The 72,089-nt window shown below is 44.3% G+C and overlaps 1 long non-coding RNA gene across 1 annotated transcript; it reads right to left on the bottom strand.

Moving 5' to 3' along the window:
* Positions 1 to 20,549: 20,549 nt before the first annotated feature.
* Positions 20,550 to 44,906, bottom strand: LOC147362753 (uncharacterized). Its single transcript, XR_015135799.1, has 4 exons — positions 44,812 to 44,906; positions 26,377 to 26,568; positions 25,462 to 25,603; positions 20,550 to 22,142 (listed from the first exon to the last, which is right to left on the bottom strand). It is a non-coding gene; the product is annotated as an uncharacterized LOC147362753 (long non-coding RNA).
* Between the last annotated feature and the right edge of the window lie 27,183 nt (positions 44,907 to 72,089).

Here is a 72,089-nt window from a genome sequence, read left to right as displayed (position 1 = left end):
TAGTCCATGAGGTCACAAAGAATCGGACACGACTGAGCGACTTTCACTTTCACTTAAGGAAAAAGGAAGCCTTGAAAAACTAAATTTCAAAAAAAATTATACAAGGTATCACCTTTGAACACAAAATAATTTTAATCTAAGTTTTAAAATGTTTCAACATTTCATTTGGAAACTATAATATGAATGCTAAAAAGCTTACATGTTAAAGAATAAGTTATAATTAATATTTTAAATATTTAGAACTCAATAAGGAATACAAAATATGTCAATACTTGTGTGATATGTAGTAACATATTTTCTAATACAAGCCATTAATTACATATATATAAAAGGAAACCTCAAAATTAACAAGTGTCTATCTTAAGAAATGAGAAAAACAAGATAAAACCATAGAAAGAAGGAGGAGATAAAATTAAAAGCAGAAATCAACAAAATAAAATACAAAGATAAAGCATAAAATATTAATAAAGTCAAAAGTTGGGACAAAAAAAAAAAATCAAACTTCTGGCAAGATTGAGCAAGAGAAGGCAAAAATTAAATAGTAAATGAAAAGTGTGAGAAAATTTGGGTCATAAACACAGATAAAGAAAAATTTAGAAAAGATAGGAAAATAATATAACAATATTTGCTGGTAACTTTGAAAACTTAGGTGAAGTGAATAAATACTGTACTTAGAAAAATATTAAACTAAATTAAAAAAATAATAAGTTGAACAGTCTTATATTAATCGATACAGCAATTAAAACTGATCCAGAAAGAAAACATCAGGCCAGATGATTTTCTCAGTTCAATTTAGTTCAGTTGCTCAGTCATGTCTGACTCTTTGCAATGCCATGGACTGCAGCTCTCCAGGCTTCCCTGTCCATCACCAACTCCCAGAGCTTGCTCAAACTTGTGTCCATTGAGTTGGTGATGCCATCCAACCATCTCATCCTCTGTCATTCCCATCTCCTCCTGCCTTCAATCTTTCCCAGCATCAGGGTCTTTTCCAAGGAGTCAGTTCTTCGCATCTGGGGGCCAAAGTATTGGAGCTTCAGCTTCAGCATCAGTCCCTCCAAAGAATATTCAGGACTGATTTCCTTTAGATTGACTGGTTCAATCTCCTTACAGCCCAAGGGAATCTCAAGAGTCTTCTCCAATGCCACAGTTCAAAAGCATAAGTTCTTCGATGCTCAGCTTTCTTTATGGTCCAACTCTCACATCCATACATGACGACTAGAAAAACCATAGCTTTAATTAGTCAGACATTTGTTGGCAAAGTAATGTCTCTGCTTTTTAACACGCTGTCTAGGTTGGTCATAGCTTTTCGTCCATGGAGCAAGAGTCTTTTAATTTCATGGCTACAGTCACCATCTGCAAGGATTTTGGAGCCCAAGAAAATAAAGTCTGTCACTGTTTCCACTGTTTCCCCACCTATTTGCCATGAAGTGATGGGACTGGATGCCATGATCTTAGTCTAGGCAAGTACTATCTAACTTTCGAGGAATATGTTATTTTCTTTTTAGATAGCAGAAAAGGAAAGAATATGCCTCAAATAACCCTATTTATTCTATAAAGCCAGTATAACCCTAATGCCAAAATTAGCATAAGGCAGGATTACTGGACCATGTCATTCATTAGCATACAATCAAAACTACTAAACAAAGTATTAGCAAATATAATTATTATATGCACCCAAGTTGAGTATTTCCCAAGCATACAAGGATGGTTTAATATTAGAACATTTCAGAATATAATTCATCACATTCACTGATTAAAACTGAACAAAAGAGGTAAGCTATATATGACCATTTTGACAGATGCAGAAAAACATTTGATAACATTCAGCACCCATTCGTGATAAGACTTTTACTAAATTAGGAAATAGAAGTAAATTTCCTTTATTCAGTAAATTAAGTCTATTAAGAATTTAATATAGGCACATTTCTATAGGAATAGGAAACTGTTAGAAGCATTCTCTTTAAAGTTAAGAATGAGAGAAAATTTTATTCTCTCCTTCAGTCGTGTCCGACTCTGTGCGACCCCATGCACTGCAGCCCACCAGGCTCCTCTGTCCATGGGATTTTCCAGGCAAGAGTACTGGAGTGGGGTGCCATTGCCTTCTCCTCACATCTAGGCAACCTCAAACTGATGAGTGCAGCCAGTGCAATGAGATCAGAAAAAAAAAAAAGAATAGATTTAGGAAAATTTAGAAAGTTTTGAATAAAACTGTCATATATCAATAAATGATTAAAAGCAGTAAGAGAGTTTATCAAGGTGACTGCACACAAGATCCATACAAAAATTTCAACTGCTATTTTAAGTATAAGCTGAAACATACTGAAAACAAAGAGAAGACACTATGTAAGCTACAACTGTCAAAAGAAGTTCAAGCCACCTATAAAGAAAATGTTAAACATTTATAAAGAGATAATATTGTAAAAGAAACATATAAATGAATAAATATAATCATGGATAGGTAACTTTAATATTATCAATTTTCCCCAGTCAATTCATGTAGTCAATCAAAATCCCAACTGAGATGTTTTAAGTGAATTATAGGAAACTGATATATATGATAGAGTTAAAGGATGAAAGTAGCCAGGATATTTCTAAAAAAAGAACCAGGATAAGGAATTTGTTTTACTAAATAGCAGGAACTCAACAGGGTCACTGTAAGGACAGCCCCAAGTTGATGAGCCTTGCCTTCCTTGTACACATACACAGCTGCCAATCCATCTCTTCATGCTCCATTCTTAAGTTCAAATGGACAGCCTGAGTGTCACCCCCATCTTGTACATTTCACCTTTGATGAACTTTTAACATTCTCATCAGGGCTTCCCCAGTGGCTCAGTGGTAAAGGGTTCGCCTGCAATGCAGGAGCTGCAGGAGTTGCAGGTTCGATCCTTGGGTCAGGAAGATCCCCTGGAGGATGGCATGGCAACCCATTCCAGTATTCTTGCCTGGAGAGTCCCAGGGACAAAAGAGCCTGGCGAGCTACAGTCCATAAGGTCACAAAGAGTCGGACACAACTGAATCGACTTAGCATGTGTGCTCGCACAACATTCTAATCAGCTTACCTCCTAGCCTAACCACACTTACATAGAAAGAAGCATTTAAACTACCAACTAATACAGTACATACAGGTCAAGTGGGAGTGCAACACAGTGAGGAGGCAAGAACCATTTCTGCATGTGACATCACAGTTAAGACTCACTGCATCTTAACAATGAATGAGACTGGTGGTCTGTGGCACTGTAGAGAACTGTCATTCAGAGGCTGTGCCTTCATGCGATCTCTAAAGGAAAAGAATGAGGAGGACCTAGGGATTTGTGTGAATACTTAATATTAGGAGGAACTTCATAATTTGTAAAACAACTGTTGACTACTGGAAGCAGGAATAATGAAGAGAACTACCCCACAAACTGCCTCTTGCTCATCACAGTCAGTCCCTACACACTAATTCCTTTGAGTCTGTTGATCACAGGCTCTCTAGTGCTTGTGTCTATGTCAAGTATATGTTGTAAGCAGTCCTGGAGTGATGATCAACTCCTATTGCTACTCCAGCCTCTGTGTAGCTCCATGACAAGGGGAGACCAGAGTTGTCTGGAAGAGATTGGGAAAGCAGACAGGAGCACAGGTTAAGCTGTCACTGATCTCCTATTCCACTCCACCCACCCTCTTTGCCCTAGAGTAGACACAGGAAGTCTCTCTTCTTCCTTCCTCTTGTGCTTTTCCCAAATAACCAACCAGACTTAAGTCACAGTCTACAAATATCCTTACTGGAGCTCTTTCTCAGAGGTGGGTTGGGGTGGTCTCCAAGGGTGTAAAGTGTGCAATAGACCTCAGACACATTTTATGAGCTCAACAAAGCTCAAGCTTTTGGATGATGTTTTGTGACCCCAGAGGGCATTAGGGATGTAGCAGGATTTTCTTTGCTTGGCTTCTGAAAAATTATAAGCCTAAGTATGTCAAGTCAACATAGCTCTGCAGGAAGAATATGAGTTAGAAGACAGAACGCCTGCTCCCCACATGGTACCAGGGAGTCAGTGTGTGTGGGCTCAGGTAAGTCCCACCCCACTTAGATTTCAGTTTCCTCATCTGTGGCATGGGAGCATCTTGAAATCTCATCTCTTTCTAGTGTTCTGTGATTCTAAGGAGGATCCTTGGGAAGACGGAGATCCGCACAGAATGGCCACCAGGAAGGCAGGCCAGAAGGTGTCTGCCTGATGACCCTGTGGAAATTGGCAACAATGCGTTTCTCCTTTTATACTTTCCAAGGATTCTAATGGACCATCAAGTATCAAATCAGGACCATTGGAACGTCCCTAAATGAGTTATCTTTAATCTTCCTCCATTCTTAAGTCTTGCTCATTTCAGTTCGGTTGAAATTGCATCCTACCCTGTGGTTTGCAGAAAAAGTCCACAGTGGTTTTGTCTCCTGGTTTCAATTTAGGGTCCACTCTCCTCTAATCACTAGATGCCAGTATGTTTTCTAATAATTCCTGTTTTGCCAAGTTTTGAGTTAACGGGCTTCCTCTGCCCCGGGTCTGAAGCCTCACCACATGAGTGGTAGCTGGGACACTTTAGCCTTCATTATGAGCTATGTTCCTAAGCCACAAATAAAACCAAAATAACAATTAGCTTCATGTAAATATTGAGCCACAACATTTCCTTCTCATGTTCTAGAGACAGCCTGAGCCTGTCCTGGTGAAATGTCTGGGTGTGATGGATTTAATCCCTTGCGGATGGTTGAATCTTACATCCTAACCAGAGTCCTGAGGACAGTTCCCTGGGACTCTCGTGGGCTTGCAGAGGGTCAGTTTAGTGGCTGGCCTGCCCGCACCATCTGTGTTGGGCAGCAGTTCTTTCTCTAGCACAGTACCACTTCCACTCATCAACCTGCCTAGCGATGCTTGTGCAATATGGCCCCACAGTCTCTGTCCACATCTACTTCAACACTTTGCCATTGGGTCTTCAGGCTTATTTTGATCTTGGGGATCCAATGCCATCTGAGGGGAAGCAGAATTTGTCTGTCTGTTTCTGAAAACACAAATACCCAGGCTACTTTTCAGCCATGGATGGGCCTTTGGGCTTATCTGAATACATTGAGAAATGATCGTCTGGGCTATCTAAATTAATCCTTTTGTGCCTCCAGAGGCTTCTGCATAACCCCTGAGGGCTAAGGCTCCTGCCCACCCAGTCTGATCTGAACAGGGATGCAGCCACACAAAACCATGGTTCTTACTGCTGAAGGGGAGCTAAGGTCACCCATTCAGGTCCCTAGCCCAAGCCTTCAGGTTCCTTGGAGTCTAAGCAGAACAAAATATTCCCCACTTTCACCAACATCCCTGAAATTCAACACAAGGACACCTTTATTATACAGGATCATTTTTGCTAACTGTTGCTAATCTCCACAGAAAACAGATAGAGCAAAAACATGAGGAAATAGAGTGTCCCACGCTGGGTACCTCCGAAGCAGATGCTGAAAGGGAGTTTGGCAAAATGTCTATAGGGATGGGTGACCATGAAGGGAAAGAGACTGCAGGATTGGGTGGAGGGAGAGAAGTTGAAGTTGTGATGAAAACTGGGCAAAGCCTCCACCATCTGGTAGGGGATCTCTGGAGAGAGGATGTCCCTCAGAGGTCCCACTTGGGAGGGGACACAGCTAGAACTCCATGCTCCTCTTGCCTGACCAATGACCTGATACAAAGGTGCCCCCAGAATGTGTGGTCTTATATGAGGCAGCCCCCTGAACCTGTTGTGTCTCTTGGCCTCAATCCCAATGGCTAGGGCAACAGGTTCCTTCTTGAAGGGGGTCTGCCTTCAGTAGGGCTGTGCACTTATGGTGCTCTGTACCTATCCTGCCAGAACAACACTCCCTTCCTGGATGATGTCTCCAGTGGGCAGGTCGCATCTGCAAACATGATAAACTGGCTCACGGCTCCATCACCTGGACCTCTGGCCACTCCCAGAACAAGGAGATTACAGTATCCACACTCAGCATGTCGGTGCGTCCATTTCTTCATTCAGCTCAAATCTCTTTGCCTGTAACAGCTATTGCAATGATCTTATAAAGAGGCGAACTTCTCTGCTTTAATTAGACATGACTCTTATAAGCACGTTTTCGGTGTCTACAAGTAGGCATTGTGTGATATGAAACGGATGACATTTGCTTTCCTTAGACTCCTGCAAAAGTGTTTATTTTTACAAAAAGAGTCCATCACACTGCAAATTAACACCCAGGCATCCTTTCCTGTGTTCCCCTCCCATCTGGCTTCCTCGCAGAAATTACGTTCTTCTCAGCTTGCCCAAACTGTTAGCACACAACTCGGCTCCCATTTGCTTGGTGTCAGTTTAATATTGCATTAATTAGACAATTAGAGGAGGGCCCAAGAAGATTCCCAGCTAACGTGCTTTCAGGGGGGAGTAAGGTTGATTGGAAGTGGCTCTTTTTCGTTTTTAAATTGTGTTTGGTTTTGCCTTAGCACAAAAATGTTACTTGATTAAAATCACAGAAGCTGCTGCTGAATTGATTCCGCGTGATTAAAGTATTGCCACGGAATCAGAACTGCAAGGATCCAACCCTTCAAGGTATCCTGTGCCACCTTGAAGAAAAAAGTACCTCGTAGCTTTGTTGATACCATGCAAACAGCTGAATGAAAAGTGAAAACTTCAGTCCAATATGGGTGAAAAGGCAAACACCCACCTGGCTTTAGTCGAGGCGTGGGGGGCTGGGGAATGGGTCCGTGAGCATTCCCAGTGGCCCAGACTCTGGTGCCCAGTCCTGCAGTGTCCCACTGCGACACTGGGAACTGACTGCTTTCTTCCCCCACCTTGATTTCCTCATCTGGGAAAAATGATGGTTAGGCCAACTTGGCCAGATCAATACAAGGAACTCGCAGAGAGGTTAGTGTGTACTGACATGGACTATTCAGATTGAGACCAAATAATCTGAAAATGACATGGAACTTTATAAACAAGGCTCTGGCGATGGAGCCTTTTCTTGCTGTTTTTATTCAAATACTTGGCAACGTGGGGGCTATTATATTTAGTAATGATAATCAAACTATTCCATGTATTCTGGTACTCACAGAATATCATGAAACATTCACTCTGGAATAGATCTTAAAGCTAATCTGGTCTAATAGCATCATTTTCTAAATGCTCAAAAGGTTTAAGAAACTAAAAAACTCACATTTGGTCTTTGAGGACACTAGCCCGGGCCCGGAGTCCACAGTCAGGGTTCTGGCCTCTGTGCTAAGCCAGCTCCAAGCCTGTCTGTCCAGACAAGCCTCACTAATCAGAGTTTCACTCAGGGAATTTCTTTATGGGAGTGACATGGAATTATCAAAACTGAACACGGATCAGATGGAACGATCTCTTGGATGGTTTGGGACTTGTTCCCTGGTCAAGGGGCCCCATGCTGCCTGCCTGGGGACACTCAACCTTCTCTGGCTGCTCCTCAAGCCCTTAATCTGTTGAGGTTTCAGAAACAAATGCTGCAGAATTCAGCTCTCAGCTCCTGAGGTTTACAAAGTGGGTTGATTTGAGGGCTTTCCTGGTGTGAGTTGACACTGAGCGCAGCCTATTTTAGAGTCAGCTCATTACGCTGCCTGTGCCTGGAATGGGGTCAGATGCATGACTGACTACCTGTGACCCAAGACCAGTGAGTGGCCCACCTGGTGAAGGGGAGCAGGGATGGCATCAGAAAAGGAAACCACCTTTAGGCAGCCGGAGGCAGGCAGGCATGCACAGCATCCATCAGAAGGTCCCTGCTGGGGATAACAACCCTGCTTTTCCACTTAGATTCCCACTCTTCTTTTTTTTCCTCAAGATAAATTCTTTATTTCTTCATAGACCCCTCCATGCCATAGTCACACATGCAGGACTATTTCTCCTGGAGACCAAATACTCAAAGTCCCACTATTAAAGCAAAGAATAGCAACTCTTCCCTTTCTCTGTGATGGAGACATTAATGATATAAAAACACACCAGAGAGAAAACGGACTAGATTTTTGACCAGGGTCTCACCAATACCCAGTGTCTGGTAGACGGCGCTAGTGATAAAGAATCCACCTGCCAATTCAGGAGATACAAGAGATGCAGGTTCAATCCTGCAGTAGGGAAGATCCCCTGGAGTAGGAGACGGCAACCCACTTCAGTATTCACGCCTGAAAAATTCCATGGACAGAGGAGCCTGGTGAGGTATATAGTCCATGGAGTCACAAAAAGTTGGAAAGGACTGAGGGACTGAGCAGAGAGAGTCAAAAAAGGCTTGGGAATCGACACTTTTTGATATTTGTTAGGTATTCGATACTTTCTTCCACATAACAACGGCCCTTATAGGGGCCCCCAAGAGCACCAGGAGGCAGATATTTTGCTGTTCTCCCTATCAACCATAAAGAACGTTAGAAACTCACAGGAAAACTAACACACAAGATCACCTGCGGTCAGTCCACAGTTGACGAGGCCGCCCCTCCGTTTCATGGGCATCCTGGGACCGGCACCCTGGTTCAGGGGATGCTGGTCTGTGGGGCCTGCAAAGTCCTGGGAGGGCAGTGCCTCCCAGATAGGGGAAGCCCCCTCATTGCCCCCGTCCCCCACCTTACTCATCCTGGAGAAACCAAACAGCTTCGGATTGCCAGACAGAGGAATACCCTGTGCTTCTGAGCCCCATGTATCCAATCTGCAGCACCCGCCCCCAACCTCCCCATGTGGCCCATTCCTAATCACAAACTCTCTCTCTCTGCAGACAGCCTCTCTCCCCTTCTCTGTAGCCACTGGGGCTGGGGGCTCTCTGAGCAGGCGTGGTTGGCTCACAATTAAGGGCATGAAAGCCCCGCCTCCTTTTTGCTCCAGGCTGCCCAGAGTCTGCCTACTGGGATGGCTTCATCAGAACTCCGGACTCCAGGTATAGTTACTCCGTTATAAATCAATTCAAATTTGACTTGAATTTTCTCAAATTCAACTGTACTATTCATTGCCTTCTCTCTTTTTTCTTTTTAAAAAAAAACGACTTTTTATTTTGTGTTGGGCATAGCCAATGAACACTGTTGTGATAGTTTCGGGTGAACAGCAAAGGGACTCAACCATACATATACATGGATCCATTCTCCCCCAAACTCCCCTCCCTTCCAGGCTGCCACTTAACATTGAACAGAGTTCCATGTGCTACTCAATAAGTCCTTGTTGGTTACCCATTTTAAATAGAGCAGTGTGTACAAGTCCATCCCAAACTCCCTAACTATCCCTCCCCCTATCCTTCCCCCCTGCAGCCATAAGATCCTTCTCTTTAAGTGTGTGAGCCTGTTTCTGTTTTGGAAGTAAGTTCATTTGTATCATTTCTTTTTAGATTCCACATAGAAGGGATGTTATTATGATACTTCTCTGTCTGACTTACTTCACTCAGTATGACACTGTCTAAGCCCATCCCTGTTGCAGCAAATGGCATTATTTCAGTATTTCTAATCATTGCCTTCTTTAAAAAAAATATTTTTAATGGAAGGATAATTGCTTTACAACATTGTATTGGTTTCTGCCATAAATCCACATGCATCAGCCATTGGTATACATATGTCCCCTCCCTCCTGAACCTCCCTCCCACCTCCCGCCCCATCCCACCTCTCCACGTTGTCACAGAGCCTTCTTGTCTGGAAGAGGAACACAGAGGTCTAGGTCGCATCCAACAGTCCTAGGGGGCACAAAGCCCTGGGTTATGAGCTGACTTTGCCAGAAGCTCCCTGAAATGGACCCTAGGCCGGTCCCTCTCCCTTTCTTTGGGCTTGGTCTCCGGCTTTCACATGAGAAGGTGAGACTAAAGGGTTACTTGAAGTCTCGAAGTCTCTTCTGACTCGAAGGCACGCTGGGATTCAGAGCTAGGGGGGTGGGGGAGCAGCATTCCTGGGGAGTGACACAATTCCGAACTGGGAGATCAAAGGGGCTCCTCGAGGGAGGCCCCAACCAGGAGCTCCCGGCCTGCGTCTGGGGTCGGTAATTAGCTCCTGCCGCCACCTTCCTCTCTGTGGGCTCCTCGGGGCGGGCGGGCGGGCGGGCTCTGCAGGCCCAGCAGCAGAGTCCCCGGCCCCCCTAGAGCAGAGGCAGGAGGGTGAGGGTGGTGGGAGGAAGGGTGATGCCGAAGGGAAGGGTGTCTAGCACCACCAGGAACTGTGTGACATCTGTATGGAACTTTATGTTAGACAGATGCAAAGTTTAAACATCTTAACAAAAAGCAGTCCACTCCGGGCTTTCTCAGCACCAGTGTGAGAACCGCACTGTGAGGATACCTCTTAAAGTATTTGATGAGAGGCTGAAAGCCTGACAGGCTAACACTTCACTTCCTTCCAATTAGGGGCCTTTAACATCAAAGGCCCAGGCCCCCACTCAGCCCGGCTCACTTGAATGAATTAGGAGAGAGAATGGATCCAGGAGTTGCTTCCTTCTCTCCCTCGCAGTAGACGTGGGGCTCTGGGGGCTTTAATAAGATGTTGGAGGTCACCCGGGTCAGGCTCTGATGGGTGTGGGGGGGTAGGGGTGCGGACACCGGGAAACCACCAGAGTGTTTCAATATGTGTGGTGTTTGTCGGGCAATCAGGCCTCCGTGAAGCCTCCCCCGACGGGGCTGTCTCTTGGGGACCCTTCCAGCGGTGGAGAACTCAGGCAGGCAGGGGGTCCCTGGTCCCACTCAGGTGGGTGTTCGAGGCTTGGGTGCAGGGGGTGCCAGGGCTATTGGTTTAGCAGCAGCTTTTTCTGATATTGTGTTGGCGACATAGCTGGGAACATACCCACATCAGGGGCCTGTCCATCAGTTTCAGAGTTTATTGTGAAAACACAAGGCAGAAGCTGTTCTCAGCTACCTGGCTAGCTGGCTACTGGCATCAGTCAGAGAGAGAATGCGACTTTGTAAGCAGTCAGAGCCAGAGGAGAAAAGAGAGCTTTTCTTTTGATTTCATTCACCTTTGCTTGAAAGAGACCCGAATCTCCTCTACAGCAGCTCTGGCCAGTCGATTTCAAGGCCTGCCTGTGCATGCCCGTGTCGGGCAGCTCTCCATTCTAAAAGGTTACATTCACTCCATGGTGAGCAGCTCTCAAGTTAGGAAGACCATCCTTCTGTCGAGTTTGAAGATGCCATTTTGTAACGCACTCAGCCAACTCTGGCTCACTTCACTCAGTTGAACAAACAGTAAGATCTCTGGAGCCAGGCGAGCCTGGATTCCAAGCCTGACTCCACCCTTCCACTGTCTACAAACAGGGGAGTTACTCTGACTTTAAGCTTCTGCTTCCTCTTCGGCAAATAGGGATTTTCACAGTCTAGGTAAATATTTATAAAGCACCTATTACTATCTATGTAACTACATAGTCAGTACTTAATGAGAGGTTCTTATTATCTATCACCTCTTAAGCACCATAGGGCTTCTCTTCTTAACATCCCCTGTTCCATGCCGACTTCATTGCCGGATGAGAAGTGCTTGGTGGCATCCACAAAGAGAGGTCTCTGGTGATAGAGGGATAAAGGTGACCTTGTACACAAGGGATGGATTGAGCTGGTTCCAAGTTCAGGTGAAGTCTAGTCAAATGGGAAAGCTCATGGTACAGAGAGGACCGACAACATCACAGAAGAGCAGTCTGAAACACCCAAGAGATGTCTAGAAGACGATGGGGTAGTGCCATTTGCCTGGAATGTTGGATAAGAGACAGAGAAGGCGGTAGACCTAGGGCAGAGCTTTCAGGGGAAGGCTTTGAGAATCATTCTAAGTCATTTTAGAAAGAATTACTCTACCCATAAGCTGGGCTTTTGCAATAAACCTGTGATCACTTTTGTTTCTCAAAAGAAAGCTAAGTATTGTTATGCCAATTTTTCAGATGCAGATATTGAGGCTAAGAGAGCTTCAGTGACTCACCCAAGAAGAATTCTCTAGAACCAAGGTGGTCTTCTAACATCACATCCAGATTAATGAAATGACTGTGGTCTTGCTGAAAACACAAAAGCAGCATCAACTGGCAAGAAAATAGAGGCAAGGAGAACTCGGTGTGGGCGGGACCAGTAAGAGAAACTTGCTGAAAAATGTGGGCCTGACTTTGGGTCTTCTCCACATCGGACTCCAGCAGCTCTGTAACATCCTGCAACTAAGCCATCAACTATCTAGTTCTAAGGAGAGACAGCTAGTCATGTATTTAGATCCAGAGTCTGTCTTTACAAATATTTGAAAATGAAAGTGAAAGTGAAGTCACTCAGTCGTGTCTGATTCTTTTCGACCCCATGGACTATAGCCTACCAGACTCCTCCATCCATGTATTTTCCAGGAAAGAATACTGGAGTGGGCTGCCATTTCCTTCTCCACGGGATCTTCCCAACCCAGGGATCAAACCCAGGTCTCCTGCACTGCAGGCAGATGCTTTACTGTCTGAGCCATTTGAGGGACCCATAAAATCCTGAAAATGGTATCATGTATGTGTTGGTGATGATGATGACTTTGGATTGCGGACTCACCTGCTGTTTGCTAGGAGCATTTTCAAAAGCTCTCTGTGTTCATCTTCACCTGACCCTGGGTGGTAGGCATTTTAATCTCAGTTTTCCAGATGAGGAAACTGAAATGACAAAGGTTAAGTGACCTGCCCAAGGTCAACCTTAGTCTAAGAAACGGGTCTTTCTGGCTCCAAATTGTGGACTCCTTCCACTCCATTTATTTCACTGCTAAACTAAAAACTGATGCTCTGTCTGGGGTCACAGTCCTGTGCCCAGTGATCTCGAGGCCTCAAAGTCACAGATGGGAGATGGAGGGTCTATCCCTGTCTTTCTAACACCTAGAGCAGAAGTTGACAGCCCAGCTTCAGCTAATCAATCATGCTCATTTCTAATCTGTGCTTTGAGTGAAAAAGGTCCTGAGGACTTCTCTAGGATCTATGTTATAATTCACCATTAATGAGCAAAAAAAATTTGCATTATTTTTAAGGCTCCATCAATACCTCCCTGTGGCAAAGTCAGCTTTAAGCCACAGATATTTACGTACAAATTGCAATGCATCCCTACACCTTAGTCACTTCCCCTGACAAGGACCACTGATCATTCTTCTCAGCCCCCTTCTGCAGCAGCAATGAAGAGAACTTCAACCAGAGTGTATGGAGAGTGCATCCAGTCAGGATTCTGGGGTCCATGGGGGAGACAGGCTGACATTCCAGCTCCCCAAAAGGCTGTAGGTCTAACTGAAGTGGCAGTGATCAGAATGGGGAGCAGAAAACAGAAGAGGACACACCGCGAATGGTTTCCTGTGTTAGGTACTAGCAAAACTCCATGAAGTCACTGTTGCTGGAATAAGCTGCAGCTTCCATTCCTGAGGCCCCACTAGATTGGAGCAATCAGACCAAGGGAAGGACTGGTTCCATGGCTTCCTGCAGTCTACATAAAGCAAGTTGCAATAATATCACACCACCAAGCTGAGTGCAGTCAGCTTTCCTTCTTTTTTCTGGTCTTCAAAGCAGCATCCACAGATCTAGACCTTGTGTTCTATGCATGAAGATAGCAGAGAGTGCACATTTAGAAAACAAGAATGAAACTTTCCTGGTGGTCCAGCGGTTAAGAAGCCACGTGCCAATGCAGGGGACAGAGGTTTGATGACTGGGTGGGAAGATTCCGCGTACTGCGGGGCAACAAAGCCTGCGCACCGCAACTTCTGAGTCCACGCGCCCTAGAACTCAAGCTCCTCAGCAAGAGAAGCCGCCACAGTGAGACGTCCGCACACTGCAGCTAGAGAGTAGCCCCTTCTCACCACAACTAGAGAAAGCCTGAGCAGCAGTGAAGACCCAGCATGGCCAAAAATAAATAAATAACATTAGGAAATGAAAATGGTGAGAAGTTGTAAGAGAAGAAAGCAGTTTCTATATAAATTATATGTCATGTACAAATTGGTGTGTGTTATTACTACAAGTTCAGTTCAGTTCAGTTGCTCAGTCGTGTCCAACTCTTTGTGACCCCATGGACTGTAGCACGCCAGGCCTCCCTGTCCATCACCAACTCCTGGAGTTTACCCAAACTCATGTTCATTGATTTGATGATGCCATCCAACCATTTCATCTTCTGTCATCCCCTTCTCCTCCTGCCTTCAATCTTTCCCAGCATCAGGGTTTTTTCCAATGAGTCAGTTCTTTGCATCAGGTGGCCAAGCAATTGGAGTTGCAGCTTCAACATCAGCCCTTCCAATGAACACTCAGGACTGATCTCCTTTAGGATGGACTGGTTAGATCTCCTTGCAGTCCAAGAGACTCTCAGAAGTCTTCTCCAACACTACAGTTCAAAAGGGAAGAGGTTGTTTGGACTTGGTCATTGATTGTAGTGGAGGTCTCAGAGATTTGACAGTCCAGATGGGCTTCCTGGAGGCGGTGGAGCTTGGATTAGGCCCTGAACGTGACACAGGATTCACCAGGCCATGGGAAGGAGGAAGGGTGACAGGAGAGGGCATCTAAAGACACAAAAGATGGAATGAGATGCCTTGTGTGAGCGATGAGATCTGGTCATGGAGCCCGGCAAAGGAAGTGTCTTCAGGGAGAGATGTTGGGACCAGACGGTGACCTGCCTCTTGGCATGAGGAAGTGGAGGAAACACCTGTTTCTCAGGGGTGCATCTGGGAGTGCCCCACAAAGGTGATTTTATGAGGCCCTGAAGTTCTGTGTGAATTACTGCAGACCCAAGAGCCCTGTTCCTGCCAGGAGACCATGGAAACTTGGGCTCCAACCAAGAAAACGCATCTCTGGCCACAGCATACCACAGGTGCCTGCTGCCCACGCCTGTGTCACTTTCCTGTCTGCTTGTCACACCCCTCGCCCACCCCTCTAAGCTTGCCCAATGTCCCGTCACCTCTCTAAGGCCGGTTCAAGGCAGGCCCTCTCTACCTAGCCTCATGGTATCCCCTTCACCTCAGCAAATCTCCACGTCTTCATCTGTGAGATGGGAGGCATGACTGTCCTCCTCTCTGTGAGAGCCTTTCTGCACATGAGAAGAAACGGCTTGTGCCCTGACAGGTCCTGGGCAAAGGAGTAGCCAAGTCAAGGAAAGAACTGGAACTTTCCAGAACTCGGACTGGAGTTTGAACTCTGCCTCTCCTCTGAAGGGTCCTGGGGAAGGCAGTGGGCTCTTCAAGGCCCACGTCCATCTTCTGGCAGGGGGTGCCCTAGTGGCACTTCAGGAGGCAAGGTGAACAGGGAACTGGAATATCCGCGTTCCAGTGAACACTGGGAGCCTGGGGCAGGACCCATCATCATTGCACTCCACAAATTGCATCTGCAAGATGCTTCCCTTTGCTCTAAGAGCAATGATCCCCCAGGCATGCCTTGAAGGGTGATTCCTGGATCAGCCTCACCAATGATGTGCTGCAAAGACTGGCCTGGAGACCAGGCTATTAAAGAAACTCAGAAGCCACTGGAAGACATGCACCTCTCTCTGCATTCATGGGGCAGCCTGGACTGTCTATAGCCTCTCAGAATAGCCGTGGCACTCAGCATATGGCCCGCTTCTTAGCAACCCTTTGAAAATAAGTGTAGGAGCCCTTCCTCCAGAACAGAGTCTGACTTGGAGGCTTCCAGTTGCCTCTTGGTGTTGATCATAGCACCAATACCAATACAGACAGACCTCGGAGATGGTGTGGGTTTAGTTCCAGACCACTGCAATCAGGCAAACCGTGCAGCAAAGCAAGTCACACGAATTTCTTGGCTTCTCAGTGTATATACAAGATATGTTTATGCCATACTGTAGTCTATTAAGTGTGTTCCAGCATAATGTCCAAAAAAAGCCATGTACATACCTTAACTAGAAATACTCTATTGCTGAAAAATGTTAACCATCATCTGAGCCTAATCTTCCTGCTGGTGGAGGGTCTTGTCTCGGTGTTGATGGCTGCTGACTGATCAGGGTGGTGGTTGCTGAAGGCTGGCTTCTTTCTTTCTATTCTTTCTTTTCTTTTTGGCCATGCCATGTGGCATGTGGGATTTTCCATGTGGCATGTCCCCTGTCCAGAGATCAAACCCACACCCTCTGCTTTGGAAGCATGGAGTCTTAACTGACAATTTCTTAAAATAAGAAAACAATGAAGTTTGCTACCTCGATTGACTCTTCCTCTGAGGAATGATTTTTCTGTAGCATGTAATGCTCTTTGATGGCATTTTATCCACCGTAGAGCTTCCTTTAAAATTGGAATGCATCCTCTCAAACCCTGTCTCTGCTTTATCAATGGCATTTACATATATTCTCAATCTTTTGTTGTCATTTCAACAGTTTCATATCTTTTCCAGAAGCAGATTCCATCTCAAGAAGACATTTTCATTGCTCATCTAAGAAGCTGCTACTGCTGCTGCTAAGTTGCTTCAGTCGTGTCCAACTCTGTGCGAACCCACAGATGGCAGCCCACCAGGCTTCCCCGTCCCTGGGATTCTCCAGGCAAGAACACTGGAGTGGGTTGCCATTTCCTTGTCGAATGCATGAAAGTGAAAAGTGAAAGTGAAGTCGCTCAGTCATGTCTGACTCTTAGCGACCCCATGGATTGCAGCCTACCAGGCTCCTCCATCCATGGGATATTCCAGGCAAGAGTACTGGAGTGGATCTAAGAAGCTACTCCCCATCTATTTCAAGTTTTATCATGGATTGCAATGATTTAGTCACATCTCCAGGCTCTACTTCTAATTCTGGTTTTCTTGCTGTTTCCACCACATCTGTAGTTGCAACAGCATCAAAGATCACTGATCATAGGTCACCATACAAATATAATCATGGTCAAAAAGCCTGAAATACTGTGAGAATTATGAAAATGTGACATAGAGACTTACAGTGAGTAGATGCTTTGGAAAAAGACTTGCTCTATGCAGGGTGGCAACAAACCTTCAATTTGTAAAAAAACAAGAAAATGAAAAAACCAAACCTCAATATTTACAAAGCACAATGAAGTGAAGTATGTCTCTATTATAATTATCTACACTATCTTCCAACCTGGCACCTAAACCATGAACTTCTATGGACAGAGACCAAGATGACTCACTCTTGTCTCCCCAGAACCTTCCCCATTGCCTGGCTCAAAGTAGCAGCTCATTATATGTTGATTTTATTAAGTTAAGCTCCAAACCTGCCACCCACCCCTGGGGGGAAACAGAGGACCCTGTCTCTTCCTTTCAGCATTCCTCCGGTGAGTAATCCAAGCCTAACGAATGTGCTTCTGGCTCCAGGACTGGCATTAAGGCATGTAATGCAAATTTTGCAAAGTTCAGCCCATTCTAGGTTAGGTAAGGCTTGGACGATAAAGTCACACACACACACACACATTGCTATTTTGTCAAACACCAACCTCCTGGGAGCAGAGATGTGTGAAACTCTTTTATCGGTTTCTTATGCAAGATCATTGAAACACATAGATGAGTCTGAAACGATAAGGATCTTTACCCCAGACTGCCAGCTGTTCCTGTTTCCCTGAGCCAACTCAGTCTTGGCTCAATTTGACAGACTTGTACTGAGTGTCTACTCTGAGCCAATAACTGAGTGAGACATTTTGCTGTTGTTCAGTCACTTAGTTGTGTCTGACTCTTTGCAACCCCATGGACTGCAACACACCAGGCTTGAGATGTTAGAACAATAAAAATGAACAAGGAGTAGTGCCTCCTCTCAAAAGTCCATTATCTGCCAGAGGAGGAAGATGAGAAATCAGATCTTTAGGGTACAAAACGATGTGTGCTGTGTAAGATGCCTACAGGATATGGAAGGGTAGAAGTGGGTTCATGAGCTTGGGTGACCATGAGGTCAACATCCATTGGAGGTGATAGCTGGGCTGTGCATTAGTAAATGGAAGTGGTGATATGAAGAGATCAGCAGGACCTTACGGGCAGAGTACACAGAATGAGCAAACATGTGAGCTGAGAAAGGGTCTGATGACCACAGGAAACTTCATACTACTCAGAAGAAGATTTGAAGTTATGGAATGGCAGATTTGGGAAATAAGGACCCCATCACATTCTGTACGCCAGCTTACGGAGATTTGACTCTACGCTGTGGGCAACACAGTGAGTTAGTAAAGACCTCAAGTATGGTAGCAAAGGGACTTCCCTGGTGGTCCAACAGTTAAGACCTCACCTTCCAGTGCAGCAGGAGCAGGTTCGATCCCTCCTTGGGGAGCTGAGAGCCTATATGCCTCTCAGTCAACAGAACATAAACAACAGGAGCAATATTGTAACAAATTCAATAAAGACTTAAAAAAAACAGTGATGGAGAAGACCTCTCCTCTGCCAAATATTAAAAACAAACAAACAAACAAAAAAACGTATGGTTATAAAGACCCATTTGCTTTAGGGAGATCCCTTTGGTGACCATGATATTACAGTTGGTGCATAAAAGGAAATTATTTACAAAATGACTATAAGTAAACATCCTAGAGGGAAGATGGTAAGTCTTAGTTGAGGGCAGAGGAAAGGGAATGGAAAGAAAGGAATGCTTCATGAGATTCAAGGGATGTAGGACACCCAGGCTTAGATGAGCAATTAAGTATATAGAACCTAGTCTTCCTCGTTGGCGCTGCCACTCTGGGGCCATCAGCTTATCCAGGCCTGAGGGGTACTAGGGGCCAGTGGGTGGGCTCACGGCCTTAGCAGAGAACCAGGTGGAACCCTACCCTTGTCCTTTGGGTTGATTGGGCAGAACATGGCCATCAAGAAATGAGAGAAAGTGGCTAACATCTTGCAAGATCATAAAGCACACATGCTGGGTCTTTTACCTCTAAAACTGCCTGGCTTTCCAAAGGTACATTGTGCTTACAGGAATGGTGGGACTCATTTAATTGGTAGCCTTTGAAATGGTTTACCACCGCCCCCCCTCAATCTTCATAAAAAGGAAATGAGGGCTGCAGTGGGTAGGGGAGACACCGGGCCTTTCATGAACCTCGTTAATAATCAGTAGCATGTGTCCATGCTACCCTGCCCGACTGACCTGAGTGCCAGGGGAGACAGTGAGGACAGGCAAGGGGAAGACTCTGGCAGGTGGCTGATACAATTTGCCAATATCAGCAATGATCAACAGGCCTGGTGTAGGACAATAAGATAGGAGAGCACACGCCCTTGAATTTGGAGGGAGGGCAACACTAAAGTCCTGTGTAAAACCCCGCCTCTCTCCTGACCTGTCCACTCATCTCCTTACATGAGGATATCAGTGCCTACTTCCTTGGTTTTCTGTGATAATCCAGTAAGTGGCAGTAAAGAACAGTGGTTAAGAAAAAACATAAGTTTAGCATGAATGCCCCCACTCAAACCCCTGTTCTGTCAACTACAAGCAGTGAACCTTGGACATGTCCCCTCAGCTCTCAGCATGTGTCTTTCCTTCTAAAAACTGGAGAAACAATGGTACTCACATCATAGGATGACGTTAAGATGAAAAGTGGCACACATGACGTTGGCACCTAAAAGGAGTCCATTAAATGGGAGCGTGCTTCTGATATAAGTGAACTGGACCGTTTATCCAAAGACCAAGGAGGCTTAGGGTACCCTGGACATGAATGGAGCTGGAGGGTGATAATTAACCTCTGATTCGGTGGCAAGCACCTTCTAAGTATGTGTCATTTCGGTCGTTTCTGTAGGCCCAACTCCATCAATTATGATTCTCATTTTACAGACAAGATTGGAGGTCTAAAGAAATTTAGTGACTTGCCCAATGTTTCACTCACTGGGATTTAACGTCTCTATGGGTTAAGATCCCTGTTCTATATGGCATGCCTCTTTCTATCATGGTGGCCAGGGGCTCCTTCATGGAACTGTCCTTCCAATGGCCTGGCATTTATTGAGGACCTCCTGTAGGCCAGGCCTGTGCCAAGCACTTGACACAATCTCATTGTATTGCCATAACCCTGTGAGCTGCCTACTATTGTCCCCACTTCACAGGCTATGTGACAAGCCTGAGAGATCCTCTCGTACTTCCTTGGGCCATAAGCTTACTTGACTTGTGCTCTTGCCCTAACCCCACCGTGTTCCAGCCATTGGGAAGAGATAAAACAGAAGGATGGGGGTGGCCATCTCTACCTTGCATCTTGTTCATGGCCCTTTCGCAGACCTTTTCTTCTTTTCTCCTCAAAGCAGATATGGTCATCCCAATTATACACGGGGAACTTGAGGGTGAAATAGTCAGCAACTTTCCCAAGGTCATGAGCAAGCCAGCAGCATCTAGCTCACCGTCTTCTTGCATCTTATTTCCAAAAAATGAAGACATTTTTCTGGGTCAGATTATGGACAACCAGCCCTCATTTCAGAATTTGGGGAAAGGCTTTGGGAGGGGCGGGCCGCACATCCCCCCCAACCCCACCACCAGCCACTAGGATCTGCACACAGGGCCCCTACCTATGGGTTAGCAGCATCAGATGCTGCTTTAATTAGATCGCCATGGTAACAAGCTACAGGAGAACAATAGACAGTTGTGTACTTGCAAAAATCATCAGTCGCAGACAAGGCCCCGCTAAACTGTAATTATGCTGGAGCAGAAGCAGATCTTCATTTCAGTGGGAGAAATAAACTGCCATCCTCGCCTCGTTACCTTCGGATGTTATTTGAACATCAGGGGCTGGGATTCCAAATGGGTTTATTGTTTGAATTTGTATTTTGGAAATGTTAAAACCCCAAATAAAGATGGTCGTCTTTGCATCCTGGGCTTTGGGTTGCGCGTTCCCAGAGGGGAACTGAGAGCAAGGTAAAGAAGGTAATAATAATCACATAGGTGGTATTTACTGAGTCCAGAGGTGCCCAATGTTTTCTACAGTCCCCCCCCACCCCCACATCATCACTCTAAGCATCTGCTGGGGGTGTGTCGAGCCCCACTTTACAAGCAGGAAGCCAGCCAGGGATCCTCACTGGGGTCCTGACCCCTGAGGGCTTGGCTCCGAGGTCCAAATGCTTTCCTCCAGCCAGGTTGATGTTCAAGGACAAAAGGAGGGAGTCTCTGATCCAGCTGCACTTCTGAGCCCCCTCTGAAGCCTCCTTTTGATGAAATGAGCGGGTTTCCTTTTAATCCGGTTAGTTTTGCTAGTCTGATAAGATGCAGTTCACCCTGATCATCAGAGTCACCGAGACCCATAAATAAAGGAAAGATCATTTAAAAATAAATTACAGACTGAAAGCCGGGAAAGCGCAATCCTTGGCTTGTTGCTCTCCAGGCCCTCCATAAATCTGTTGTCTTTTCGGCTCTGCAGTGGCCAGGGTCACAGACCGTAAAGAGCTTCCACAGAGAAATCTGAAAAATCCCAGCAAGATGGGGCATGTGGGAGTCATCAGAAAGGCATTTGTATTCTCCGCCATCAGCCCGGGTGGAAGGAGGCAGCCCTCAGGCTGGCTGGGCAGGATGGGTGGGTGCAGACGCAGAAAAGCCAGCTGCCACCCTGTCTGCTGGGACTTTGAGCACCACAAAGAGACCCCAGCCCCCAAAACGCCTGGTGCCTGACCTACTTCCACAAAAAGGAATGACATTTCCAGTCTCACTGCAGCATGAAGCTACAGTCCCTTTGGAGAGGGGACCCAGTGACCTCAATTCATCAGATTGAGAATGAGTCTGATTTTAGATCTTGTTTTCCCAGAGAGATCACAGTTGAGTTGGGAGAGAGGGGCGCTAGAATGGGTCCCAAGGGAGAGCACAGGCCAGGGCTGAGGAGCAGCCATGGTTGGGGGCTAGCCATGGAAGGTGAACAGGACAAGCTCCCCAGGCCCTGTGGCTGCCCCTGGGTCTAGCCAGGACAGCAGGGTGGGGTGTGGTGGCTTCAGGGAGCCTTAGCATAGTAGACAAAGTGGTATCAACAGCTGTTCCCCTCCTCTCCCAATCTGTCTTCTCTGGTGGTTGTGATGCTCCAGTAGAGGAGTGTCCTCCAACCTCCTTCTCAGAGAAGGTCACAGGGGTGGGCATTTTCTTGGCACCTGAGCTTGGCACAGCTCCAGGGGAATAGCCCAAGTCTGCCTCCAGGACTGAGTCAGGACACCCTCCTCTTCTTCACTCACTTGTCACAGGCAGCAGGAAAATTCTAAGAATTTATGACTCCCTGGAGAGGCACAGTGACATCAGATCATGGCCACTTCAGTTGCAAGTACATTTCGAGATGGTCGGGATAATAGCTTTAAACTCGGGGGTTCTTCATGTCTCAGAGAATGTGGTGAGAGCCAGGGACTCTGTCCTGTGAAAGGAAAGAATATGGTGACATTCATCCAACCATTTGTGAACAACCTCAGAGGTTCTGCAGTCCTGATACCCATCCATGGACACCCCCTTGAGGGCTCATACCAAAGCTGAGGAACCCTTGTTCTGTTCTAACCTCATTTCACAGATGGTTGACCAGAAAGACGGGATGACTACCTCCAGGTCTCAAAGCGAGTGATTTTACATGAAGGCCCATTCCTGTCTCCTTTCTTCCTGGAAAAACTGGTACAACCACCTTCTAACTAGCTTTCTACTTCCACTTAGCCTATCTTATGCATTCTCCACACCCCAATAAAATACCCTTTTTTCAAATACAAATCATATTATGAAGCTTGGCTGCTTAAAATCCTTTAATGATTCTCCATTACCCTGAGATAAGACCCAACACCTTTCACGTGACTGATTAGCCAGGGTACCACATGACATCTCAAGAAGAGAGGCAGATTATGTTGTGACACCTCCTTGGGGAGGTCCACACCCTGCCTGCAAGACCCTCACAATCTGGCTTCATCAGCCCTTCCAGCCTCATCAGGTTCCAGGCTAACTCCAGCTGTGCTGGTCTTCTTTCATATGACTCCAGCAATCCAGGGCCTTTGCACAGCTTTCCCTTCCTCTGACAAATTCCTCCTTCCTCTCTTTACTCATCTACCTTGTATTCATTCTCCTCTTCCCTACTTTGCCACTTTTCAAGAAGGCCTTCCCTGAGTTTAGCTTCCCTGAATCAGTCAGGGTCTAGCCAGAACCTGGAAACCATGATGTGTGGGTGTGTGTGTGTGTGTGTGTGTGTGTGTGTGTTGGTCAGTTGTGTCTGACTCTTTGTGACCCCATGGACCATAGCCTGACAGGCTCCTCTTTCCATGGAATTCTTCAGGCAAGAATACTGGAGTGAGTAGCCATTCCCTTCTCCAGGGGATCTTCTCAACACACGAATCAAACCTGAGACTCCTACACTGTAGGCAGATTCTTTACCATCTGAGCCACTAGGAAAGCCTGGAAACCATAAAAGGTTTCCATTCAAAGAGAAGGTATTTAATCCAAGGGATTTGTTACACAGGTAATAAAAGGCTGAAATGGTTTTTAATCATTGACATTGAGTTAATTCTCCTATTACCAGAACCTAATAAGAAGCCAGCTGGCAAGGGAGTCTGGGAAACATGGCCCAAAGACTTCTAGCCCCAGCATCACAGAACAGATGATGGAACAATTTTGATGGAGAGACCAAAGTAAATACCAAGCACAAATCCACAGCACATGGTTTATCCGTTGACCTCTGCATTCGTCTAGAGGCCCTGTGAAGGTTGGCCCAAGCGTCTCCATCCCGGGGCTGGCACAGAGCCTGAACAATCAGCACTCAATAAGATCTTTCTGAGCCCAGCTTCCACAGCAGCAAAGTGGAGCTAAATCCCTCTCCAAAGAATTGTCGTGATGACTGCTAGGATGAGGGACGTGACAAGATGGGATCTGTTCAGAGTCAGGTCATGACCAAACATGAGAGCCTTCCATGGACAGTGTCTGGCTTCACCAGGAGCCGTCTTCTGAGCTTGTTTTTTTTTTTTTAAACAGCGTGTGAGGATGCTGAGGAAAGAGTGTGAAGTCCACTCACTGCCTATCTTCCCCTAAAGAATTTCTAAAGCTCCTTCTGCCTATTTTTGTCCTGCGGTGCTTGAGTGGTTATGTGGGTTATCACCTGTGACAAACATTTTTATATGAGTGTTGACATTTCTGGTGTTTCCTGATGGGACAACATCACGTAGGGAGCCCTGTGGAAAGAAGTCAGCAAACATTCTGACCGCGGGGTGTTAAGGGTGGGGACGGCAGGCAGTGAGAGGATGATCTGGGCCCGGCATTCTTAGCTGGTGTCCAGAAAGCTGTGAACACAGTGAATTCCTTCTGCAAATTCACCAGGCAGCTTGTATCACAAAATATTTCAGAGATGAGAGCGTTTTGCAAGCACCAAGACACCTGATCAAAGCTGTGTCTGAACATTCCCTGTGGGTGTGGAATTCCTCAGGAGTCAGTTTGAGAGGCTGGCTGTCACCTTGTCATCTTCCTTGAGGAAAGGCCCTGGACCAGGGAGTTCAGAGACTTGAGTTTTGGTCTCTTCTTACTGGCTGCCTCCAGGAGTTTGGGAAAATCCCTCCTCCTGCCTTGGTCTTGATTGGTTCTCATCTGAGCTATACATGTGAATCATTAGGGTCACTTACTTCTAGAGATCTGATGAAATTGCTTGGGAAGCGGGTCCTCCTGGATGTTATTAAACTTCCAGAACGTTTGTGCTTCTGGGGATGAGAGCCACTGTTCAAGACATTTCAGCGTTCATCAGAATCACCTGGAGGATCTGTCAAGCACAAGCTGCTCAGCTCCCTTCCCCGAGTTTCTGATTCAGTGGATCTGGGGGAAGTCTGAGAATCTACCTTCCTAACAAGTTTTCAGGTACTACTGATGCTGTCCATCAATGGTCACATTTTGAGAAACCCTACTCTAGCCCAAGGTGATGCAGTGGTAAAGAATCTGTCTGCCAATGCAGGAGACTCAAGAGAGGCAAGTTCAATCCTTGGGCTGGAAAGATCCCTTGGGGAAGGAAATGGCAACCCATTCCAGTATTCTTGCCTGAAAAATTCCATGGACAGAGGAGCCTGGCAAGCAACTGTCCATTGGGCCACAAGAGTCAGACACAATGGAGCACACACACATATACACACATGCATTCTACTCCAGTGGTGCCCATGGTGGGGGGATTTTTGCCTCCCAAGAACATTTGGAGGATGTCTGGAAACATGTTTAGTTTTCACAATTGAGAAGTAATGCTACTGGGACCTAGTGGGCAGAGGCCAGGGATGCCGCTAAATGTTCTACGGAGCACAGGGCCTCTCCCCCAAACAGAGAATTATCCAGTATAAAATGTTAACAGCTTTAATGCATCTGCAATATTAATGTGCCCATGAATTACCTGGAGATTGTGTTGGATTGAAGATTCTGAGAGAGTCAGTCTAAGGAATGGCCCAAGATTTTGCATTCTATAAACTCCCAGATAAGCGATGCCCAAATGGCCAGTCTTCCAAAACTCAGGTACTTCCACCACTAAAGAGGTAATCTCCCACAGCCTAGAATATACAGCCTAGAATATACTTCCACCACTAAAGAGGTAATCTCCCACAGCCTAGAATATACAGAATATCTGTATATTCTGCTAATGTATATTCTGCCATTCACTTCTCTGTCCTTTCAGCCTACAATATGATGACCACTGGCGTGGGAAACTCTCAAAAAGTATCAGAAAGACTTAAGACATTCACCATGCATAAGCTGAGCTGGCTTCCCCCACATACCACCATCTTGGTCAGGAAGTTCTTGAGAATTAGGATCTTGGCCAGTCCTTTTATATTTCCCCCAAAGCTGGACACATAGCTCGGCACTGGTTAGGAACTCTGTATATGTCTGTTGTACAAAATTAGACGGACACAGTAAGAGCTAGCATTCTCAGAATGGCATATTGTCATTTTCCTAGCTACTGCTGCTGACCTCTCCTTCCGAACAAACCCTTTTCCAGGTCTCAGTGCTTGTCATTTGCCAAATGTTTCACTAGTAGGATCTTGCCTAATATTTTTCACAAAGATGTGAGGAAAGCAATGTCCATCCCCGCTTACAGATGGGAAAACTGAAGTGAAGAAAGGTGTGGAGCTAAGCTGGAGGAAGAGCTCCTGTCCTGGCTATGCCATGCCAGCCCATTCCAGATCACCCAGGCAGCTCTTGGTTCCTGTCCTCCTGCACACCCCCAGGACCCGCCCTTCTCTTCATCATGGTCATGCCTTCTCTCCTTTCTTGTCCCATCTTCTCTGCCTTTCATTTCCTTCCACCCCACATATGAGACAACCATCTCCTCTGCCTAACTGGCTTTCTTTTCAACCTTTTTGTCTGGGACTGTCTGGGATGAGGGCTTCCTAAAATGACAACCTGAGGCATAGAACCTCTTCAACTAATGAAAGAAAATCAAGGTCCAGCCTTATTTGCTGCCCCTTTTTCACCCTGTTCCACCAGTCACTTTGGGTGTCGCCACTGGAGAGCCAAAGATTTATAATCCCCAGTGCTTCCCCCTCAATATGGTGCTAGAAAGGAAGTTCATTTTCAAAGATTTCGATCAGATCCCTGACACTTGGTCTTCCAGCCAGTACCTGCTCCTTCTATCTCTTTTGCCAGTTTATCATACTTACGTCTGATTGCTGAACGCTGAAGGGCTCCAGGGCTCCATCCTCTGGTGTCTTCTTTTCCATCTGCACTCACTTCACAAATGATCTCATCCTGTCCCCACTGATGATCAACCAATTAATATTGAAAGCAACAACCTCTTGTGTGAACTCCAGACTGATATATCCAAGAATTCCTTAACATCACCAACTCGATGTCTAACAGGGAAAAAATATTTGTTTATATCCAAAACCAAAATCTTCACTGTTCCCCACTTCCCCATACAAACAACTCCCATAGTTATTCTCATCTCTGTTAATGTCAAATTCCTTCTATCTTTGTAGAAATCCTTGTCTCCTCTCCTTTTTTCACAAGTCTAGTTCAAACTTGGCTCTGTGTTTGAAATATGAGCATCTACTTCTGTTACCTCTACTTTGCCATCCTGGCTCAAACCATAGCATCTCTCACCTGGATAATTCTACATCCTATATGGTCTTCCCACCTCCATCCTTGTCTTCCCACAAACTATTCTCCAGAAACAGAGAGTGCAATTTGTTTATCATGTGTAGTGACTTCATGGTCACCCTCCAAAAGATATGTCTATGTCTTAATATGACCAAGATTTTATGAATATAATGTTATTTGGGAAAGGGATCTTTGCAGATGAAATTAAGTTAAAGATCTTAAAATGAGATCACCCTGGATTTACCCAAGTGGTCCTACATCCAGTGACAAGTATCCTTAGAAGACAAAGAATTGAAGACACAGACGCACAGAGAAGAGGTGATAATAGAGACAGAGGCAGAGATGAGAATGGTAAGGCTACAAGCCAAGGAACACCTGGAGCCCCTGGAGGCTGAAAGAGGCAAGGAAAGATTCTCCGCTAGAGCCACTGGAGGGCACGAGGCCCTACAGATGCATGCCTTCGTTTTGGATTTTGGGACTCCAGAACTGGGAGAGAATACATTTCTGCTGCTTTAAGCCACCAAGTTTGGCAACTCTCAGAATGTCATACATTGTATAAGTCAGGCCACATTCAACGTCTGATCAGAATTCTCCAACATTATTCCATTTCATTTTGAGTAAAATCAGGTTCTCTGTATGAGCTGAACTCCACTGATTTTCTGACTGCATCTCCTGCCGCACTTCCTTTTGTCCATCTACAGCACCAACACGGACTCCTTGGTGTATTTTGATGGCTCCATATAGTGGCCCACCTCAGAGACACTGTACTTCCTGTTTTCTCTCCCTTGAATAGCTTTTCTCAGATGTCCATGGCTCACTATGTCACTTCCCTCTGCTGTCTCTTAGAGTTGCCTTCTCCCATCACCCGCTGGCTCATTCCTCATCACTTGCTTTATCCACCTTGTGCCCTTCATAGCACAAGGCACCATTTAATACAATACTTATCAGTCTGGTTGGCTATCTATCTCTTCCAACTAGAAAGAAAGAGGCACAACAATAAAGGATTTGTTTTTCTTCGTTTGTGTCCACAATGCAAGCAAGTATCTGGTATATACAAGGCGCTGAGCAAACATCTGCTGAACGGACACCTCTCACCATGTAATTCACTCACCCTTTCTCAAGCCTTAGTGACAGTAACAGGACCCGGCAGGAAAAAAAAAAAAAAGGCATATACAAAAGCACAACTCCATAAGATCCTGCAGTGTCTTGGAAACGGCACAGAGCCCCCTGTACCTGGAGCATGGAGTACAAACTGTGAACAAAGGGGCAGAGATGAGCAGAAAGGATTGGCAGGAGGGAGGCCAGAGGGGAAGCTTAGGCAGGTTCTGAGTATGTCATGATTCATGTCAAGGACTTTGAATTCCTTCATTATCTTTGAAAAACATTTTCCAAGAAAAAAAAATCACTTTATTTAGTTTTTAAAAAAAGCAAGGGAGCTAAATATTTCTTCAAAATGTCAAGGTTATAGAGAACCCTTCTGATTATCTCGGGCTTCAGGTCAACTTTCTCAGTTTTCAGGTCTGAATTTTGAAGCCCCAAGAGAAAAGGATTGTTATGCAAAATCAAGCAGAAAGCTTCTGAACGAGGTGCTATCTGCTGATTCCTGCTCCAAGATTCCTTCTTGTTCTAGGAGAGAGCCTCTAAAAAGCAAGAAATATCCAACACAAGAAAGGCAAGCAGAATTGTCTGCTGATGATCGTTCCCAGAGCTAGGATAGGAGGGCCCTTCTTAAAGTCACCTAAGTGCTTGGACTTTAGGCTGAGAAGACTCACAGATGGGACTTGGGTTGACCCTTCCCTCTGCTGAGTTCTCAGAACCTATTCAGAACTGTGGTCCAGTGTAGACACTTCCTTGCCTGCACCTGCTCATCTCTTCATTTTAATCTCCTGTACTGAGGTACAGTTATGGACAATAAGCCTCTAATAGGCAGTGGGTACAGTTCAATTACTCTGGCTGTTGGATGACTTTGGCTTTGCACCTGTGAAGAACATCTCCATTAACCCTCAAAATTTCCTCCTGGATCTAAGTGATCCATCCTTTCCTTGCCCTGAGGGCCGAGAAAACCACTGATGGACTATTTGTCAGTTTTAATCATGCAGATTAATTTACATTTTCTAGAATGCTGTATAAATGGCATTATCCAAAATATGTTTTCTTTTTTTGCCTGACAGTTTTTACTTAGCATATTATTTTGAGATTCATCTAAACAGTTTTGTGTATCAGTAGTTTATTCCTTGCCATTGTGGAAGAAGCATTCTATTGTAAGGATGTGCACAGCTTGTTTCTCACTCACTCATCAGTGAACATTTGGGTTATTTCCAGTTTTAAACTATTACAAACAAAGCTGCTTTGAACATCGGAATATAAGTCTTTTGTAAACATGTTTTTATTTCTCTGAGGGAAATAACTAGAAATGGATGTTATGACATACACTTAACTTTAAAAAAAAACCTGCTAATCTGTTTTCCCCAGTGTGGATAAATTTCACATTCCCATCAGTGATGTCAGAGTATTCCAGTTACTCCTCACCCTCATCAACAGCTGTTATTGTCAGTCTTGTTCATTTTAGCCAATATAGAGTGTGTATGGTGGTGGTCGTTTAGTCGCTAAGTCACATCCGATTCTTGCAACCCTATGGACTGTAGTCCATAGGATTTTCCAGGCAAGAATATTGGAGTCAGTTGCCATTTCCTTCTCCAAGAATGTGCATACTGGTACCCTATTATTTTTACTTTGCAATTTCCTTATGCCCAGTGATGTAGAACACCTTGGCATTTGTTTTTTGTGAAGTTTCTTTTCTTCTTTTGTGAAGTGGGCTTCAAGCCTTTTGTCTATGAGTTGTTCACCCTCTTCATTTTTAATTATAAGAGTTTGTTACATCTTCTGGATTCAAGTCCTTTGTCAAATACAGGTTTGCAAACTTTTTCCCAAGCTGTGGCTTAAATTTTAACTTACCATTCTAGATTTTTGAACAGTTCCTAGTTCATAGAAGGTGCTCAATAAAATGTACTGAATGGGGTGAGAAATCCAGATGATGCTGTCTAAGATCAATGTGAATCCTTTTCATTGTCCAATATTCATAGCAGCACTATTTACAATAACCAAAACATGGAAACAACCTAAGTGTCCACTGACAGATGACTGGATAAAGAAGATGTGTGTGTGTGTGTGTGTGTGTGTGTGTGTGTGTGTGTGCAATGGTGGTGATATGCATATATATATGCAATGGACTATTATACTCAGCCATAAAAAGTTATATAATGCCATTTGCAGGAACATAGATGGATCTAAAGGTTTTCATACTAAGTGAAGTAGAATGCTCAAACTACTGCACAATTGCACTCATCTCACACACTAGTAAAATAATGCTCAAAATTCTCCAAGCCAGGCTTCAGCAATACGTGAACTGTGAACTTCCAGATGTTCAAGCTGGTTTTAGAAAAGGCAGAGGAATCAGAGATCAAATTGCCAACATCTGCTGGATCACCAAAAAAGAAAGACAGTTTCAGAAAAACATCTATTTCTGCTTTATTGACTATGCCAAAGCCTTCGACTGTGTGGATCACAATAAACTGTGGAAAATTCTGAAAGAGATGGGAACACCAGACCACCTGATCTGCCTCTCAAGAAATCTGTGTGCAGGTCAGGAAGCAACAGTTAGAACTGGACATGGAACAACAGACTGATTCCAAATAGGAAAAGGAGTACGTCAAGGCTGTATATTGTCACCCTGCTTATTTAACTTATATGCAGAGTATATCATGAGAAACGCTGAGCTGGAGGAGGCATAAGCTGGAATCAAGATTGCTGGGAGAAATATCAATAACCTCAGATATGCAGATGACACCACCCTTATAGCAGAAAGTGAAAAAGAACTAAAGAGCCTCTTGATGAAAGTGAAAGAGGAGAGTGAAAACAATGGCTTAAAGTTCAATATTCAAGAAACTAAGATCATGGCATCCGATCCCATCACTTCATGGCAAATAGATGGGGGAACAGTGGAAACAGTGGCTGACTTTATTTTTGGGGGGCACCAAAATCACCGCAGATGGTGATTGCAGCCATGAAATTAAAATATGCTTACTCCTTGGAAGGAAAGTTATGACCAACCTAGACAGCATACTAAAAAGCAGAGATATTACCTTGCCAACAAAGGTCTGTCTAGTCAAGGCTATGGTTTTTCCAGTGGTCATGTATGGATGTGAGATTTGGACTATAAAGAAAGCTGAGTGCTGAAGAATTGATGCTTTTGAACTGTGGTGTTGGAGAAGACTCTCGAGAGTCCCTTGGACTCCAAGGAGATCCAACCGGTCCATCCTAAAGAAGATCACTCCTAGGTGTTCATTGGAAGGACTGATGTTGAAGCTGAAGCTCCAATACTTTGGCCACCTGATGAGAATAGCTGACTCATTTGAAAAGACCCTGATGCTGGGAAAGATTGAGGGCAGGAGGAGAAGGGGACGACAGAGGATGAGATGGTTGGATGGCATCACTGACTCGATGGACATGGGTTTGGGTGGACTCCAGGAGTTGGTGATGGACAGGGAGGCCTGGTGTGCTGTGGTTCATGGGGTCACAAAGAGTCAGACATGACTGAGCGACTGCACTGAACTGAACTAAACTGAAGTAAGTTAGACAGAGAAAGACAAATCATATTGCCTTTAAGTGGAATCTAAAAAACAGTGATACAAATGAACTTATTTACAAAACAGAAACAGACTCACAGACATAGAAAAAAAAGAACTATAGTTATCAAAGAGGAAAGATGGGAGAGATAAATTAGAAACTGGGGGTTAAAATATACATCTCCTACATATAGATAATCAACAAGGACTTACTGTATAGAACAGAGAAATATACTCAATATCTATAATGGACAAGAATATAAAATAATGTATATGTGTGTTTATATGTGTGTGTGTGTGTATAATTGAATCAATTTGCTGTATACCTGAAAGTAACACAGCATTATAAATTACTATGTTTCAAAAAAATTTTTTAAAAACAAGTAAGACTCCCTCTCTATCCCACTACTGATGACATCAGATCTGAAAGCTGACAGACCTGAACTTAAATCTCAGTGTCACACTTCTTAGCTGCATGACCTTGGACTATGTCCTTGAACCTCAATTTCTTCTCCTGGATAATGGAGATAAAAACATGTGTATCATAGGATAATATCAAGATCACAATATAATAATAAATATAAAGTGCATCTGGAAATGAATAGAGCAAAGAGCTGACTACAAAAGTAGGGAGGCTCTCCAACACTGTAAGATATGAGGGTTTCATGTGCGTTGTTTTATTTGTTTTTTTAGTATATAACTACTTAACACAATGTAGGTGGTCAAAAAACTAGTTGCTGTTCATCAACATTATAATAAGACAAAAAACAGTGTGCACCTCCACAGATGTGACAAAAGAGGCAAAGGTCCTGAGACTGCAAGTGGGAATTTGAACTTTGATTTCAATGAAAGAGTACTCTTGGTTTGCTTGGCTGTCTTGGTTCAAAGACCCAACCAGTCAACAGTTCTGTAAGGAGACTGGAGTGAAGCTTTTTTTAAGCTTTTCCCGAATGCACACCCCAGTCCACATACACCGCCTCAAGGACTCTTGAGTCAAACAGGGCAGGATTCAAAGCAGGGTCAAGGGTCAGGGAGAAGTCACGGATGGTTTTGTGCCCGTGAGAATCAAACATACCAAACCTCCCTCTTTCTGCTGCTGTTCTATATACCAGAGAAGATTTCAACAGCTCTGCTGTGATTCTGCCAAGTTTTCGGAGCTAAGACCAATTTAAATAAAATAAACTAAGGAAACAGCACATGAAACTTACCTTCATCCATTCACTCACCCATCCTCTAATTCATCTCTGTTTCTCATGTTAGTTGCTACTCGCTTCCGTCCATTGATCCTCTATCTAGTTAACATGTACTGAACACTTGTTATTGTCTAGACAATGTGAATACAGAGATGCACAAGCTCAAATCCTTGAGCTGAAAGAATTTCTCATCACACTAAAACAGCAAATACTAATTTACTTTTTATAAAATAATTATTGAGAACCAATTCTTCTCCAGGTTCGGCATTAGTCTCTGGAATACAACATCAATTATGATAAGCCTGGAACTTGACCTCATGGAAATAACATTTTTGTAAGGGAGAGAGTATTAAAAAACATAAACAAAAGAGTAATAATATGAGTTTGTTCATCTCCATACACAAACTGATCATGCTATGGAAAACAAAAGAAAACAGGCCTTGATCTGATAAGGTCCCCAGACATAACCATCAGTGTACATGTAATATGGCTTCCCTGGTGGCTCAGATGGTAAAGAATCTGCCTGCAATGCAGGAGACCCAGGTTCGATCCCTGGGTCGGGAAGATCCCCTGAGAAGGGAATGGCTACCCGCTCCAGTATTCTTGCCTGGGAAATTCCATGGACAGAGGAGCCAGGCAGGCCACAGTCCAGGAGGTCACAAAGAGTCGGACACAACTGAGCCACTAACTCACACTTTCATTTTCAATATGGAGTCAGGAGCATAGAAACAGGTCAAACAGTAGCATAAAGACATAAAACAGCAAAATACAGCATGTGGTACAAACCACTCAGTTTCTTCAACAAAGAGATTGCAAGGAAAAACAGCAGAAGGAAAGGGGACTGAAAAGTTAAGACGTAAGAGGCCTGTGGACCTAATGAAATGTGTGGATCTTGTTTGAATTCATATTGAACAAATCTAACATAAAGACTAGTTATGAGATAACCAGAGTTTTGAACACTGACAAAACACTTCATGATATTAAAGAATTATGATTTTTTAATATGGTAATAGCCTTGTGACTATTATATAAATTTGGTCTCCTTTAAAGATGTACACTGGCATAATTATGGAAGAAATGAGATGAATAATATGATGTTTTGAATTTGCTTCTACAGAATCCAGTGGGGGAGGGATTGCAAAGAATAGTTAAAACAAGGTTGGCCATGAATTGAGAATTATTGAAACTCCATGGGAGTTCATTATTTTCTTCCGTTCTTCTATTGGTTAGAAATTTCCCATAATGACAAGTTTTTTTTTTTTAAAGAAATAAACAGTATGCTCCCAGAAATAAAATTGCCGGGTATGAGTGTTTCCAAGGCATTTAAAATGTATTGTCAAATTGTTTTCCACAAAAGCTGTAGTAATTTATGGCCCCACATGAGAGTGCTGAGGATATTATATTTTTCAGAGACTATATCATTGTTTAGATAAATGCAGGAACATGTATTTCTCATTTGCCATGTATTTAGAAAGACTAATGGCCTATTATGGGATATTTTAGCCCAGCCATGACCACACACCCCAAGCACTTATACCTGAACATCAGGGGAAAAAATATCAAGGAGTCAGTCAAGTTCAGCATGACAGTCTCGCAAACTCAGATGTAAACAAATCCACATTCTGCTAATGGGGAGCTTTTGCTATTCCTGACAGCATTGCAGAAGATCTCTTGGAATGTCCATTGAGATATTTGTTTAATGGGAAAATCTGCAATTGTTTCTTCTCAATGAAATCTGGTTACCTTCAAGAGCCTTCTTCACATTAAGATGAAGAAAAGAAAAATCAATGCCTAGGCTTTCCTGTCTAGCATGAAAGAGAGTGTTCCGCTGTAGGGTAATTTTGAGCTCCTATAATCTTCCAATCATGTTTGATTGCAGTGCCTCTTTCCTGTCTCAATATTAAGAGGATGGTCAGTGCTTTTCTGCAACCAAAACCAACTTTCAGATGAATCAACCACTTATTTCAATGTCTTGTTTATAAGCAGTGGCTCTTGGGCATGTGAAACACCCTTACCTTCAAGGAGGAGCCCTCCCCAGAACTTCTGCCTGACCAATAGTCAGCCAACACATAGCTGGTATCCATGACCTATCATATGTAGGTGACCCTTCAGCCACTGCGCAGGGACATCAAGAAGAGTGAGTGGTGATATTTGCCCTCTAGGACATCACCATGCTAGTGGGACAGTTACATGTATATGAGTGAAAAGTCATAATATCATGATTGAGCCACTCATTCATTCTCCAGATGCTAAATGTCAGATATTCTGCTAGACGCTCAGTGGTAGAGAGATGAATAAATCAGAATCCTAAAGGGAGGCATATGAGCAAAAAATTAAAATACCACTTGGGGAATGTAGTGTTAGAGAAATCTATCATGACAGTTTATTGCATAAAGGAGAGGTGAACTCTGACTAGTTCAAGGATACAACCTGGAGGATAAGAAGATTGGGCTGCTTTAAGGTTTAAAAGGTAAACAAGGAGGGGAGGGACTTCCAAGCAGAAAGAAGAGTATTTGGAAAGAGATAGAGACTTGAAAGAGTATAGTGGTTTGGCTGCAAGGTGAATTCATTTGGTTTGGATCAAAGATAGTGTGTGGGTAGGGAACTGGGTGAAAATGAGAGTGGGAAGTTGGAGATGGCACCTAATAGAGGATCTTGTCTGTATGCAGAGGTATGAGCTTAGTCGAACAAGTGATACAAAATCATTGTGAGAGGTGTTGTAGAGGTAGATAACTGGGCATGATGAAAGGGCAGAGATGCCCAGGGTCGGCCGCTGGAATGGAACAAAGTATCTTGATTGAATCAGGGAGGGATGTCAAGATGAGAATTATCCTGGAACACAGCAAACCAGGAAGTGAGGCACAGATCTGTACAGAAGAATTAATTGATACAAATCACTGATGTAGCCTCTCCATTATGCTATACTCCAAAGAGGACAGTATGGAAGAGGGAGTGGTGAAAATGTGACCTTAAAATTGAGAAACGTGACAAACACTAACTCACAGTGATCAAGGTCAACGTCAACAGGGATGAGTCAGGTCAATAGCATGTAACCCCTGATATGATGTGATGAAAATGGGACTTTTCCTCTGTGGTCTTCTTCCTGTTAGCTCATGACTAGTGGTAGTTTCAGCATGAGAAGGAAAAAAAAAAAAAAAATCAAGCAAATTCCACTACAGGGACCTTCTACAAAACAGCTGACCAATGTTTCCAAAACTGCCAAGATCATCAAAAACAAGGGAGTCAGAAACTATCACAGCCAAGAAGAGTCTGAGGAGATGAGACAACTAAATGCAGTGTGGCATCCAGGATGGCATTTGTGGATAAGAAAAGTCATTAGGTAACAACAAAGGAAGTCTGAATAAATTATAGACTTTAGTGAACAGTAATGTACCAATAAAAATGTGCCCAGTATTTTGCATCATGTACTCTGCATGTATGCTTATCTTCCCCTGTGAGAACTCCAAAATTACAACTCATTACTGAACAATCATCGACGGGAGAATGTTGGGTCCTACCTAGGAAAGATACCCCATGTCCAAGGGCAAAGGAAAAGCCCCAGCAAGGTGGTAGGAGGGGCAAAATCGTGTTTTTTTTTTTAATTTAATTTTATTTTTAAACTTTACAATATTGTATTAGTTTTGCCAAATATCAAAATGAATCCGCCACAGGTATACCCGTGTTCCCCATCCTGAACCCACCTCCCTCCTCCCTCCCCTCCCCTCCCTCTGGGTCATCCCAGTGCACCAGCCCCAAGCATCCAGTACCGTGCATCGAACCTGGACTGGCAACTCGTTTCATGTTTAGAATCAAATCCCATACCTGCCAGAGATGCTCAGAAGGTTCAAACAAAACTTGTGTGCACCAGGACCCAGAGACTCCACAGAGACTGAGCCAGAACTGTGTTTGAGCATCTCCTGTGGAGGTATTGCTGAAGCCTGGCTTGGAGAATTTTGAGCATTACTTTACTAGCGTGTGAGATGAGTGCAATTGTGCGGTTGTTTGAGCATTCTTTGGCATTGCCTTTCTTTGGGATTGGGATGAAAACTGACCTTTTCCAGTCCTGTGGCCACTGCTGAGTTTTCCATATTTGCTGGCATATTGAGTGCAGCATTTTCACAGCATCATCTTTCAGGATTTGAAATAGCTCAACTGGAATTCCATCACCTCTACTAGCTTTGTTCGTAGTGATGCTTTCTAAGGCCCACTTGACTTCACATTCCAGGATGTCTGGCTCTAGGTGAGTGATCACACCATCGTGATTACTCGGTCTCGAATATCTTTTTTGTACAGTTCTTCTGTGTATTCTTGCCATCTCTTCTTAATATCGTCTGCTTCTGTTAGGTCCATACCATTTCTGTCCTTTATCGAGCCCATCTTTGCATGAAATGTTCCCTTGGTATCTCTAATTTTCTTGAAGAGATCTCTAGTCTTCCCCATTCTGTTGTTTTCCTCTATTTCTTTGCATTGATTGCTGAGGAAGACTTTCTTATCTCTTCTTGCTATTCTTTGGAACTGTGTATTCAGATGCTTATATCTTTCCTTTTCTCCTTTGCTTTTCGCTTCTCTTCTTTTCACAGCTATTTGTAAGGCCTCCCCAGACAGCCATTTTGCTTTTTTGCATTTCTTTTCCATGGGGATGGTCTTGATCCCTGTCTCCTGTACAATGTCACGAACCTCATTCCATAGTTCATCAGGCACTGTATCTATCAGATCTAGTCCCTTAAATCTATTTCTCACTTCCACTGTATAATCATAAGGGATTTGATTTAGGTCATACCTGAATGGTCTAGTGGTTTTCCCTACTTTCTTCAATTTAAGTCTGCATTTGGCCATAAGGAGTTCATGATCTGAGCCACAGTCAGCTCCCGGTCTTGTTTTTGCTGACTGTATAGAGCTTCTCCATCTTTGGCTGCAAAGAATATAATCAATCTGATTTCGATGTTGACCATCTGGTGATGTCCATGTGTAGAGTCTTCTCTTGTGTTGTTGGAAGAGGGTGTTTGCTATGACCAGTGCATCCTCTTGGCAAAACTCTATTAGTCTTTGCCCTGCTTCATTCCGTATTCCAAGGACAAATTTGCCTGTAACTCCAGGTATTTCTTGACTTCCTACTTTTGCATTCCAGTCCCTATAATGAAAAGGACATCTTTTTTGGATGTTAGTTCTAAAAGGTCTTGTAAGTCTTCATAGAACCATTCAACTTCAGCTTCTTCAGTGTTACTGGTTGGGGCATAGACTTCGAACAGAGATCATTCTGTCGTTTTTGAGATTGCATCCAAGTACTGCATTTCGGACTCTTTTGTTGACCATGATGGCTACTCCATTTCTTCTGAGGGATTCCTGCCCACAGTGGTAGATATAATGGTCATCTGAGTTAATTTCACCCATTCCAGTCCATTTTGGTTCGCTGATTCCTAGAATGTCAACGTTCACTCTTGCCATCTCCTGTTTGACCACTTCCAATTTGCCTTGATTCATGGACCTGACATTCCAGGTTCCTCTGCAATATTGCTTTTCACAGCATCGGACCTTGCTTCCATCACCAGTTATTACAAGATGTTAATGGTAAGAGGAAACTGTATGCAGGTATGTGGAAATTCCTGAAATTCTTTAGGACCTTTCAGACTGTTTTTAAAAGTTATGTATGTTAAGTAAAAAAAGAAAGTCAGAAGACATAGCGAGGTCAATCCATGAACTTGATCCTGTGTGGGCTTACAGACAGGAGCAGTAAGATAATGGAAAGACACAGTGCGAGTTTGCTGCCTGGAGACAAGAGTTTGCCAGAATGGAAGAGGCACAGATTCAGGACCTCTGAAGAGGGGAGGGTCCAGGGTCAAGGGTAGGCTGAAAGGCATTAGGGATGGAAGGAGTAGTGAAAGTCGCTCAGTCGTGTCCGACTCTTTGCGACCCCATGGACTGTACAGTCCATGGAATTCTCCAGACCAGAATACTAGAGTGGGTAGCCTTTCCCTTCTCCAGAGGATCTTCCCAACCCAGGGATCGAACCCAGGTCTCCCACATTGCAGGTGGATTCTTTACCAGCTGAGCCACAAGGGAAGCCCAAGAATACTGGAGTGGGTAGCCTATCCCTTCTCCAGGGAATCTTCCCAACCCAGGAATTGAACTGCGGTCTCCTGCATTGTAGGCAGATTCTTTACTGACTGAGCTATCACAAAACCCCAAAGTACTGATCCTGTGAGCAGGAAGAAGTGGTGCTTTCCTTAAAGCATGGAAAGAATTTGGGTAGTTAAAGGTGGAGGCATTCTTTCTAGAAACTTTGAAAAATAGTGATGATATAAAGTCTTAAAAGGAGTGTTCCATTTGACTGGAAGGATCCCTACCTTTCCTATGTTCTATGGGGGCTGTCTTATGCTGAATTGAGCTGGGAGAAAATATTTTGGGGCACAAAGATGCAAAAAGGAGCAGGAGGTGGAATAGCAGAAGGAGGAGATATCATTTCACAAAAGTTTTCAACACACTCAGGACCTAGTTTTAAAATACTAATATTGTGGAGGAGATAATTACTAAGAGCATATTAATGGGAGGAAATGAATTCTAAACTCTCTCACAGGGATTTCTGAACTCAGATTACCTTTTTTTCCCCCTTACTGATGAAGTTTGAGAGATAGTCAATCATCCCTGGAAGAGGAAAAACTATCTTGACATATAGAGGTCAAGTATCACTCTAGAATTTTATAAGTAGAAACTGTTTGTTGAATGAATTAATGAAATGATAGCAATTGTCAGAAGTCTTAAGTACAACTGTCCATTACAGAGGCTTTGCAAGCAAACCTCAAAACTGATCTACTTTCTTCACTTATAAAAATCTGGTTCCAAAAGCTTGGTACATTGAACTATCTTATTAAAGGCAGTAAAGAAACTATTTCATTAAAATGATGCTATTATGTCTTTTTGCTAAGAGAAATAATTTTTGTTAAAAGCGAGCAATTAGCATAGAAAACAATGTGAATAATATGATCAAATTAGTGGTTTGCTTGTTTTTTCACCACACAGGTCCACCATAGTTATTCCGGCCAAGACTGCACACCTCCTGACATCACTGTAATTGGATCTTTAAATGAATCTAAAAGTTCAACAGGCATTATCCACAAATGCAACTCTTTCATTTAACTTCTGGCTTCGTACGAACACTTATACATTAAGGCAGACAGAGTGGGGGCCAGTGATTGCTGTTCAGAACTGAATGATGCTTCCAACAGTCTAGAACTTCAAACTGTTTTTATTCAAGTCTGAAATGATTAGCTCTAAGCAATTTTGACATCTATCGGGTGGTTATGAAAAGAAAGCAAAATTGGTCATGACTAAAAGGCCGGTTTCTGTAGCAGTTTACCACTCAGGGCACCCCTGTTGTCTCCCCAACCCGGAGGAGAGGAGAAAAGAGGAGGTCGGTAACGCAGCGGCCACTGGGTGATCAAACCCGTCGGAGGGCTGCCGTCCCTGAGCTGGTGTCCAGATAAATGTGGCATTGATGCTAGCCATCTGTCCACAGGTCATTGGGGACAGAAACTCAAAATCATTATCTCTAATGAATGAACATACAATGACAGTCTTGTGTGTGGCCGAGGATCATCACATAGGACCGTGGCAAGGGAAATCAGGCACTGGGTTAAGTAGTGCTAATCTTGCAAAAGAGAAGAGCAGGTGTTTGTGTGTGTGTGTGTGTGTGTTCCTTGATACTCCCTAATATCTGAGATAAGCTCCCAAGCGTGGTGTTTCCACTTGGCACCCTTGCCTTTTCTTTGCCCAGAAAAGCGCTGATATTTTGCAGAGATGGTTTGGGATGAGAGGTTTCTTAATGACACACTTTTTCTCCTCCAGCATGCCTGTCCATCTTCTCACCTCATTTTGGGTCTTTTGTGGGGCAGGAAGCTGTTTCACTTCCTCCTCTTTCTCTGCACGGTGACACACATATTTTAAAAGTTTGAGCCTGTGATGCCAGATATAGCATGATATAGCATGCCTCTAACTGAAATAGCAACTCCTTTTTCTGCATTCATGTCCATTGCTTTCCACGGTGAATCATAAATGACGCACATATAAATCATATATAAAACGCATCACAGAAATTCCATTTCCACTATCCAGGTATTTACTGAGCACATACTCTAAACCAAGAATGGAAAGGAATCAGGAGATGAGGAAAATGTTTCCTGATCTTATATACTTCACAGCTTAATGCAGAAGACCGATTTGAGTATAAGTAAGAAAATTAAGTTGGAGCCAATACAGAAATAAAAACACAATTGAGGAATCAGAGAAAAGAAGAAGTGGAAGGGGTAGGGGGATGCATTAGGCAGCTTATCTGTGCAAAGAACTTGACCTGAAGATGACACCGTGGCCTTGGTTTTTGACAACTTCGTTCCAAGGTAGGAATCATTGCCCTCTATTGCAGATGGGGAAGTTAAATCACAAAAGGGTGAAGTGAGAAACACAAGGTCACATGGAAAGGAAGAGGTAGATCTGGGATCTGAACTCAGGTTTCTCTGACTTCAAAACCCAGGCTGGTGAGAAGAGAGCTTCCGCAGAAGATGCCTTTGAGCTGGCAGAGTCAGCAAAGGCACATTTGTTCCAGAAGGAGGAGCCAGATGATTTGGGAGGTGAGGTCTGGACATCTGAAGCTACAGCACGCTCGATGGAGAATCAAGGCTGGGGGTGCTGGACACAGGCCCAGTGGCACGAAGCCAGGGGACTAGATTCCACTCATGTTAGATGCCTGGAATGCAACACTGAAGATTCTGGACCCTATTCTGTGAGCCCTGGGGACCCACTGAGTGAATCTGAGTCCAGGACTCAGTTAGGTCCTTGTTGCAAAGTGGGTTTTGTCCAGAGATACCTGGGCAGCAGATGGAGTAGACTCAGAAGGGTTTATTTGCAGACAGTAATAAAGACCCTGAATGACAATGAAACTCTTGGTGGCTGACCCCTGAGCTATGACCCTGAGAGCAAAGACCACCCGAGCTAGTCCTGTAGCAGTGGATGGGGCTAGAGAAGGAGCCGTCCCTCGTGGCAGAGGCTGCAGACACATAACTCAGATGGAGAAAACACTTAGGATTAGAAGGAAGGACTGTTAAGTGCATCACAAAATTCTTACATTTAGTGTTTCTTCTGGTCCAGACCCCTGGTCTAAAATTAGCCTTGGCGAGAAAACTGTGAGGAAGGCCGGTGGCCTTCAACACCTGGAGCACCAGAATCATAGAGAGTCATAGAGTCAGTTTTCATCAAAGTTTGTTGATTTCTACTAAGCCAATCTGAACATTTCAGAACAAATGGAATAAAATACTTTCCTATAGGCAATTAATTAATTGTATCACTAAATGCAGAATATTTTCTTTTAAATATGAAAACCAAAGGAGCATTATTCAAAGTTAAATATTCAGGGGATAAAAACAGGTACACAGTTACCAAGGAGCTTGTAAAACCACCCACAAAGTTAATGACAAATACCGTGTTGAGAGAGGGAGAGAGAAAGCCACAAACCTACTTTAGGGGCTAATACTGATGGACGATAGATAGTATCAGTAGCTTACAATAGGAAAGAACAATTCTTATCATCATAGAGAGGAAGGTAATGAATGAGCTCTTAGCATACATATAGGACGCGACTGAAGTGACTTAGCAGCAGCAGCAACAAAGTGCCCTGTGATTTCTTGTGTTTTTTGCTGAAAACTATGCTACAGGCAAAGGATTTTTTTTTCCCTCTTGAGTCTTTTCCTGTTGCCGTGATGTAAATATCAAGCTGGCAAAGGACTGACCCTGGGTGCCACAAGAAAGGGCATGAAAGTTTACACCTGTCCACCCTGCCATTGTTTGTCCACAGCTGGAGGTCAGTTGTCTGCTGACCTGGGTTCAGGATTTAAGGAAACAGTGAAAACTGGTCATTCTGCTTTTTCATATATGATAAGAATCTGGTTGCGTAGGGAAGAGGTACCCATTCAAGCTTTGAATACATGATTTGATTAAAATGGTTCTTCAAAATACAGATAGTACAATTAAGACCATTTCCATTATTTCAAACAGATCACTCAATTGAATTATATCTTGAAAATATTTTACAATCCTTAATCTGTAGCTTCAGGGGCAGAATATCACGTGTGTGTGTATGTGTATGCGCTCATATTGAGAATAAGATACCAAGATTTCTCATAAAGCTGAATTTTGGTGTAGCTTTGGATGATTTCCTAATGATTTTCTTTATTTGTCTGAAAAAAGAAATCAATGCTGCGATATTTTAAAACTGTATCTTAAACAACAAGCACTTGCCATAAAGCACAGGGAACTATTCTCAATATCTTGGAATAACCTATAAGGAAAAAAAATCTGAAAAAAAATAGATTATATAGGTATAAATAACCGAATCACTTTGCTGTACACCCGAAACTAACACAACACTGTAAATCAACTATACTTCAACAAAATAAAAAGTAAAACTATATCTTAACACAATTCAGTGGAATGAATACCTTTCAAAGCCAAATACTATCAAAGAGTTGTTGAGAAATCTTTCTGCAAGTTTCAACACTGAGCCTACCAGAAACATCGATCTAACTGGTATGAAAACGAACCAGGTACAAAATTACTGTTTATCATTGTTTCTTGTTCTACCTTGAGACCAGTTGCCAGGGAAACACCTGTTAGAGAAGGCTGTTCTGTAGCCTCTACGCTCCACTGAGTGCTTGGTATACAATAGTCACTCAGAAACACATCATTAAATACACAAGTGAACGGACCAGCCAGAGGATCAGCTCTAATATTCTGTGATAACAGGATCACAAAATAAAATACTCTCCATCTTTATTTCTAGTGGCCAGGTCCTATTAAAAATCTCTCTGCTGCCCTCCCTTCTCTCTGACTTCCTAGGCTCACTTCCAAAGCAAGATTATCCAGTATCTTTCAGGTACCTAAAAGGGACAAGCAAAGAATCCCTCGCCCCTCCCCCAGCTGGAGAACCTTCCTGCTAGTTGGTGGCTTCTGAGAAGCACTCCCGACATCTCTCAGAACTGGCATTTATTCCATGCCTAAAAATGACAGGCTCACAATAGATATTCCTTTGTTTGTTCTTGCTATTGTAAGTTAAGGAGATGGAGTCTTTGAATTTTTATCCCTAGATCTAATCTCTGCTGAGTTTTGGGGCTAGAAAGGCCAATCTTATTCTTGAGGAATTGGTGAATGGATACTTGAAATTATTGAACTCTTCTCAAAATAGTCACAACCTGCTTTGTAACCTACTCTAGAATTCAGCAAATCAACACCAGTCTATTCCATCTATAGCTCACAGAATTCTTGATTTGAAATGAAATGAAAAATAGACCATTTCCCAGTATTTAGCTAGACCTACAGTGCTTAGAAATTTTGGACAGATTACAACATGGACTCCAGAATAAAGTCTCTGCTGCTGCTGCTGCTGCTGCTAAGTCGCTTCAGTCGTGTCCAACTCTGTGCGACCCCATGGACTGCAGCCTACCAGGCTTACCCGTCCATAGGATTCTCCAGGCAAGAACACTGGAGTGGGTTGCCATTTCCTTCTCCAATGCATGAAAGTGGAAAGCGAAAGTGAAGTCGCTCAGTCGTGTCCGACTTTTAGCGACCCCATGGACTGCAGCCCACCAGGCTCCTCCATCCATGGGATTTTCCAGGCAACAGTACTGGAGTAAGGTGCCATTGCCTTCTCCCAAATAAAGTCTCTAGCATCTTTTAAACCTCTAGTAAAGAAGGAACTTGGTCTCAGATTCTTTAAATCATTAGCAGTGTTTGTGAATGTTTATCTCAGGGCCCACCCCGGGAACCTGAGCTAGAATAAGGCATGGGCCTCATTAGTCTGGAGATGCCAGGGTCTGAGGGAGAAGCCCATTCACCAGACTAGGTGTTCACCGGAGGAGCACTATGAAATGTGCTAGTCTCGAGGGAAAGGAGAATCTATCTTAGTGATAACATTTGCCTAGGGAAACCCTCATTGTCTCATCTGGAATTCTAATTAGACTTCAGTTCTGTTCCCTCGCATTCAACTTTGATAGGTCCACATGACTTTAGAAAGCACAGACTGATCATTTTAATCCTTATGTAAAGTGTTTTGATGGCTTGCTGTGCTTGGAGGCTAAGTCGCTTCTTTAGTATATGACTCTTTGTGACCTTATGGCCCTATCACAAGGGTCCTTACCTGTCACAATGGTCCACTAGGCTCCTCTGTCCATGGGATTCTCCAGGCAAGAATTCTGAACTGGGTTGCCATGCCCTCCTCCAGGGGATCTTCCCAACCCAGGGATCAAACCGGCATCTCTTATGTCTCCTGCATTGGCAGGTGTGTTCTTTACTATTAGCACCACCTGGGAAGGCCCTCACCTGGCATAAAACATCCTCCACCATTGGACAGCAGCTTTCCTCTCCAGAGTTCCAGCCTCATGCTTCGTGTTCTCTTATGCAGAACCACGCACGCCTCTGTGTGCTTGTTTCTATGATTGCCTTGGTCCTTGCCGACAGTTACCTAGCTGTGATATTTCAAAACTGAACAGGTGTGTCTTTCCACCAGCGGGAGTGGTCTTCTTTACCTCACCCATCTTGGTTCCTCAGGGCACCTGTGCTCACCTGGACAGCAGAGCCAGACATTCCCAAGGACTAGATCTGAGACCACCACAACCTCCCAAATCTGTAATTATCATTACTGCATATGAGTTTCCCCCCAAAATGCAGTGACGTGACTCTGCAGTTGTTACCACATGTTTGATGACATGTGAGGCTGTACCTCTTAGTGACACAGGATGTTTGGAGCTGATCTGGTCCCTAGCTAGCTTGGTGACATATTTTCTCACCATTCTCATATTCAGGATTCAGACTGAGCCCTGGAGTAGGTTCTTTGAGCTGCTGTAACAAATCAATACAAACTCTGTGGCTTAACATGACAGAAATTTATTAACTTTAGGTTTTAGCGGTCTGAAGTCTGAAATGAGTTTCACTGGACTAAAATCAAGGTATTGTCAGGTCCATGTTCCCTGTGCAGGTTCCAGGAGAAAAATCTATTTTCTTGTCTTTTCCAGCTTCTAGAAGCTTCCTCCATGATGTGGTTCGTGGCCCTACATCTTCTGACTCCTGTTCTACCATCACGTCTCCTTTTCTGACTTTGACCATCTTCCCTTCCTCTTTTTCTTGTAAGGACCCTTGTGATAACACTGAGCCAACTCAGATAATCCAGAATAATCTCTCCATTGGAAGATCTTTAGCCTAAGTACATATGCAAAGTCCCTTTGGTAGTATAAGTTAACATATTCACAGGATTTGGTATTAGTAGGTGTAAATCTTTAGAGAGCCTTTATTCTGCCTAGCACAGGTCCCAAAAGTTACAAGAAAGTATATATCATGAAACTTTGGATTTTCTTACAGTAATTTTAAAATTTAGGAAGGGTCACCTCTTGCCTGTTAGTCCTTCTCAATTATGAGCTCCCTGGGGGCAAGGCCCATTCTTGGCACGTGGTTGTCTGTTCCATGGACATTCACTGAACTGAAGTGCTGGCTTTTACTGAGAACAAAGAGCAGGGAAACCCTGCAAAAGTTGGGCTAAGAAATGACCTGTATGATCTTTTTCCAAACACATGACACTATTAAAGATACTTTAATTTCTCATACCATATTAAGCACTCTCTTTCTCTCATTCTGATCAGACCAGAATCTCTATTCCAGTTGCTCAAGAGGACCATGTTTCAAGCCTTCAGCTTTGTTCCTGGACAGAGCAAGAGATCCACATGGTCATTAAAAATAACAGCCTCAGTCAAGGACTTGGAACCACCCTGAAATGCCTGCCACCTGGAGTTGTCTTGGACTTGGAATGAAGGCTGCCGCACTGTGGCTTGGTCAGAACCAGCCCATCTCTCCCTCAGTGCCTTCAGTCCCAGGGCCCTTTACCTGCAGTGTCAACTTGAAAAATACATGCAACCTAAAAGTTGAGAGTTAGCCTTTATTCACTTGGCATGTTAGGACTCGAGCCTGGGAGACAGTCTCAGGTGACCCCAAGAGAGCTGACTTGGGGGAGGCAGAGGAGAGGCCAAGCTATAACACAAGTTTGCAGCAAGGGGCAGATAATCTGAATATGAAAAGATTACTGTTAATTAAGAGAAAACTAAATCTGTCACAGGAAGAGATTTAGCGATCTACTATGTATGGCAGGATGCAAGCGTCTGGACTTGCTAAAATCATTTCTTTCATATGCATCTAGTGATGTGAGGCCAATCCTGCTTTCTTTTTGTTCACATTTATTAACTGTAAGAGCTGGCAAATGTGGCGGATGGCCGCCTCTCACATCAGCTCCTTTTCACTTTCCAGGGAGGAAGTAGCTGTTGGTTTCCAAATAGCTGGCTTTGCCTCACCTGGGCTCAGAAATTTGCATTTGGAAAAGACTTGCTTACTGGTAGAGTAGAGAGCAGAAAATATTTTATTTCACAAGGGGAACTGAGCCACACACCCTGGCTAGGCTCGCTGTGGGGTGTCTAAAGGGCCACCTGGTTTGAGGAGATGCTCAGCAAGTCTGCCACTGTGCTCCTGAACTCTCAGTTTAGTTAGCCCCTCATCTCCCACAGACTCCTGTGGCCCCAGGGGGGATGTGCACTGTGCTAGGCTTGCCTTCTCTCCACAGTCCTGGACCCTTTCTCATTTAGGCCAGTGTACCCAGGCATCACCTCCTTTGTGTCTGCTTTGTAGGCATTAGCCCCTCTGCTGCTTTATTTCTCAGCATCTCTCCTCCATGGTGGTGGTCGGTGGGTGGCGGGCGGGGCGGGTGGGGGGTCTTCCCTGGTAGCTCAGCTGGTAAAGAATTCTCCTGCAATGTAGGAGACCCCGGTTCAATTCCTGGGTCAGGAAGATCCCCTGGAGAAGGGATAGGCCACCCACTCCAGTATTCTTGGGCTTTTCTGGTGCTCAGACAGTAAAGAATCCACCTGCAATGTGGGAGACCTGGGTTCGATCCCTGGGTTGGGAAGATCCCCTGGAGGAGGGAATGGCAACCCACACCAGTATTCTTGCCTGGAGAATCCCCATGGATAGAGGAGCCTGGCGGGCTACATTCCATGGGGTCACAAAGAGTCGGACGCAGCTAAGCACACACACAACACTCCTCCATAGGAGCCAGAACAGGGCATATGAATGCCAGAGTGTTATCTGACCTGCCGAGAGACTGGACAGATCATCACCATCTGGGGACCCACAACTGCATCTCAGACACTTATTTGCCTAAACTGCAAAATGGAGACAATAAGGCCTTGAAAGGACCAGGGCACAAGATAAATAAAATAGCAGAAATAAACAACCTTGCATATCACTTAAGACATAGCAGGTGGTTGATAAACGGTAGATTTTATTATTATCACTGTCACTGATATCATTCCTATCAGCATCATTTTATTCCAGTATGACTTTGGAAGCTAGAAGTCTGAAGCTTCAGGAATTAACTACAAGGCAGGTCCCTCCGCCATCTCCTCCCAGGCAGCATTCTGGCAACAGCTGCCACTTTCTTCACTTATTACTCGTCAGAGCTAATCTCTGGAAGAGTGGGATTAGCTGCGCCTGTGCCCTCTCACCGCTGGGCCATATGCTCTTGAACGACAGCTGTTTGATTGCTTATGCTGGGAGAACACAGTCTTTTCAACCCAAATTTGATAAACATACATTTCTTCTGTCTGTCCTACTTTGGGCCATCTGTCAGCGTGGCATGGTGCCTTCGCTGGACTGGCAAGATGCTGAAATCAGACCACCAAGGAAGGTTCAAGGACAATGCCGTCATCAGAGAGGGTTGGGTTTGGGGGCGGGGTCCTCAGAATCTGAGATAGCCAGGGCTCAGGCTGCCCAACCCTCCCCTGCAGGTACAAGAACCTTGTTCTTAAAAGAGGAACCTGGCCTCCTCAGCTAGGTCCATCCCCAGATGGAGCCCTCTTGAACAGAAGAAATTATCACCAAGTGTTATAAAGTGGTGTTTTTTGGTCACATGCGAACTTCCGAATTGCTTGGAGATCCCGTTAAACTGCAGATTCCGATTCAGTGGGTCTGGGCTGGGGCTTGAGTTTCTGCATCCAGAATAAGCTCCTAGGTGATGCTGAAGCTGCTGGTCCGAGGACCACAGGGCAATGTTACAAAGTACACCTGATTCAGAGTCAGCAGTCCTGAGTCCTCTAGATAGTGTCCTGCCAAGAGGATGCTTTGTGAATGAGATTCCATAATGAGGGGGATAACCAGGAGACCAAGAGGCCAAGCTCACAAAGAGCCTCCTGAGTGAGATTGCCCAGACTCCTCGAATTGTCCCTAATGTGGAGTAGAAACACTGCTAAATCAACCAGCTGAAAACAAAGAGCCTAATAGCTATATTGTCTTTGATAGCATCAAATACTAGCTCAGAAGAGGCACATAAACTACAGGAAGTTAATAGAATGATAAGATGCAACAATACCCCTATCTTCTCAATGCCTGCAGATGTAAAGGGGTGATTGGGGGGTGGGGGTCATTCTGGATCGTGACAGCAGGAGCAGGAGGGACCAAACACTACAAAGTGGAGGACTCAGAACCCTGAAGACAGAATTTACACGCCCGTCCATCTGGCCCCAGGGTCTGGAGGAGTCCAACAGGAGGCTACCCGGAAGTGTCTTCCTTTCAGCCTTTGGAAGGTGTATGCACTTGCCTGGAAGCAGCATAATGGGAGCGATTTCCCCATTCGACCTTGGCAGCCCAGAATTCCGGGAGAGAAGTCAGACGGTGACATCAATCCACATAAATTGCTTTTGAAGATGGAATGCCCAAGATCTCATAATTCTTCTCTAATTGTTAAGGAACTAATTAAACCTGTAGCATCTCTGTTAACTGAGTTTTACGATGTTAATTTCACTACTGGACAAGCTAAGTCAGGCATCTGTGGACTCCACCGTGGGCTTCTGGCTCCTGACAAAAGGCGTTAATGATATTTTCAATGAGCACCACAGAATCCCAAGTGATTTACCAACAGTCTCTTGCCAGTTCCCACAGGGCCAGGACCTGGCAGCTGGGCATCACCTTTTTGGCCTAGTTCAGGGCAGCCCTTCCCACGGAGCACAGAAGCACACACGTGTGCCTGGACAGGTACACACGCGTGCCTCATGGCACAAAACAAACACAGACCACCAGCCTGGAAGAAGATAACCTGCTATTTGGAATCCTGTTTAGATGTCTCTTTAAATTGTTGATGATTCCTTTATTTTAATTGAGATCTGAGCCTTCATTATGCCCATTAGTGACTCAGCTCCTGATCATATCCATCCCGTTGGGCGTGTCTGCCTGCCCTGTGTTTCTCCAGAAGGGTGGAGGCCCAGGCACCCACTTCATCCACACCAAGGATGCTCTGTCCAGCATCACACGACCCCCAGCCCCGAAAGCAGGGAGTCTATTTGGAGGGAGTGAATTAAGGTTCCCACTCACCCCTACTCCCTGCCCCACACCTGTGCACAAAGGCTCTGTGATGGCACTCTCTAAACTCATAAGCACCATAACAAAGTCACCTGGCTTATAGGGAAGAGCAGGGTTAGAAAAAACTCCTATCACTTAACTCCTAGGATCCATTCTAGGATCCTATATGGGATGGGATGGAGCTTGGGACCCTGGAGAATCTTCACTCCCTACTCTCTCCTTACAGAAGAAACTGTACTCAGCAAACAGGAAGTGCTTGCTTAAGAACCCATAAAGCAGTTAGTTCCTGGTGACTCTGGAATCTGGTCACCTCCCTGCCAGTCCAGAATTTGTTCAGCAAATATCCCCAAATAAATACTAAGTGCAAGTGCACTTCCAGGAATTTAAAGCCACCCCTAGGCTGGCGGGTTTAGGGGCAGGTGGATTTCTCACAGCTAGAAATGAGCCCAAACCCTGTCCTCACTGCGAGTGACCCAGAGGTCCTGGGTATGACCCCCCGCCAATGGGGGTGAGGTGAGTGAGGGTGGCTTCTGAGATCCACTCAGGGGACTGGACTCAGAGAGACAAAGGCCATGTTGAGAAACCTTCTGTATTTCCCTCAGGGAGAAAAAAAAAAAAACAAACCCTAAACACATACTCCTTCTCACGTCCTCTTTTCTTTTTTTTTTGCTTTTTTCAACCCAAATAAAGCCCCCCAGAGTAACTAAAACTTTTAGAGCCTCTGAAACTTGACCACCTGTTTGTTTTTCTGAAGCCTGCTTCTTTTCCTCAAAAATAAAAACAATAACAAAAAGAAGGAGAGGAAAGAGGAAAATGTGGCCTGGACCTCATCTGTTCATGCCCATGCTTTCTGAAGGTCCCTCAGGAATTAGGTGCTTTCAGAGGCTGCCACCCACAGCCCTCCAGTCTCTGAGCCACAGTGGCCAGTCCCCAGCCTCCCAATGTGATCTCGGCTCTGGGAAAAGGACTAGCACCATTCTGAGGCAAGGAGGCTGAGTCCAGCCACATCCACCCCTGACTCTGCCTGCAGCTTTGCAGAGCGATGCCCACACCCAGGGGGACTTGGACAAGTCATCAGCTGTTTAGTCTAGTTTCAGGAGAAGAGAGGAACCAAGCCAAGAATCCACATTGGCCAAAGGGGAAGGGAAAAAAAAAAAAAAAATGGAGTAAACACATTGCCAGAAGGTGGCGCTACACCTTAAGACAGGCCAGCCAGAAGGGATGATGCCTCCGGAGATGGTAGGATTTCAGAGGTGGGAGGGTGTCCAGAGAGGAAATGCAATGAAGTGAAATAAAGTCAGAGCTGGAAAGACCCTGAAAGGTCATTCTGGAATAATCCCATGTCACGGATGGGGAAACTGAGGCCCCCTGAGATGGCCCAGTAGTACACAGCAGAAGGTGGAAATCACAAGTCTATCACTGTGTGCTGCCTGCTCTTCGGCAAATCTGAAATCAGAGAATAAAACACAAGGATTGGCTGGCCATAGGGGAGCCAGGCTTTTGGAACTGAGGCTCTGACAAGGGGAAAGGACCCTACAGTCCCTTCCTGGGGAACGACCATGGCACCCTCCCAGAACAGAGGACAGGGGGTCGGCGGGGGTGGTGGGGGGAGCTTGTCTCAGTGGCCCTCACAGCATCCCTGTTTGAGTCTTGACAGGATCACAAAAGAAGTGGGCTCCACCACTCACTAGCTGTGCACTGTGGATGTTTCACTCAACCTCTCTGAGCCTTAATAGCTTCATCAACAAGAAGGCATAAAAATATCTCCCACTCAAGAATTTGCTGTATGATACAGGGAGCTCAAACCCAGTGCTCTGTGACAATCTAGAGGCATGGGGCAGAGTGGGAGGTGGGAGGGAGGTTCAAGAGGGAGGGGACATATATATACCTATGGCTGATTCACACTGTTGTACAGCAGAAACCAACACAACATGATAAAGCAATTATCCTCCAATTAAAAATAAATTTTAAAAAATCGCCCATTCAAAATCACATCTGAGAATTAAAGGTTGTAATGTCAGGTGACCAGTGCAGCATCATGGAAATCTTTCTTCTCTTTGTGATGGCACCTCTAGCAGTCTTCTCCTGTAGGTATCCAAAACTTGGATCGAAAATGCCCGAAGTACTGTGATGGAAGACCTTGCTCTTATGATGGGCTCATCCCTGAGGACCCCAGCCAAGGAAGGGTGAGGTCACAAGATGGACGGCGGAAAGAGGAGGGGGAGGGGCAGAGAGAAACGGGCAAAATTGTCAAGCCTCCCTGTCTCTGTTCAAAGGCCATTTGTAGAGAAATGATTCCCTGTCTACAGATACCTGCGCGCACGTGCACGGACACAAGAGTCCGCAGTTGCAAAGGAGAACATGGTGTGGTGGCCTGAGGGCAGGGTCAGCACAGCCAGGCTTTCACTGCAGCTCCGATCCAGCAGGGAGCCACGTCGCCACCGCCTTCCCACCGGAGGGCTGCCTGGCTCTTTTCAATCCCTGACTCACATTCAGGGCCCCCAGGAGCCAGGCTGCATTATCCATGTCCTCTTCACAGACAAAAGGCCCAGGCCTTGAAAGGGCTTCCTTGGGACCACACAGCAAGGCGTAGGTGAAGCCCACCGCCAGGGGACGGCGCCCAGGCCCCTCCCGGCTCCTCCTCCTGGTTCCAGAAAGGCTCCCCCCACAGCATCTGAGCCTCAGTCCCTGTGGAGAGGTGAGAGGGCGGAAGGGGGATCCCGCGGAGGTCACTCCCAGCCCTAAGATCCTCTGACCTGGGGTCCCCAGTCCCACCAGCCTCTCGCGTCTCCCAAGGAAAGACACCCTCCACGTCGCCAAAGGGCCTGTCTAATCTAGATCACACGCTTTCAGAGAGGCAGGACTTTCCAGGCCACCTTTTAGCGACACCAGGTGAGGGAGAGACAAGGTCACCTACACGAGAGGGAGGAAACTGCGTCCTGTCCCTCCCCACCCGCATCCATGGATTCCTTGCTTCTGCCACACCACTGTGAGTGGACCCGAGCTCCATGCACCCGCTGTGATAATCAGCCGATAAACAGCACCCCGCTCCTGACACGCCCAGCCTTGCCCCAGTTATGTCGTCAGAGAAACACGGGCTCCCTGGGGATGAGCCTGTGTGCACTGTGGATCTGTACTCCTGAGTGTTCCACAGGGTGGTGGTGAGGTGGACAAATCCGGATTCGAGTCCGGTTTTACCAACTGTATGCTGTGTCAACACAGGCAGGCGATTCTACCCCCTGGGACTTTGGTTTTCTCCGCAGCAAACTGAGGGTAAAGATGCATCAACTGCTGTCTTGTAGACACACGACCCGGACGAAGTTCTTATAGTGACCGGTTGGCGGTGAGCGCTTCTTAGGCGCTAAGGAAGATTAGTGGTGTTTCTGGCGCGCACTCCCTTGACATGTATGGCGTGCCTACTGTGTGCAGGTGCTGTGGAGATTCTTCAGCCTGAGGAGTGGAGCTGTGGCCCCCATGGGCTGGAAGGTTGAGGATGATGGGAGGCTGGCCTCTAGAAGCTAAGCAAAAGCAGCCCGCGGTCTCTCCTCCCTCGTCCGCGTCGAGAATGTTCCTCAGACCTGCGGTCTCCACAGGCGGGGAAGCTTTGTGAGCTCTGTGTAGTTTGTCCCTGGGATTCTCCAAACCCTCCTCTCTATGCCCACTGTCTCTTCCGTTCCTGGAGGTACAGACTCCTCCTAAAGCCACTTGAGACCCATCCTGGTTCTATGTTCTGGGAGAATCCTCCTTTTGATCTGTGCTTCCAAACGTCTTTGACAGGATTCCTGAGGCATGACAGTAGCATGGCAGACGTTGGAGAGGAATAGGGATGACGATGGACACATGATCCCTGCTCTTGGAAAGCCCTCACACCTCTCTACATTCATTCTCTCACAATGTATTTATTGAGCATTTACTAGGTGCCAGGCATGTGATCAAGATGGCTGATGTGGCTTTCTCCTCGGAGCTTACAGTCAGCTGGGAGACAGTAAGTAAGCAAGGCGTGACGGTTGCAACAAGGAGAGAGTGCCAAGCTTCATGGGAAAGCAGATGAGATGACAGATAATAACAACTAAGGGAGACAAAGGTTAGAGAGGGAAGCGAGGAAGCAAGGAAGCGGCTTGAACACACAGGAAGAAGCCAGCTCTTCTGAGGGTGGGGCTCAGGAAAGGTTCACAGATAAGAGGAACAACAGAGCATCAGTGTGGAAACCACACGTTCTAGAGTCGTGCATCTGGCTTCAAAATCCAGCTCTGACATAGTTAACTTGGATGAGAACTCAGTCTTTTTAAGCCTCTGTTTTCCTGTCTGCTGAAATAGGCACAGGGCATCCTAAGTGGCTCAGTGGTAAAGAATCCGCAGGTTTGATCCCTGGTCCTGGAAGATACCCTGGAGAAGGAAATGACAACACACTCCAGTATTCTTGCCTGGAAATCCCCATGGACAGAGGAGCCTGGCGGGCTACAGTCCATGGGGTTGCAGGGTCGGACATGACTCAGCAACTGAATAGCAACAAAATGGACACAATATCAGTCCTTGATGTAGAATGTTGATCCAGGGACTAAATGAGATGGTTCATGGGAAACGAATGGGTCTGTGCCTGCTGGTATATAAAACCACTCAATGTGGTCATCTTTATTACAATTACTGAGTAAGATGCAAGCTGACATAAAGCATTGCCAGCAAGTGATTATGCAGAAAGGCATCCCCAACCCTGAGTGGGACCTCTGGTCTCAGGCAAGTCATTTCTTTCCCCCAATCCTCATTTTCCCATCTATGAAATAAGTGGGACTGTTACTGATACTTGAGGTCTCTTTCTGCAATCAAATGCTATACTGGGATGAGCGCTGGCCCTTTGAAGTCCATGACCACACAAAATGATCCCTCTTACATGGCTGCTCACTTCCTACATTCATGCAGACTATAGCCAGACCATATCCTTAGTAACAGCAAAGTTGTCCATGTTAGAGATCTGAAACCATGTCGGGAGGGTGCTGTAATCCACATAAACTAGTACCCCACGTGGGTGTGCTACCGGAACACTCCAGTCTGTGTTCGGTCTTGGGCTGAATTTTCACAACCAGTTCATTCCCCACTAAACACACAGGTGCCCAACAGAAGTGATGACAGAGCCATCATAACATGCATTCAGATCCAGGAGGCATGTGGTTTCAATATGCCCCGTTGTGCTCATGACATTGTGGTTGATACTTTATTGTCTGCCTTTCAACAGAATCCTTTCTCTCAAGGTCTGGCCAAGTGGCCGAAATCATACAAATTCAACTACATGTTGAATGTTTGTCCTCTGGCTCCTTTTTGGCTCCAGGAAAAAGGCTTTTACCTTGTTTTCTGTCTTGTGAAGTAGCATTAACACCCACCTAAGACAGAAGCTGGGAGCCATCCCAGACTTCTTGTCCTCATGTCCAGTGATTAATTGGTGACCACGCACTATAAATTCTACCTCCTTGACATTTTTCAGATGAGTCCAATGTGCTTTAGCTCCATTGCCACATCCTGGCTCCTTCACTTACCAGGCCCCTGCTCAGAATTTTGCAATCAACTTGGTTTACTGTCCTCCAGTGGCTCCAACATCTCTCCTGTTTCAGGCTGCTTCTGCTACTGCTAAGTTGCTTCAGTCATGTCCGACTCTGTGCGACCCCATAGACGACAGCCCACCAGGCTCCCCCATCCCTGGGATTCTCCAGGCAAGAACACTGGAGTGGGTTGCCATTTCCTTGTCCAATGCATGAAAGTGAAAAGTGAAAGTGAAGTCGCTCAGTCGTGCCTGGCTAGCCTGTTCTAAAAACACAGCTATGAATATGTGTTTCTACAGCCTGACACTTTTCAGTTAGTTCTCCATTACCATACCAGTGGTTCTCAAACTTGACCATGCATCTGAGTCATCTGGAAGAGTTTCAAAACACACATTGATGAGCCTGTGCCCAGTTTCTGATACAATAGATCTAGGATCCAACCAGTCCATCCTAAAGGAAATCAGTCTTGAATATTCATTGGAAGGATTGATGCTGAAGCTGAAACTCTAATACTTTGGCCACCTGATGCAAAGAACTGACTCATTTGAAAAGACCCTAAAGCTGGGAAAGATTGAAGGAGGGAGGAGAAGGGGTGACAGAGGATGAGCTGGTTGGATGGCATCACTGACTCAGTGGACATGAGTTTGAGTAAGCTCTGGGAGTTGGTGATGGACAGGGAGGCCTGGAGTGCTGCAGTCCATGGTGTTGCAAAGAGCTGGACATGACTGAGTGACTGAACTGAACTGAACTGAGATGTAGGATGGAGTCTGGGAACTTGCATTGATAGCAATTTCCAGGTAATTCTGATGCTGCTTTTCTAGGGACCACATTTTAAGTACCACTGGGGCTTCTGAGGTGGCACAGCGGTAAAGAATCCACCTGCCAAGGCAAGAGACGTAGGAGATGTGGTTTCAATTCCTGAGCCTGGAAGATCCCCTGGAGTAGGAAACCACTCCTGTTTTCTTGCCTGGAAAATTCCATGGACAGAGGAGTCTGGTAGGTTACAGTCCATGGGGTTGCAAGGAGTTGGACACAACTGAGCTGCTGAGCATGCACGCATGTACAACCTACACTCTAAGGTGTAAACCCCTTACCCAGGCTCTCAAGAGTCTCCAGTCTGTACACTGTATGCTTCTTTCGTATTATTTCAAGTGATTCCATGCACACACATAGACCTTATATTTGGGACCACCAAGGCCAGATAGCCTCGTCAGACAGAGCCCCTCTAGTTTGAGCAGACAATCCAGGCTGTAGGTCGGAGGCTCACACCCCTACAAAGCAAGTGGTAGAAATGAGGCAGAATTCAATGGAGAACCAAAGGCTCAGCCACCCGGCAGGTGCTGACAAGCATTGACACCCAAGCTTTGTAGCTGTGCTTCGGCGTTGATGCATCCCAAATGCTGTCTCCTCCTGATGCCTTTAAGCCATGTGGCAAAATAAACAGTGCAGCCAAATCATCATTTAAGCCAAACATAAACAAGATCTAAAGCAGAATAGGATGGACATGAGCCAAATGGAAAGGTAGTTTAAGGTTATGAAATCTGGCTTGGAAATCACATGTTGTCTGAACTTGTAAACATCAAAGAGCCAGGCTAGAAAACTGTAATAATGCAATAATAATTAATAATAATAAAATCATGCCTTCCTCACTGTTACCCCAGGATATAAAATCATAAAAAGAAATTAAGATGTGATAGGGCCTATTAAGTCATTGACTCTGTGTCTCTCAAGAGGGGAGAGAAGCACCATTTACAGAGTTGGAAAAACCTTGTCTTCCAAGGAGGACTCACAAGTGCCTCAAGAATAGAGGGAGCTTCGCAAGAGGCAGGATTGGGAAAATTCTGCTTACAAGCCATATAGCAGCCTCCATGTCTCCCACCTTTGGAGTTCTAGGTTGCTGATGATGAAAACAGACCTGCTCCCACTTCCTTGGAAAGAAAAGGGAAGCCCTAACCCCCCATCTAGAAAAGGAAATGGCAACACACGCCAGTATCCTTGCCTGGAAAATCCCAGGGACACAGAAGCCTGGTGGGCTACCATCCATGGAGTTGCAGAGTTGGACACAGCTTAGTGACTGTATGACGACAAATTCCCCACCCCCTCTCCTATCAGCATCTCTCACTGGGTCATCTCCAGCTGTCACATCCAGGAAGCTCATTTGACAAGACAGTGGCTGTGACCTTGAATCCCACACAAGGAGTGTGGCTGGGGCAGCCCTCCCCCCGCCACCTGGACACAGAGTTACTCACCTTGAATAGCACCAGAGAACTAGCTAGAATTTACTTTCAATATCTGGTGGATGTGCATACATTTGCTTGTTTCTTTCAGAACTCAAGATCAAGACAATTTGACAATTCAGAGTTAAGCATGTAACAAAGTATTCTCATGTAATGTGATGATAGTACTCAAATCATTCTTTTTAGATGAATTCCACCCCCTACCCCGCCAAATTGAGTAAACATTATCTTTATCTGTCTTAGGAATTGTTTCCTCCTCACACCCAAAACAACAGCAACAACAAAGGTCCCCACTGAGCCGATGGAATCACTTGATAGGCCTTTGAAGTAAAACTGTTTGATGGAATTTATTTGGGATAAATATCTATCTTTTCCACTGTCATATTTTCTTATATTGTCTCATCTAGCATAAAGTGAACCCACTTGACTGAACTGGTGCTTTGTTGATCTGTGAGAGGTATTTCTGCCATGTTGTAGCTTTGAGTGGGTCCTGAGCAAAGGTATTTATAGTATTTCAAATTCTCTGGGAACATCATAATCTCTGTTTACAGAGGTGCCATTCAATATGGTAGTGACTGTCTGAGGGTGTGCTCAGTGGCCTCAGTCATATCCGATTCTTTGAGACCCCATGGACTGTGGCCCGCTAGGCTCCTCAGTCCATGGGATTCTCCAGGCAAGAATACTGAAGTGGGTTGCCATGCCCTCCTCCAGGGCATCTTCCTGACCCAGGGATCAAACCCGTGTCTCCTGCGCTTTCTATATCGCAGGTGGATTCTTAACCACTGAGTCCCTGGGGAAGCCCGTGGTAGTGACTAGCCACACGTAACAATTTAAGCTTAAATTTAAAATTACTAAAATTAAGTCAAGTTGAATGAAGTCCAAAATTTCAGTAAAATAGGTGGTTAATTCACACAAACCACATATTAAATATTTCATAGTCATACACAGGTAGTGGCTACCATATTGGATTAATGAATACAGAAACTTTCTATTTTCATAGAAAGCTCTATTCTGCAGCCTTATTTTAGAAGTTTAACTTCTCCTGAAGCTTTATTGTAAAGGTTTATTCATGACCCTGACCCCTCTCATCCTCCAATCCTGCTCTCAGAATCAACCTCCATTACATTTTCTCATCCTCTGCTCAGCAAATGCAGCTGCATCCCACGTGGGCTCATAGACTCTGGCCTGTCCAGCCCTGAGAACAGGCCTTCATCCTGGCAGAAAATAAAGAATAGATTCCTACTCAAGGTAATTAATAATTCAGAACCAGTCTCAAATTCCAACAGTCTAATTATTGGTGTCTGATCCCATTAATGGTTGTGGAAGTCAAATCTCTTTTGTGTTCAGATACATTCCTGTCCCTTACTTGAATGTCCATCATCCTGTCAGCTCTGACCTCAGATAACTCCAAGCTGCAACTGATTGAAAATGACTCCACCTTTGGGCATACTCTTGGTGCCTTTGCCTTATGACTGGTCATGGACTCAGTGTCACATGGGAAAGTTGGGATTCAGGCTATGAGCATCCACTAGTTTTTCTCTCAACAGCCCTAAAAAGTGAAAGTGTTAGTTGTTCAGTCATTATCAGACTCTGTGACCCATGGACTGTTGCCTGCCAGTCTCCTCTGTCCATGGAATTCTCCAGGTTAGAATGCTGGAGTTGGTAGCCATTCCCTTCTTCAGGGGACCTTCCCAATCCAGGGTTTGAACACAGGTCTCTTGCATTGCAGGCAGATTCTCTACTATCTGAGATACCAGGGAAGCCCCTCAACAGTCCAGTATCTGCTCGAATTAGAACATGGTATAGTAGAAAGGAGACCTCCAGTCATGGAATTCTGGATCCATGTTTCCCCTGACTCTGGGAATTTGGTCAAATTATAGAACATTTCTGAGCCTCCCTGTCCTCACTTATGGGAATAATAATAACAAAATCATGAGTTTGTGGTGAGGTTTATATGGCATAAGGATATTAAACAGTTAGTTCAGTGGTGAGTTTATAGATATCCAGACACTCAGGGCAATCATTCCCTTTCAATGCTTTTCTTTAGAAATTTTTGAATTAGTGGTAATAAAATAATGAAGGCAGTCACTTTTTGTAAAGCCATTAAAAGACTACAGCTCTTTAAAGTAGCTATTTAATTAACTCTTGCTTTTGTTTATATTACTACAAATAATCTGTGTTATCCATGCTCTGCAAAGTTAATTGTTCAGAACAAATGGGTGTCACTTGAAGTCTTACAGGCAAATCGATCTCTTAAAAGGCCAGCACTTTCAGTGCTAACTTTAAATTAGAGACACACGTTTTCTCTGCCCAAGTGAGATTTCCAATCACTAAGTTATTCTTGTTCCAAACTTACCCACAAGTACAATAGCAAGGTCAGGTAGCAAAGCATGGTGGGTAAAGAGCGTTGGCTCTGGAGCCAGCTGCCTGAAACAAAATCTTGACTTGGATTCATCCTAGCTGAGGAGTCAATAAATTAATACCCTGGAACAGTATCTGGCCCATGACAAAGGCTTTCTGTCTAAGTCTATGTATCAATAAGAAATTATCCTAAAATTCCAAAGACCCTGGCGCACTCACCTGAAATATTATGATCATTGGGAAAAGTGTGGGAATTCTAGCAATTCCATTAATAGTGGTCAGATGTATTGATCACTCACCTGGGCCAGGCCCTGTGCTAAGTACTTTGAAGTGAAAATAAGTGAAAATGTTAGTCACTCAGTCGTGTCTGACTCTTTGTGACCCCAGGGACTCCTCTGTCAGGAATTCCTAGCCCATCAGGCTCCTCTGTCCATGGAATTCTCCAGGCAAGAATACTGCAGTAGGTAGCCATTCCCTTCTCCTGGGGATCTTCCCATCCCAGGGATTGAATCTGGGTCTTCTGCATTGCAGGCAGATTCTTTACCATCTCATACATCATTCCGTTTCATTATTTATTCTTTAACCTATGAGCCCTTGGGCAAAACAAGAATTCAGTACAGGAAAATCTAACTCCCAAACCCAGACTCTTCACTCCAGTGTGTTTCTGCCTCTCCAGATAAGCAGGTTGTGAAGAGGGAGGTCTACTGGTTTCAACCTGACATACTGGGCTCACGTTCTTGGTCCACAGCTCTAGTTTAAGACCCACAAAGGCAGACACCCTGTGTTACTCAAAGAAGGAGAGAAGGAAAGCTGGTGGGCTTGCAAAGCCCTTCTTGGCCCCTCCTGGCATCAGGTGTTTGGCACTACATGCCAGGTGAGGGTTTCCAACTGAACCTGCTCAATCTGGATTCAGTTATTTTACTTGTGCATATAGAGCTTTCTCAGAGAAGGCAATGGCACCCCACTCCAGTACTCTTGCCTGGAAAATCCCATGGATGGAGGGGCCTGGTGGGCTGCAGTCCATGGGGTCGCTAGGAGTCAGACACGACTGAGCGACTTCACTTTATTTTTTCCCTTTCATGCATTGGAGAAGGAAATGGCAACCCACTCCAGTGTTCTTGCCTGAAGAATCCAGGGACGGGGGAGCATGGTGGGCTGCCATCTATGGGGTCGCACAGAGTCAGATACGACTGAAGCGACTTAGCAACATAGAGTTTTCTGCCTTTTGAAACGAAGCCACTGGTAAACAACTGGCATCACTTATCAAGCATCCAAATTCCTGGCCAGTTGCCCAGGTGAAGCAAGAGCACCAGTTCAGAAGGGGACCCTCAGCATCCTGACGTGCAGTGGTCACAAGACTCCTATACCCAACATTTCGTGAGCACTGGGGGTTCTCGCAATTCAGGGCTTTAAAGTGTGCAGGTACCCCAGAACACTCTTGTTGATCAGCCTCTACTGAGATGGTAGCCTTATACTTGTTTGTTTCAGTAAGAGTAGTCGCTACTCTCTCCCACTCTAATCCTTTGCATTTACAACCATTTATCCCCAAGAATGACTATAGCTTAAGCCATCTCACCAACTTTGTGTTTCTCACTATCTCTAGAACAACTGTTTGGAATCCTTGTCATGTGGAAAATAATAAAGGCTGCCTGGTATAGTGAAAGTGAAAGTGCCTCAGTCTTGTCTGACTCTTTGCAACCCCACTGACTATACAGTCCATGGAATTATCTAGGCCAGAATACTGGAGTGGCTAGCCTTTCCCTACTCCAGGGTATCTTCCCAACCCAAGAATTGAACCCAGTTCTCCCACATTGCAGGCAGATTCTTTACCAGCTGAGCCACAAGGGAAGCCCATTATTAACACAACATCAGTCAGACCTGGGTCTGCATTCCAGCTCCAGCAGTTATTGGACAAATAACTCAGTGGCTGTAAGAGTCAGCTTCCTTCCACGTTACATAGGAGGGCAAGAGTGTTCATAACATCCTCTGGACAAACCTTAACTGACAAAAGTAACGAATAAGAAGACTTGCAAAGATTTAAGAATCTGAGAGTCTCCTTGTGATTGCTGATCATAGATATGATGCTGACTCTGTACATGGCTATGAATGAATCTCTAGTTGGCCCTATCTTTGTAGATGCTGACCCTTGAGTCTCACCAAGTCACCCCATCCTCAATCCCTCACCATTCTACAGGGATGCAAACCCTCGTTATCTAGAGAGCTGCCCCTTTCTAGCACATAAACCTAAAACCACTAAAGCAATATATATGTATACACATACATCTCATTTAACAAGCTTACATGTGATTTCTCAGTAATATCCAGGTCTGTAATAAGTTTTGCATAATGTTTCGCTCAGTCGTGTCCACCTGTTTTTGACCCCATGGACTATAGCCTGCCAGGCTCTTCCATCCACGGGATTTTCCAGGCAAGAATACTGGAGTGGATTGCCATCTCCTTCTCCAGGGGATCTTCCCAACCCAGGGATCAAATCCAGGTCCTCTGCACTGCAGACAGACTCTTTACCATCTGAGCCACCAGGGAAGCCCATTTATAGACAAGGCAAAAGGAAATCTACATAACCACCAAGAAGTGGTGGACAACATTCAAAAAGGAGGCAGAGGAAACACCAGCAAAAGAGACAACACTGTGGGATCCTAAGTGCCAGGGCAGGAGGTAGGCAGATCTCACAACTGCCCTGCACATACTACCCACCTCCACTCCTACTCAGACCAAGATGAAAATATGCAGTGGCCCAGTGAAACAATGGGTGGTGTGACCACTGCCAGGCAGACACCACACATGGTGTGTTCAGGTTACAAGGGTCCTTTGAGTTTCTTAAGTCCAAACTCTCACAGTTCAGATGAACAAAGACACAAGAAGGTCCACAAGCTCTTTTCCTCCCTCCAAAGTAAAATCTCCTAGAACTGGGCAAATTCGGTTCAATACCATCTGCTAGCTGTGTATAACGAAGATGGCGGTGAGCTAACACGTGTTAAGTGCTTGTGAATGGCCAGGCTCTGTTCTACAAGTCTTAACTCATTTACAATTCAAAACCTCTCTTGGAGGTAGAGACAATTTAGTCCTATCTTCCTGAGAAGAAAAGTATTGTAGTCAGTCAGTTCAGTCACTCGGTCGTGTCCGACTCTCTGTAACCCCATGGACTGCAGCATGCCAGACTTCCCTGTCCATCACCAACTCCCAGAGCTTTCTCAAACTCATGTCCATCTCGTTGGTAATGCCATCCAACCATCTCATCCTCTGTCGTCCCTTTCTCCTCCCACCTTCAATCTCTCCCAGCATCAGGGTCTTTTCCAATGAGTCAGTTCTTCACATCAGGTGGCCAAAATGTTGGAATTTCAGCTTCAGCATCAGTCCTTCCAATGAATATTCAGGACTGATTTCCTTTAGGATGGACTGGTTGGATCTCCTTGCCCAAGGGACTCTCAAGAGTCTCTCCAATACCACAGTTCAAAAGCATCAATTCTCCGGCACTCAGCTTAACTCACCATGGTAACAGAGCTGAGACGTGATGGAGCGGAGAGGATGTGTGTCAATTGTTAGGCTGACTTCCATCAAAAATTTTAGAACAGCAATGATTTTTCCACTTTTGTTATCTAGATCCATTTCTATGACATATCTGGTTCCCTAAAGATAATAGATAAATGACAGGTCAATGTATTATCTTCTAGTACCTTGCATTGATAATTCCTCTCATCAAGCCAAACATTGGTATTGCTTTTCTCGAGGGGTGAGTTGTTGACTTTGCCCAATGCCACTGGAGCAGCAATAGTTCAGTTCAATCTGAAACTATTGCTTTCCTGTTTAATTCAACAGACATTAATTTTCTGACTTTACTCTTTAATCCCTGAACATCTGTTTCTTCAAATGCCTGTGTTCAGGTCATTGGTGGGTTTGGTGACTTCTGTTAAGCTTCTACTTCTCGTATTCTGTCTTAATGCTAGAACACGTTAAAGCAAATGATAACCAGAGTTTTTACCTGAATTTTTTTCTTTTTAAACATTTTTATTTACTTTGTAATAAAATTATGCACATTGAAAGCAAGAGAAAAGAAAAGAAGCGAAAAGCAAAGGAGAAAAGGAAAGATATAAGCATCTGAATGCAGAGTTCCAAAGAATAGCAAGCAAGAAGAGATAAGAAAGCCTTCCTCAGCGATCAATGCAAAGAAATAGAGGAAAACAACAGAATGGGAAAGACTAGAGATCTCTTCAAGAAAATTAGAGATACTAAGGGAACATTTCATGCAAAGATGGGCTCGATAAAGGACAGAAATGGTATGGACCTAACAGAAGCAGAAGATATTAAGAAGAGGTGGCAAGAATACACAGAAGAACTGTACAAAAAAGATCTTCATGACCCAGATAATCACGATCGTGTGGTCACTCATCTACAGCTGAACATCCTGGAGTGTGAAGTCAGGTGGGCTTTGGAAAGCATCACTATGAACAAAGCTTGTGGAGGTGATGGAATTCCAGTGGAGCTATTTCAAATCCTGAAAGCTGATGCTGTGAAAGTGCTGCACTCAATATGCCAGCAAATTTGGAAAACTCAGCAGTGGCCACAGGACTGGAAAAGGTCAGTTTTCATTCCAATCCCAAAGAAAAGCAATGCTAAAGAATGCTCAAACTACCGCACAATTGCACTCATCTCACACACTAATAAAATAATGCTCAAAGTTCTCCAAGCCAGGCTTCAGCAATATATGAACCGTGAACTTCCTGATGTTCCAGCTGGTTTTAGAAAAGGCAGAGGAACCAGAGATCAAATTGCCAACATGCACTGGATCATGGAAAAAGCAAGAGAGTTCCAGGAAAACATCTATTTCTGCTTTATTGACTATGCCAAAGCCTTTGACTGTGTGGATCACAATAAACTGTGGAAAATTCTGAAAGAGATGGGAATACCAGCCCACCTGACCTGCCTCTTGAGAAGTCTGTATGCAGGTCAGGAAGCAACAGTTAGAACTTGACATGGAACAACAGTCTGGTTCCAAATAGGAAAAGGAGTATGTCAAGGCTGTATATTGTCACCCTGCTTATTTAACTTATATGCAGAGTACATCATGAGAAACGCTGGACTGGAAGAAACACAAGCTGGAATCAGGATTGCCAGAAGAAATATCAGTAACCTCAGATATGCAGATGACACCACCCTTATGGCAGAAAGTGAAGAGGAACTAAAAAGCCTCTTGATGAAAGTGAAAGTGGAAAGTGAAAAAGTTGGCTTAAAGCTCAACATTCAGAAAACGAAGATCATGGCATCCGGTCCCATTACTTCATGGGAAATAGATGGGGAAACAGTGGAAACAGTGTCAGACTTTATTTTGGGGGGCTCCAAAATCACTGCAGATGGTGACTGCAGCCATGAAATTAAAAGATATTTACTCCTTGGAAGGAACGCTCTGACCAACCTAGATAGCATATTCAAAAGCAGAGACATTTCTTTGCCAACAAAGGTCCATCTAGTCGAGGCTATGGTTTTTCCAGTGGTCACGTATGGTTGTTAGAGTTGGACTGTGAAGAAGGCTGAGCACCGAAGAATTGATGCTTTTGAACTGTGGTGGTGGAGAAGACTCTTGAGAGTCCCTTGGACTGCAAGGAGATCCAACCAGTCCATTCTGAAGGAGATCAGCCCTGGGATTTCTTTGGAAGGAATGATGCTAAAGCTGAAACTCCAGTACTTTGGCCACCTCATGCGAAGAGTTGACTCATTGGAAAAGACTCTGATGCTGGGAGGGATTGGGGGCAGGAGGAGAGGGGGACGACAGGGATGAGATGGCTGGATGGCATCACTGACTCGATGGACGTGAGTCTGAGTGAACTCCAGGAGTTGGTGATGGACAGGGAGGCCTGGCGTGCTGCGATTCATGGGATCGCAAAGAGTCGGACACGACTGAGCGACTGAACGGAACCGGATGCAGTTACACATTTACACACATATGTAGTGATTTATGTGTGTGTATATATATATATACATATACATATATATATACATATACATATATATTGTTATATATACAGTGTAATTGTTACACTATTATATTACATATATATATAATATACATATACATATATAATATAATATACATATATATGTAATATAATAGTGTAACAATTACACTGTAAGGTGATTACTTGAGTCAAGCTAGTTATTTCCAAATGGCATACTTACCATTTGGGTGTGTGTGGTTAAGAGCACCTGATTTCACTCTCTTAGTGAATTTCCAGTATAATTATAAAAATTTGATAATCCCCAATGTTGGCAAGGTTAAGTGTGACTATTCACACTCATATTCTGATAACATTATACATTGTAGAAAGTTATATTACAGCATGTTGCAAAAGTCACCAAAGTAATCATGTCCTTATGTCACTTTTTCTTTTCTAAAAAGGTTTATTAAAGATAGAATTTAGTAAAAACTTTATTTATATTTTAAATGCTCTCCAAACAAAAGATGCTGCTTAGTCATGTCCGACTCTTTTTGACCTCATGGACTGTAACCCACCAGGTTCCTCTGTCCAAGGGATTCTCCAGACAAGAACACTGAAATGGGTATATATTCCCTTTTCCAGGGGATCTTCCCAACCCAGGGATTGAACATGGGTCTCCTGCATCGTTGGCAGATTCTTTTGCCGTCTGAGCCACCAGGGAAGCCCAAACAGAAGATGGCCATCCATATATTTGAATATTGTACAGTCATCAAAAATAGTAATTATGACAACCTTAAAATATTTCTCGTATGACATTAACAAAAATAATCAAGACACTAAATTCATCTTTTACCATGGCTAGAGTTCTGCAGTGGCACCCCACTCCAGTACTCTTGCCTGGAAAATCCCATGGACGGAGGAGCCTGGTAGGCTCCAGTCCATGGGGTCACTAAGAGTCGGGCACAACTGAGCGACTTCACTTTCACTTTTCACTTTCATGCATTGGAGAAGGAAATGGCAACCCACTCCAGTGTTATTGCCTGGAGAATCCCAGGGACAGAGGAGCCTAGTGGGCTGCCGTCTATGGGGTCGCACAGAGTCGGACATGACTGAAGCGACTTAGCAGTAGCAGCAGAGTTCTGTAAAGGTATATATGTAAGTGTCCAAGAGATGAACACTTTCACAGATAAATTGCTTTTAAAATTGTGCTAGAGAATGAGATAAGTTTCTTTCAATTTAAAAACATGTCTTTTATATTTTTAACTTATTTAACCCAAAGGTCAGTTATCAATATATGATGTTGCTATGGACTCTTTCCTGGGTCTCCAGGAGGATTCCAAACTTCCCTCCAGGAGTTGCTGTCCAAGAAGCCAAGCACCAGGGTTTCATACACATGAGCCCAGTATGCCTCGCTGGACCACCCATCTCGCTGGACCACCCCTAGGTAACTTTCTGGTCATTTTTAAAGCAAATCCCAAAGATTACAGCAGGTCAAGCTACAAGGTAAGTGTTATTTTGGACTTCTTAAAATTTAAAAAGTCCCAAATAATCTTACTTTAGATTGCCACAGTACTTGAGGTGGAAGGCACTGATACATTATATGTCCTTTGGAAGACAACACACTCATTCAACATTTTGGCGCCAGCAAAACTGATTTGGGCCACCTCAGAGCATGATGTCAGCCGTCACTGCAGATGATTCAGACTTGAGGATGGAGCTCTGACTACACTTTGACCCAAGAACAATAAATAGCAATTAATTGAGGCAATTGATTTGCCAGTCATTGGACCAACTGGAAAGTGGGATCCAGAAGAATAATTTGATATGTATTTCAATGTAAGTTAAACTCTCAGAGGTGTCTGCTCTCGCCTAACTGATAACTCACACTCTTTGAAATTCAACCGCATGGGTAACTTTCCAAGCATAGAACCTCCCCCTGGACTCTTATTCACTAGCTTGTCAATCAGATGTTCAACCTTCCTTTAAAGTTTAAGCCTTATTAACCTACACACTGGATTTGACTGGTGATAGGCCACTCCAGACAATGGAAACCCCTCCCAGGTTCCAAATCCTCTCGTCCTGGTTCAGCTCCCCACAAATTCCCTGGAAAGGATGAAAGAATCACTCACATGTCTGGTCCATCGAATACAGGCAGTGTGAGAGGACCGTGCTTTTTTTTTTTTTTTTTTTTTTTAAGAGATCGTAGAGGCCCTGCTGATTGAGACATCTTGGAGGAAAACCAGCTCTGCTCCAAACCAAACTCTGCCTGGAGCAGGCAAGAGTGCCCAGCTCGGCCTTCAGAGGCTCTGCCGGGGTCTTGCTGTGCACGCCATATGCAAGATCCCAACCAAACATAGAGTTGGCAAAGGTCCCCATTTCAGAGACAGGCATGCCAGGGTTGCCCAGATACTGGTGGAAAGTCAGCTTCAGAGTTGGGAATGCCTAGTCGAGAGGATTCTAGCTGGAAAGTCAGTGACATTATTAGTGGAGGCAGCTTGGATGTCAAAAATATGGTCTTTACGACTGAGGCAGGGCAAGGGGCAATCCCAGGCCCCCGGGAATCCCACCATCCTTTGATTTCTTTCTTTTGTTCCATCACAGCAGAACATCACCTTGTTCTGAACAGTTTTTTCCATGAGTTTCCCAGAGTCTTGGCACCTCTGTCAGTTTCCACAAATGCCAGCTTAAAAATAAAATAATGTACACACCCCTGATGAGTGGAAACTTACTGGAAGAAACCAAGATACATGGTGTCACAGACACGAAATAGACAAAGGGGAGAGTCCATGTTTCGTTTCCCAGAGCAGTGCTGCTTTTCAGCGCAAGGTGCAGATGGTGGAGAGGAAGGGAGTTTGGAGATTCACTGAGTTGTCTGGACGTTATTTTACTGGGTTTTAGAAATATCAGAATCATCTGCTCAGACCTCCAGTTCCACCAGCTCCCCCAGCTGAGGCCCTGCCTGTCCCTCTGCCCATATGACTGAGGCCCCTATGCCTTGGGGAGAAGCTTATGTAGTTCCTAACTGTAGAAAACCTCCACAACTGCTGGTAACTGAGTCAAGAATTACACAGTGAATCCTAGTTTAACACTGTTCCCCAAAAGTCAGGGGGTTGAGTAAATACTAAAAAATCTACATTTTTATCAATCAAAAATATCTGGTTTTATTCTCTGAATCTCTGCTAAAGGCACCATAGTGGTTTATACTTTAAGAGAAAACCAGCAAAAAAATGTTGTATTTTCTGTTTCAAGAAATATTTCAGAGAGGCTGTTGTTAGTTTCTCTATGTTACCTCCCTTTACTTTCTCAGGGAAATGGTGAAAATATATCAGAATAACATGAAGACTGTTATTCATTTAGTGTATACTGAAGGTACAACAGCTGTTACAGACTTTTTCAAAAAGAAGATTATGAAAAGAGGAAGAAAAAAATTCCAAGTCTGCCCATGTTGTTAGTTTACTATATAATTTCATACGGATGATTGGGAGACCTTTAGAGGAAAACGAATATCAAAGACTTTAAGTTGTATCAGTGCTTCCCTGATAGCTCAGTTGGTAAAGAATCTGCCTGCAATTCAGAAGACCCCAGTTCAATTTGTGGGTTGGGAAGATCCCCTGGCAAAGGGATAGGCTACCCACTCCAGTACTCTTGGGCTTCCCTTGCCGCTCAGCTGCTAAAGAATCTGCCTGCAATGTGGGAGACCTGGGAAATCCTTGCTCTCTTCCTTACTCAATTTTCTCTCTAGTGCCCAAGCCCAAAAGAGCATGAAGACCAAATGATGTCCCTTATGGAACTCAGGCATTGAAGGAAATCATTGCCTACCACTTCAGCTCCTTCTCCCCCAAACCTGGAGGTTGACATGGTGCTTGGGTACGCAGGCTGGAAGGGCAGTGGGAGAACATGTCAGCGTTACACAAAGCATCTGAAGGTCAAGGCTGCAGCTGTCCTTCCACTCTGGAGGTTCCATGTTATCAGAGTAATTTACTAGCAGGTGAAATTTCTGACTCTCATCAGAGGCTAGCCACGTTCTTTCAAGGACATGCTTACAGGAAAGTGTACTGACTTCTGAGAACTCAGGATCTACACAGGGGAGCTGCTGACATGGCAGAGATGAGTAGAGGAGATTAGCTGTGATTTTCCAGGATTAGCTTTTAGGCTCTCTGATTGGGAATCTACCCCCAAAAGTGTGACCTCTCAGCCTCTACGTGTATGTAGACCAACAGCTCAATAAAGCTGACTCAAGTAATTCAGAATACTGTTGGATAAAGGAGGCAGCCTGATTTAGCAGAAAGAACATGGAGTTTTGAAGTCAAATACAAAATCTTACTCATGAGTTGTCTGACTCTATGAATCTCATTTTCCTTACCTGTAAAGTGGGGTAAAACCTCCATAACTAAAGAGTCTCCATTCTCCCTGAAAATGGACAAAGTCTTTCTAAACACAAAGTCAAAGCATAGAGACATAAATGGAAGAGCAAAGTGACTGTCTAGTCTTTAAAAATGATAAAGAAATTAAGAGAAAATATCAAATTTGCAACTTTATATGTGCACACATTAATATTCTTAATAAAGAATAGTTGTAAGTCAATAGTAATGATCAACCACAAAATTTTAAATGGGCAACAGACATAAATGATCAATAAACATATGAAAAAAAAATCAACTTCACTAAGTATCAAAGAATTATAAATTATTCCAAAATGAAATTCTGTATCTATCAAATTAGAGTAGACTTTTTAAAAACACCAAAGATTGGATGAGATAAAAGAAAATGTGCGTTGTTCATTATTGCAGGTGGGAATGCAAACTGGTATAACCTTTTTAGAGATGATCCAAAACTTTTAACGATGGTCATACTCTTTAACCAAAACAATTCCACTCTTGAGGATTGATCTTAAGGAAATAGTCACAGATGTGTTAATCATTTAACTAAGAGGATGTTTGCTCCAGTGCTGTTTGTAACAGCAAATATTTAGAAACACAACCTAACTATTCAGCATTCTTTCAAGTAAGTCATTCAACAAATATTTACTAAGCACTTAGTAAGCTTGGGCCTTGGACACAGTAGACCAAGTAAATCAAGGCAGTGCAATGTAACGCAATACTCTGCAGCATTAAAATGAGATAGAATCCTTAATGACAGAAGAGTCATCATATCATTAACTGGAAAAAAAAAAGCATGTTAAAAACAGAACGTGTAATATAATCCTATTTGAGGAAAAATATTCATATTTTCATGACATTTTGGAATCATGCAACAGATTTTCAAAGTGGTGATTGCTGGGTGATGAGAAATGATTATTTAAACCTCCTTCCTTTCTCTTTCCCTATATTACAACTTTTTCTCCACTAACATAAATCTTTTTCTTTTTAATTTTTTTGTCACTCATTAATTTATTAAAAACACCAGCACTGTGTTTTGAAGATAAAATAAGAAAAATGTATGGTATATAATAAATGTCCCAAACATTCCATTTGTCTTTCTGTTTATAAATTATCCCCAACACTTTCAGTGGTCAGTTTTCTGAAAGCCTAAGTCACTTGAGTGTTAGCTCAAGCTTCTGGTTAGGAGCTAGATTTGGGGAATGATATCCTTCATCACAGAGCACTTGGGGTCGTCAAAGCAGATCGTGAAAATGCCAGCTCTCCCCTCATTTGGGAAAGATCATCCCGCCTTTTTCACTCCAGTACTTTTATTCCTCCCAATGTTCTTTTGTCACTGCAATAGTTTAACTTTCTCTCTGTTTTCTTTCTTGAGCTCTGCCAGCTTGTTTTTAATCTCCTTGCATTGATTTCCGTCCAATCTTTGAAACTTTAAGTTTCTTCTTTGAATTTTTGGGTTTTTTTTTCTTTTTAAGCGATAATAAAGTTAACGTTCTCTATAAAGTTTTTGAAACTTTAGAGACCTACTTGAAGTCTTGTTTCCCTAGGTAACATATGTTTTCCTTCT

This window comes from Bos grunniens, chromosome 11 (assembly GCF_055505025.1).
Source record: "Bos grunniens cultivar Pamir isolate PY7600 chromosome 11, Bosgru_T2T1.0, whole genome shotgun sequence".
In the NCBI taxonomy this organism is placed as follows: Eukaryota; Metazoa; Chordata; class Mammalia; order Artiodactyla; family Bovidae; genus Bos; species Bos grunniens.
This window is presented reverse-complemented; position numbering and strand designations above follow the sequence as displayed.